The sequence below is a fragment of the Arvicanthis niloticus genome, chromosome 15 (assembly GCF_011762505.2).
Source record: "Arvicanthis niloticus isolate mArvNil1 chromosome 15, mArvNil1.pat.X, whole genome shotgun sequence".
NCBI classification, from domain to species: Eukaryota; Metazoa; Chordata; class Mammalia; order Rodentia; family Muridae; genus Arvicanthis; species Arvicanthis niloticus.
In genome coordinates this window covers 56,796,921-56,869,009 of record NC_047672.1, presented here as the reverse complement: position 1 = coordinate 56,869,009, position 72,089 = coordinate 56,796,921, and the positions used below count along the sequence as shown (strand labels likewise).

The window sequence follows — 72,089 nt, the reverse complement described above, 5'->3', positions numbered from 1 at the left end:
GAAAGAAAACTTTAGATCAATCTCCCTTATGAATATCAATGCAAAAATAATCCATAAAATTCCCAGAAACCAAATCCAAGAACACATCAAAACAATCATTCACCATGATCAAGTAGGCTTTATTCCAGGAATGCAGGGATGGTTCAGTATTCGGAAATCCACCAATGTAATCCACTGTAAGAACAAACTCAAAGAAAAAAAACACATGATCATCTCACTAGATGCTGAGAATGCATTTGAGAAACTTCAACATCCCTTCATGGTAAAAGTCTTAGAAAGATCAGGAATTCAGGCCCATACCTAAGCACAGTAAAAGCAATACACAGCAAGCCAGTAGCCAACATCAAACGAAATGGAGAGAAACTTGAAGCAATCCCACTAAAATCAGGCACTAGACAAGGCTGCCCACTCTCTCTCTCTACCTATTCAATATAGTACTGGAAGTCTTAGCCAGAGCAATTAGACAACAAAGGGAAGTCAAAGGGATACAAATAAGAAAGGAAGAAGTCAAAATCTCACTATTCTCAGATGATATGATAGTATACTTAAGTGACCCCAAAACTTCCACCAGAGAACTCCTAACCAAGATTAAAAAAAAAAAAAAACCCTTCAGCAAAGAGGCTGTTTATGAAATCAACTCAAACAAATCAATATCCTTCCTCTACTTGAAAGATAAACAGGCTGAGAAAGAAAATAGGGAAATGACACCCTTCACAATACTCACAAATACTATAAAACACCTTGGTGTGAATCTAACCAAGCAAGTGAAAGATGTGTATGACAAGAACTTCAGGTCTCTGAAGAAAGAAATCCAAGAAGATCTCAAAAGATAAACAGATCTCCCATGCTGGTGGATTGGCAGGATTAACAGTAAAAATGGCCATCTTGCCAGAGAGATTTACAGATTCAATGCAATCCCCATCAAAATTCCAAATCAATTCTTCCTTGAGATAGAAAGAGCAATTTGCAAGTTCATTTGCATAACAAAAACCCCAGGATAGGGAGAACTATTCTCAGCAATATAAGAACTTCTGGAGGAATCACCATCCCTGACCTCAAGCTGTACTACAGAGCAATAGTGATAAAAACTGCCTGGATTTGGTACAGAGACAGGCAGGAAGATCAATGGAACAGAACTGAAGATCCAGAAATGAACCCACACACCTATGGTCACTTGATCTTTGACAAAGGAGCTAAAACTGTCCAGGGGAAAAAGGACAGCATTTTCAACAAATGGTGCTGGTTCAACTGGAGGTCAGCATGTAGAAGAATGCAAATTGATCCATTCTTATCTCCTTATACAAAGCTCAAGTCCAAGTGGATTAAGGACCTTCACATAAAACCAGATACACTGACAGTAATAAGAGAGTAGGTGGGGAAGACCCTCGAGAATACCTAGGCACAGGGGGAAAGTTCCTGAACAGAACACCAAGGGCTTATGCTCTAAGATTAAGAATTGACAAATGGGACCTAAGAAAACTGCAAAGCCTCTGTAAGGCAAAGGTCACTGTCAATAGGACAAAGTGTCAACTAACAGATTGAGAAAACATGTTTACCAATCCTACATCCAATAAAGGGCTAATATTCAATATATACAAAGACTTCAAGAAATTAGACTCCAGACAACCAAATAACCCTATAAAAAATGGGGAACAGAGCTAAACAAAGTATTCTCAACTGAGGAAACTGGAATGGTAGAGAACCAACTAAAGAAATGTTCAACATCTTTAGTCATCAGGGAAATGCAAATCAAAACAACTCTTAGATTCCACCTCACACCAGTGAGAATGGCCAAGATGAAAAACTCAGGTGATAGAAGATGCTGGTGAGGATGTGGAGAAAGAGGAACACTCCTCCATTGTTGGTGGGATTGCAAGTTGGTACAGCCACTCTGGAAATCAGTCTGGCGGTTGCTCAGAAAATTGGACATAGCATTACCTGAGGACCCAGCTATACCACTCCTGGGCCTATACCCAGAAGATGCTCCAACATATAACAAGGACACATGCTCCACAATGTTTATAGCAGCCTTCTTTATAATAGGCAGGAGCTGCAAAGAACCCAGGTGTCCTTCAACAGAGGAATGGATACAGAAAATGTGGTACATTTACACGATAGAATATTACTCAGCTATGAAAAACAATAAATTTGAGAAATTCTTAGATAAATGGATGGCACTAGAAACTATCATCCTGAGTGAAGTAACCCAATCACAAAAGAACACACATGGTATGTACTCACTGATAAGTGGATATTAGCCCAAATGCTCCCAGTATGTAAGATACAATCAACAGGCCACATGAAGCTCATGAACAAGGAAGAACATGTGGGTGCTTCTGTCCTTCTTAGAAAGGGTAACAAAATCCTCATGGGAGCAAATATGGAGACAAACAAGGGGCAGAAACTCAAGGAGGAGATGTCCAGAGACTGCTCCACCTGGGTATCCATCTCTTGTGCACTCATCAAAGGCAGACTCTGATGTAGATGCCAGGAAGTGCATGCTGACAGGAGCACTATATAGTTGTCTTCTTAGAGGTTTGCTAGAGCCTGAAATATACAGAGGCAGATGCTCACAGCTCACCATTGAACTGATCCTAAGGTTCCCAAGGAGGAGTGAGAGAGAAGACTGAAGGAGCTGAAAGGCTTTGCAGCCCCATTGGGAGAGCAACAATACCAAGCAACCAGAGCTCCCAGGATCTAAACCATCAGTCTTGGAGCACATAGGGAGGGACCCATGTCCACAACTGTATATGTAGAGGAGGATGACATTGTCAGGCATAGGTGGGTGAGGAAGTCCTTGGCCCAGTGAAGGCTGGAAGCCCCAGTCTGGGAGAAATTGTGAGTGGGGAGGTGGGAGTGGGAGGGGTTTGGGGGCATATCCTCATAGAAGTAATAAGAGAGTGGATTGGTTAGGCAGGTCTTGTGTGTGGGGTGGGGAATGGAAAAAGTGGATTACATCTGAAATATAAATAAACTATCCAATAAAAAATTTTTAAAAATTAAAAAAGAAAGGCTAAAAAATAAATAAATCTTTAAAAATAAAATAATAAGATAATAAATAAAAATAATGTTTTTAATTAATTAAAAAAATAAGTTTCTCTTGTTTTCCTTGTAAGGCTTCTATATTACCAATACACTTTTATTTGGGATTTTAAAGAAAATGATTATGGCGATTAAGAATAAAGTACAAAATATGAAGATGATAAAAACCATAACCTGTATTGAGCCAATTGCAGTGCAGTCGTTCAGCTTTTCATTTTCTGTTAGGATTTTCAAGCCATCTAGAGTAGCACTATTCAAGGTCCTCAGACCTTCCAACAGGATGCTTCCCTACCTTAACTCTCCCATTGAAGACCTCCCAGGTGACTTGCTAAAATTGCTGACTTCTCAGTTTTTCCTCAGCAGGAATGATCTCTCTCTATGTCCATGAGTCTTGGCAGAAATAAGGAGCATCAAAATGGTGTTTTAACAGACAAAAATCCCAGGTATTTACCTTTACCAAGGAAGACACATGAGCCAGATGCTGGGATGAGAGACTGCTGTTTCAGAGACACAAGCAAACACTCACCTTACCTCCTGACTCCACTGACATCTAGAAAGGATACTACCTTGTTTTCAGACACAATCTCATGATGTGTCTCACAGAGCCCTGCAAGCAATCCTGCTTTGGTGTTCTTGGTGCAGATAGGAGGGCCCCACACTCAGCCCAGAGCCTTTTTCATGGTGGCTCAACTATTTCACTTTCCTGTGTCAAGAAATCTCCACACTGTTGCCAGCACAGTGATGGATGCACATGTCTGTCCCAGGGCATCTGGGGGACAACTTTCGAATTCTAAGCACATGGCTATCACACAAACACATTGCAACCTGCCCTGCAGGCTCTTCCTAGATGTGCTTTCAAACAACTGTAAATGATGAGGCAGGACATCTGTTCCCTCCACAGTCATCCTGGCATGATTTCTCAGCAGTCTTTAATGGTTCATATTGCAGAATAAGGACAACTGGAGGTAGGAATGAGACAAGGACTATCTGGGCAAGGCTTGGAAAGGAAACACTCAGTTGCACACATAGGAATTACTTTGGTGTTTCCAACCAAGCCTTGAGCAAATCCTGGCTTTGTAAGGAGGAGGTGCTCCATGGCTATGTCCCAGGAGAGTCTCCAGGAAAGGGTTCCTCAGCTTCCTGTCAGTGCAGGGAGAACATTATCAGGGAGCCAAAGGCAGTAGCCCATGACATCAGCAGTTCCTTCTTGGACATTCTATTGTCTCCCAGAGAGTCCTGGGCATCCCCTGTGATGTCACCATTGTTGTAGCGACGACAAGTGCAGCAACATGTCTCACTCAATGTATACAGGATATTGTAGAAACATGTTTTCTCGACTGAGGAGACATTTTCAGAGAGCAGAGGTGGTCACGACAGAGATGAAGGAAAAGAGGAACGAGGCTGGCCTTTCAGCTGAGAGGAATGAAGGACGAAGGAGGCGGTCTTGGCAAATGTGGAGTAAGTCCTGGGCAGTGCATGTTGAGAATCTGGGTAGGGCTGGGCTTGAGCTGGCCTTTCCAGCAATGGGCACAGGAACTGGAGTCTCTAGGAAGCTAAAGGATTTCCATGATTCTCACAGTTCTTAAACATGAATGATTTCAGAACATTACTTTTCATCCCTAAGGCAAGAGATGGCCAGTCCAAAGCTGTTATCCTGCACACTCCGAGTCTCTACTTTTACTGGGTATAATGGGTGTTTCATGGGAACAGAGTTATATCATCAGGAGTCACAGAGGGTCTAAGCTATGCCAATTTAGGGCAGAACATCACTGTACTTCACTCCCATGGCTTCTTATAGCTTCAGTGGTTATGTGACAGTAGCACCAGAAAGAGATTTGTGCTCCTGGCCATGACCTTATGTTCTCAGAACTCCTCTGACCTCTTCTTTCTGAAAGTACTCACTTTAGCTTTCTTTATCACTGGTCCTGGGCAGCAAGCATTTCTCTACTGTAACCAAACACCTGTCAGACTCGATACACCCAGACACAGACTGGATCCTGTTGCCCCTTCTAGGGGGGTTGGTGTTTCAGTAGGAAGAATTGATCAGTGTGTTGACCATGACCTTCACCTGCATGACATTTTAAACCCATGTCCTGGGCCTAGAGTAACAGGGTAGGAGATCTGAGCACTAAATGCACTCAAGGACCTGTTGATAGTGAATTTATCATCTGCCTTGTGAAACCACAGGACTGATGTCTCTAAAGCAAAGTTGAACTTTGTACAGTTCATAATAATCCTGAAGAAGACATCTCTCAGGTTACTATAAACATGTGTAGAGAGATGGAGGAAACACCTGGTTGCTAACATCTCCTGGTCTCTGTTGAGTGATGGGAGAGCTGAAATTCACTGAGGTGGCACCTCAAGCCTGAACCAAACTCTTTGTTGTGTTGTTCAGCTCCAGACATGTTTTCCTTGTGTTTTGGCCTCAGGGTGGTTGTTGGTAACCACACACTACCCCTAGCTTTGGGCCACTATGTTGTGGCCCACACTGCTCAACATTTGGGGCTAAGTGCTCTGGTCAACAGAGAGAGACAGTAGAGATGGAGGGACAAGAGATGGGAAGAATGGAGACAAGACTGAGGGTGTGACCAAATCTCATTTACTGTCTCTTGTCTCCTACATTGCCTCCCTCTTATCATCTCCTCTTATTGTCTCCTTCTAATTGTCTCCTGTCTCTTGCCTCCCTCTTCTAGTCTCCTCATTGTCTTCCTAGTGTCTCCTGTCTCTTGCAGCACTCTTATTGTATCGTCCTACTGCAAGGAAATCCTGGGTATTTATAAGCACAAGCAGGGGAACACAGCTGAAGACTCTATCATGTGCACCATGCAGCTGGGGTCACTAAACAGCAAATGAAGATATGTGGACAAAACTAGATGTTTACCAGAGTGGGCTCAGCTGTTGTAGGCTGTTGAAAAACATGTTTCCTATCAGGGTAATATGGTTCGAGGTGGCTGCAAAGTTGATAGTCACTTTCTGCTAAAAGTCGGCTCCCAACAGGTGATCTATACATGCTCTGTGCATTCTCACTATGCAAGTTCATTGGGTTTCCTCTATCTGCAGGGGTTGGCAGAAGGACATCATCCCCTGCCAGTGTACTCATGAAGAAGCTGGCCAAGGTGGAGGAAGAGAGGCTGACAGAAGAGCTGCAGCTCATTACCCAGAAGAGAAAGGAAGAGAGAGACCAACTGAACTTTCTCACGGAGGAGGAAACCATTAAAAAGAGGTATGCTTTGCTCCAAACCCTGTGGTGTCAGATGGGGTCTGCAATGTCATTCTCATCTTATACATTTAAGGTGGTGGGTTCTAGGAAGCTGTACCTCCAGAACATCCCTGTGCCCTACCTCATGTCCCTAAATACTTCTTAGAGGAAAGGCAGAACATGAAGCTTGGTCAGGAGGGAGTTGGGAAATGCACTCTTCTGCTTCCTCCAATGAAAAGTTGAATTGTGGTCTGAGGAAAGAAGTCAGGGATGGAGGAGAGTGAGTTCCCAGCATGCATTTGGAAAGCCCTTACCAAGCTGTGGCATGGTGAGTCTTTGTGCTTGGATGTCAGGTGACTGAGTGCTGGATGCTCCTGGCAGCAGCTGGAGGGGCCTGGTCCCACATTGTTCATCTCAGTGCTTGAGTAGAAAGCCTGAGCCTCACGACTGTTCCTCTGTGTCTGTGTGCCTTATACTGTGAGACAGCAATGTTGCATGCATTTCTTCTGCATCGCATTGCATTCTCTGACTCTGTTCCCTTTTCTCATTCTTGTGCATTTGTCTAATTTTGTGAGTCCAGGTATGTGTGTGCACATGCACATACATGTGCATACATTTTGTATGTTTCCATTTCCCTCCACACTTTGGAATCTAGGGTTCTGTGATTTGGCTTGCGGATTTACCTGTTTAAGAGTTTCAGGGTGATGTGAGTGCTGAGGTCTGGGAGGCCCCACTATACACAGCACTGCTCTTTGCCTATGTCATCACAATTGTCCATACATTTGTATTCCGTGGGCAGACTATACAGCTGTGGAGATGTCTGGTCTCATCTCCAGAATAATGTGTAATGTCTTTCTCTACACTGTAATTATCCAAGATGTAGAATCCCTTTTATGGGATTCTGTATTGTATCCCTGTTTTTGCTGAACAAATTCTTGTGGCCTATGCTCTTTGAGACCACACCAGTCTAGACTGCCCTCCATCCCTACAGAGTGAACATAGGACATCCTCCATCTGGAATCCTAGCATTTGCTGTGCTGGGGCCAGGATAAAAAGTTTCCAAAGGTGAAGAACATGCCAGTACATAGAATCAAGGATGTGGCCTTCCCAAGTTGGGTTAGTACAGAATCCAGGCTGAGTTCATGTGTTCCTGAAAGCCCATGTTCATGGAATCCAATATTCCTGGGGCCAGGTCCTTCCCCAGGCTAAATCCACAGTATGAAGTACTGAAGTACAAAGAGAAGAAGGTCATGTCTTTTCGGCACAACTTAGAGATGGACACCTTCAAGGCCTATGAAACCCAGCAGCAGCTCAAGAAAGAGACTAACTTCTATAGGTAAGTACTGGTCAGGGAGACCTGCATTTGTGGAATGGCCATTTCTACATTCCTTTGACTCTGGACTAGAGAGTCTGAAGGTCTGTGTCTCTCCCTTCTGCTTTGTAGCCATGAGTGTGCCTTGGGCCTTTTGGACTGCATCTTCCTAAGTCTGAAAGAGACTGTCACACCTCCCAGCATTGGTCAGGCATCCTCAGGAGCTGATCCATAGAACAGTGTTTCAGATCCTGAGAGGTTTAGTATGCAGTCCTCTGCCTCAGGGACTTAGTCAGGGTGTTACAGAGCTGAGTGGGATGGAAAACATAGATAGTATGCCCTCTCCTTGGTTCTATTGACCTACATTGATCATATTTGCCCCCGCTACAAGTTGATGTTGCCCAAATGCATTGAGCTGTCATAAATAGATGGAGATTTCACTTCCTTTTTTTTGAGAATCATGGGCCTTATTGTTATTTGGGCTGCAGCCATCATTTTTTTTTCTTCCCTGAATTGTCTGTTTGCTGATTGTGCAGCTCTGATGGATGTAGGAGGTATATTGTGTTAGATCTTCATGGGAACCTGGATCCTGGTGGAGTTAATGACGCTTGGAAGTAGTAATGGGAGGAAGTAGAAGGCTGCAGGATCTTACTATGCAGATGTTGTTTTCAGCAAGCTGCAGAAGAGGATAATGATTGAGAAGGATCTTCTACATGAGCATTTGGACACACTGAACCAGGCAGTGTACATTGACTTTCGTGTAATCCAAAAATATTTGGTTGTCTTCAACCTAAATGATGAAGAGGAACAGGAGAAGACCAGCAACCTCCAGTCCCAACACCATCAGGTAGTGACAAGCATCTGAGTTTGACTAATTACTGTCTGATGACATTTGCACATTGGATCCATTTTTGCTTTAGCCCAGCAGCTTTCTAATCCATACTCCCAACCAGCCACCCACCTCATGCAATGTAGTTGTTCATTGCTCTGTCTATGCACAAGTATTCTGGGACATTAGTCTTTTGTGAGACACTGAATTATGGGCAAGTGTACCTTGTTACTCTGCTTGAAGCTGCAGTCCAATAAGTTTAACAGATAAATAACCTGTCACATTCCTGCAATTTGTCATGATAGGAGGGCTGCTGTGCAGAGCTTTGAGTGAGTTCTGGGTCCTGAGACAGGGTCATGCAGAGGTTCATGTGACATGATAGGTCCAAGCACCTTGGAGGGATTATAGCCAAGTGTAAATGTCAAATGAGTGGTTCTCATTGTCTTTGACATGGGGGGCATGTGGACTTCTCCTTTCTTCCTGTAACCCAATGAGGTCTTTTCCACTGCCTTGTTCTTGGTTTGCCCTGATAGAAGTCTGAGTGGCAGCTTCTTAGCCCATGTTTTTGTGAGTGTTGCTGGATATTTTGCCATACCTGCAGATTTAACAGCAGTGGTTTCAATTAAAAGATCAATGTTGACTCTCTTGATGTGGTGGTGGGAGGCAGCAGCCTGAGAGCTGAGATTCCATAGGTCTTTACCAACCCTATGTATGAATAACTGCCTTCCTCTCCCAGGTCTCAGAAACTGCAAGAGAGCTGAAATTGGCCACATCCCAGAAAGAGCACCTCCTGCAGGATGAGTTGCCACCTCAGGAGCCCCCTGCTAAGCTCCATCCTCAAGAGCCAGAGAATCCCTTGGATAAATCTTCTTCCACATAGTTCCTTCATCAGTGTCAATAAGCCCTAAGTCTCAGCCAGTGAGCCAGCCTGGCTCATTTGGGCTCTGATTCCCTTTCCTGTCCTTTCAAGAGCACTTGAGAGAGAACTGAGGTGACTGTTGCCACCAACTGTCCAAGAGGAGAAACAGCTGTAGTCTGTGCTGCTAAGTGTGCAGTGAGAGAAAGCTGCTCAACAATGTTTTCTTTAGGGTTTGTTTCAAGTTTTGTTTTACATTGTTTGCATTTTTATTATGTTATAGGGAAGTTCTATGTTCTTTTTATCATTTTTCATTTTTGGTTTTTGCTTTAAATTCTTTATATTAACTGTTCTTTTTAAGCATGTTTTTTAAAGTGTTCATTTATTTATGAATAAAAATTGATTTGCAACTCTTGACTCTTAAGACCATCTTCTTTATTCATGTGTTCTGTCCCCTCCTGTAGACCTAGAACACACAGGTAGAGTTGGATCTTTGTAAGTAGACAGACTGGCCTTCTCAGAAAATTCAAGCCACCGAGGATACACAGGTGATGATGTCTTTTAAGTGGATAATGTAGCTTCCACCATGGATACACACTTTATGATGTATTTCCTACTCCTAAATTATAGCTCTCTATAGCAGACATTCTCTACTGACCAGGTGAACCAGATATTATGTAATATACTGGCATTGCTCTACAGCTGCTGAGGAAATAACAACATTCACAAAGGAGGATACAATAAATCAGGAATCCCAGAAGTATGTGCCTCAGCTTTTCTTGCAAAACATCATCAGTGATGACCACACAACCGATAAAATGACCTTCCAAGTCATGCTCTGAAATAACTTTTGATAGATGCTATTGTTCTTGAACATACATTTGCCGTGTTTTGTTAGTATTGTTTACATTTACTTTTATTATCTATGTGAATGGTTTTCTTTTCTACTGTATGTCTGCAGTCCCTCCTGAGTCTAGTTCCCTCAGACGCCAGAAGAAGGTATAATAGCCATGTTGTAGATGATTGTTAGGCACCATGTGAGACTTCTGAGAGAACAGCAGATGCTCTAAACTGTGAATAATCCCCATACCTCCTGCAGTTGGCTCCTTTCCTTCTAGGGCATGTGGTGTGTTAGGTGGACTGGATCACATGCAGTCAAGGGAGAAATGTAGGTAAGATGTGTAGGTACAGGTGCTTGAGCTGCTCATGGTCATTGTTGAGGCTGCCAGGCATCTATGCAGGTGTCTGGTGTGCCCACTGTTCTTCGTGTGTTCAGGATCATGTTCCAGCATCCTGTATTTTTAATTTTAGAGCCGATCTGTCACCTCTAATGTAGGAGGATGATGTAGATAAGGCATATACTTAAAACTCAGAACTGAGGGTAGCCTCATGTAGGAAGTACAAGGACAATGAATCCATCTTGATAACAAGAAAAGTATCTTAATCTAAGCAATTTGGGGAGGAAGCTCAAGAGCAGCCACAGTGAATGGAGTGTGCAGCTGTGACCACATGTTTCTGATGGAGATCAACATGTGCAAGGGTGGAGCCTTGGAGGGACAGTTGAAGCTGCTCTTTTGTCATAGCAGACAGATCTCGGATTCCATCCAGGATTTGCTTCTTCCAGGTGATTGTTATGAGATGTGTAGAATGGAAGTGACTGATGGAGACTGGAGATGAGTCAGAGAGTTAAAGTGTTAAGTAATCCACAGATAGTAACTGGTAAATCAGAATATGTAAAAGCTCAGCAGCCAGAGCATCAGGGAAGCAGCTTTAGTTCCTGTCTCCCATAGGTCTTCGGCTTCTTATGAGCTGATCCTGACATTGAAGCCATCAGCAGCAGCACTCTAGAGGATAGGTGAGATGAGATTTAGAACATTCCCATGTTACTGTTGTATATGTGGGGTCCCCTTGGATATCCTAGTACCTTGAGGGGACTTGGTACTCACATCTGGGCCCTCACAACAGTAAGTGGTGTGTTTGGTAAATCCTACCAGATGCATACATTAACCTGGAGTTTTCTACTGGCACACATGACATGTGTCAATAGCTATTGTCAGCCTTTATCAGACTAACCTGTCCTTAATGTACAATGTGGACTGAGGTTTGTTATATTCTCTCCTACCTAGCTAAATATTCCCAATCTTGAAAACATTCGGTAAGCCATTCTCATGAAGCAGTCTTGAGATGGCAACAGTGTCAGCTGAGTGTCTTCATCCAGCCTACCCTGTAATTGTTATAGAAGGTGAATTGGTTTCCAGACCTGGAATGTAATTTAGAGGTGGAGTGTTTGCCTAGCTTTCACAATGTAGTAGGTTGACCCCTAGTCTGGGGGCTACAGGAGAAAAGCAATAAAATATAGAACCCAATTATATTTGAGATGTAACCTATAACAAAAGGAGAATCTTCATAGGTGCTTTCAAGTCACTCTAAACTCTTGGCTACCCCACAAACCCAGCATCCTCCATGGATTCCAATTTTAGTGTATTTTCATTAATGAACACATAATTCCCAGTGTGCAAACAATGTGCACAATGTCAGGAATGCACCCCCCCCACACACACACACACAAACACATACATAGGCATCACTGAGAACATCAATGCAGATAAAAAGCTCATGAAATACCTTGGTTGAGATGATCAGCTGATGAGATGGATCAACTGGTATCCATCCATGGTGCCAAACTAAGAATCATGAGTTCCTTCCTTGAAAAAAAAAATGGTAAAAAAAACATAACATCCACAGACTTCCTCTGATGTGTTTGTGTGTGTGTTTGGGTGTGTGTATGTGTGTATGTGTGTGCATTCGTAAATCCATTATAACTGTTTTGAATATTACTCAGAAATGTCATATGTCATATTGAGGTGTGTACAGACACTTCTGTGCCTGGCCTAAGCATTTCATGGCCAATCCTTCTCAAGATCTATGACAAGATCCACATAAGAAGCCTGTGTCCTCCCCATCCTGTTGCTCTTCTTCACAGATGGGCTCTGTTTCTCCCTGGTAATTCATTGTAGAAGCAGTCAGTCGACAAGCAGGAAGTAGCCATCATACCAAGTCAACTTCAAACCTCCATCTCCTTGTTCCAGTGTCTGGTATCTAAGCATGCTCTGGGCACCTCCAAGAGCATAGGCCACTTCTCCAGCAATGCATGGTTGTCTCCATTCTGTTGGTGATGTTCATGATAGTCAACCCATAATACTGGCATCACTAACCTGGTGGTTCTGTTGCAACAGGATTTCACGAATATCCTCTCATAGACTCTCTTCATGTGTCAAGGTTCAACTTATCTGCAAGAGCCCTTTAGTCCTGGGACATCAGCTGCAACTGAGGCTTCACTTTCACTCATGGTCTTCCCTTGTCTCTCACACTGCCAAGCCTCAGCTGCCTTTCATGTCCCCTTCGTATTTTCAAACAGTCCCACTGGGTGATCCTTATGTATTACCTAATCCAGTATAACCACTAAATGTATAGCCTTCACTATCTCTGGAACAGTTTCTGTGTTCTCTTTGAACACATTCCCCAGATTTCACCCCAGTGGTGCTAGTTTCTTCTTAACCACTGCTAATTTCCAAGCTCCTGCTAGGCAGCATCAATTGTCCCAGTAACCCCATGGACTCTCGACCCTAACAGCAGAGCCATGGGCCTGAACCTGCCAAGTTCTACTTCTTGCTGGGCCTGGAACATGCAACCTTGTGCTGTTACATCCTCACCAGATTTCAGTTTTAATGATTCCATTCACTGCCTAAGCTTCACAGACATGGAACTTGTTCTCTAGACTCACCTTGAACTCAGACATCTGATGGCTCTGTCTCCTCAGTGATGGGACTAAGGGCATAATTTACCATGCCTGGACCTAAGCTTTTGTCTGCCTGGAACTCTCTCTCTTCTAGACTGGCCTTGAATTTGGAGATCTCCTTAAGATTTCCATGGTCACTATTCTTCAAGGTCTATATCAAAAGACTGTGCTTCCAGCCTAAAGTTCTGGACCACAAGTGTGCTCTCCATTTTGGGATAGAACTTTGTAACACATATAAAGGACACATAAAAACAATAAGCAGTTAATAACACTGAATGTGACATAACTATTGCAAGTTCATATTCAAACACAATAAACTTAGCTGGTCAGGATCTTTCTGTGAGATCATTGTTTCTTGAATCTGGTTATCTCCTTCAACCCAGGATCCAGCTCCATTGAACTTCCTAGTGCTCCTTTATGGATTGCACCTCATAGTTTGGACTTTCCTTTATCAGCTTGGTAAACATCATCAAAACATTTTTCCTGAAAGTGAACCAGAGGACAGTGTATGCTGGGTTTTGTTAGACTTCCTTTTCCAGGCAATGACTCTGACTCTCTTCATGCTAGCCTGTGCCTCCTCAATCTCAGATAAGGGTAGAAACAGCCTTCTTCATCACCATCATACCACACAAACAGTGTCTATGCCACATTCTGATATCCTATTCTACTTAATCCTCTTGGGCCATGTCTGCACAGTTCAACTCAATCCTAGCAATGAAAGCTGTCATATTCTTACTGGAATAGACCATGGAGCAACATTTTATGTGTTCCACAGTTTTTTCAAATCAAATGGGCCAAAATCCACATTGTTCCAGTCAAATCATGGTCAGACCTATCACAGGAATATGCCATTCCATGTACCAATTTCTGTCTAAGGTAGAGTTTTACTGCTGTGGACAGATACCATGACCAAGGCAACTCTCCTAAGAGACAAAATTTCATTGGGAGTGACATAGTGGTTCAGAGGTTAAGTCAATTATCATCAAGGTGGGAACAATTCAGGATCCAGGCAGGCATGGTACAGGAGGAGCTGATAGTTGTACATCATCTGAAGTCTGCTAGCAGAATGCTGGCTTCCAGGTGGCTAGGAGTAAGGTATTAAAGGCTGAGCCTACAGTGACACACCTACTCCAACAAAGACACACCTCCAAACAGTGACACTCCCTGAGCCGAGCATATACAAACCATCACACAAGGATAGCTAAAGCAATCTGGCAAAATACAAGAAATTGTGGAGGTATCACTGTTCCTGATTTAAGCTGTAATATAGAGAAATATTAGAATCTCTTTTCAAATGACCTTGCTTATCGCAATGAAATCATCTACCATCTTCAGTTTTCTTAAGGGTTTTAGAAATTACTTCTCTTATCCAATCAGCATTATAAATGTGAGGTCCAGTATCAGTTGTACCTCTAATCCATTCCTCTTTTAGTGCTGATCTTGCCTTGCTTTTAAAGGTGGAATCAATGGTTTGCATTCTGAACTAGATTCTTCAAAAGCCAAAGATTTGATCTTTATTCTTCAGGCTTCTGAATCTGACAGTCTTCTATTTACCACTGAAGTCAATTTTTTTCATTGCAAAATATTAGTGAAGGCTTTCTTTGGTATTTGGATAATTTTAGTAAGTGATTTGGTCCTCTTTTCTGAGAATTTAATCCCAAACATTTTTTCAATTTTTTTATTTTATTTTATATTTTATTTACATTTAAGATGCCATCCCCTTTCCCCATTTCCCCTCCCTAGAAAACCACTGTCCCATGCCCCCCTTTTCCTTTTTGCTTTTATACAATTTTTTAAAAAATGTTAATCAAAGGATTTATAAGGTTTGGTAATGTTAGTCATTGGTAGACCTCTAAGGAGACAGCTATATCATATTCCTCACATTATGCACTTCCAGCCATTCACAACAGTGTTTACCTTAGGTGGCTGTACATGGGATGAATACCCAGATGGAATGGTCTCCTGATGGCCTCTCCTTCAGTTTCTCTCCCATGTTTTGTTTCCATATTTGCTCCCTTGAGAATTTTTGTTACTTGTTCTAAGTAGAAATGAGGCATCCCCTCTTAGTCTTCCTTCTTCATGAGCTTCATGTAGTCTGTGAGTTGAGTCTTGGCTATTCCAAGCTTTTGGGCTAACATCCACTTATCAGTGAGTAAATACCCTGTGTGTTCTTTTGTGATTGGGTTAACTCACTTGAGATGATAATTTCTAGATCCATCCATTTACCTAAAAATTTTTCGAATTCATTATTTTTAATAGATGAGTAATACTCCATTGTGTTGATGTACCACATGTTTTGTGTCCATTCCTCTGTTGAGGGACATCTTGGTTCTTTCCAGCTTCTGTCTATTATAAATAAGGCTGCTATGAACATAGTGGAGCATATGTCTTTATTATATGTTGGAGCATCTTCTGGGTATATGCCCAGGAGTGCTATAGCTGGATCCTCAGGTAATGCTATGTCCAGTTTTCTGAGGAACCGCCAGACTGATTTCCAGAGTGGTTGTATCAGCTTGCAATCCCACCAACAATGGAGGAGCGTTCCTCTTTCTCTGCATCCTCGCCAGCATCTACTATCACCTGAGTTTTTGATCTTAGCCATTCTGACTGGTGTCAGGTGGTATCTCAGTGTTGTTTTGATTTGCATTTCCCTGATGACTAAGGATGTGGAGCATTTCTTAAGGTGCTTCTCAGCCATTCGAGTTTCCTCTGTTGAGAATTCTTTGTTTAGCTCTGTACCCCATTTTTAAATAGGGTTATATGGTTGTCTGGAGTATAATTTCTTGAGTTCTTTGTATATCTTGGATATTAGCCCTCTATAGGATGTAGGATTGGTTAGAATCCTTTCCCAATCTGTTGGTTGCCGATTTGTCTTATTGACAATGTCCTTTGCCTTACAGAAGTTTTGCAATTTGATGAGGTCCCATTTGTCGATTCTTGATCTTAGAGCATAAGCAATTGGTGTTCTGTTCAGGAACTTTTCCCCTGTGCCTAGGTATTCAAGGGTCTTTCCCACCTTCTGTTCTATTACTTTCAGTGTATCTGATTTTAAGTAAAGGTCTTTTATCCACTTGGATTTGAGCTTTGTACAAGGAGATATGAATGGATTGATTTGCATCCTTCTACATGTTGACCTCCAGTTGAACCAGCACCATTTGCTGAAAATGCTGTCCGTTTTCCACTGGATGGTTTTAGCTCCTTATTCGAAGATCAAGTGACCATAGGTATGTGGGCTCATTTCTGGGTCTTCAGTTCTATTCCATTGATCTTCATGCCTGTCTCTGTACCAATACCATGCAGTTTTTATTACTATTGCCCTGTAGGATAGGTTGAGGTCAGGGATGGTAATTCCCCCAGAAGTTCTTTTGTTGTTGAGAATAGTTCTGGCTATCCTGGGTTTTTTGTTGTTCCAAATAAATTTGCAAATTGCTTTTTCTATCTCTATGAAGAATTGGTTTGGAATTTTGCTGGGGATTGCATTGAATATGTAGATCTCTTTTTGCTAGATGGCCATTTTTACTATATTAATCCTGCCAATCCATGAGCATGGGAGATCTTTCAATCTTCTGAGATCTTCTTCGATTTCTTTCTTCAGAGACTTGAAGTTCTTGTCATATAGATCTTTCACTTGCTTAGTTAGATTCACTCCAAGATATTTTATATTATTTGTAACTATTGTCGTTTCCAGAATTTCTATCTCAGCCTGTTTATCTTTTGAGTATAGGAAGGCTACTGATTTGTTTGAATTGATTTTATATCCAGGCACTTTACTGAAGTTGTTTATCAGGTTTACGAGTTCTCTGGTGGAAGTTTTAGGGTCCCTTAAGTATACTATCATATCATCCAAAAATAGTGAAATTTTGACTTTTTCCTTTCCTATTTGTATCCCTTTGACTTCCTTTTGTTGTCTAATCGCTCTAGCTAGGACTTCCAGTACTATATTGAATAGGTAGGGTGAGAGTGGGCAGCCTTGTCTGGTCCCTGATCTTAGTGGGATTGCTTCAAGTTTCTCTCCATTTAATTTGATGTTGGCTACCGGCTTGCTATATATTGTTTTTACTATGTTTAGGTATGGACCTTGAATTCCTAATCTTTCCAAGACTTTTAACATGAAGGGATGTTGTATTTTGTCAAATGCTTTCTCAGCATCTAGTGAGATGATCCTGTGGTTTTTTTTCTTTGAGTTTATTTATGTAGTGGATTACATTGATAGATTTCCGAATAGTGAACAATCCCTGCATTCCTGGGATAAAGCCTACTTGATCATGATGGATGATTGCTTTGATGTGTTGTTGGATTTGGTTTGCGAGAATTTTATTGAGTATTTTTGCATCAATATTCATAAGAGAGATTGGTCTGTAGTTCTCCTTTGTTGGATCTTTCTATGGTTTAGGTATGAGCGTAATTGTAGCTTCATAGAACGAATTGGGTATTGTTCCTTCTGTTTCTATTCTGTGGAATAGTTTGAAGAGAATTGGTATTAGGTCTTCCTGGAAGGTCTGATAGAATTCTGCACTAAAACCATCTGGTCCCAGACTTTTTTTGGTGGGGAGGTTTTCAATGACTGCTTCTATTTCTTTAGGGGTTATGAGACTGTTTAGATGGTTTATCTGCTCCTCCTTTAACTTTGGTACCTGGTATCTATCTCGGAAATTGCCCATTTCATCCAGATTTTCCAATTTTGTTGAGTATAGGCCTTTGTAGTAGGATCTGATGGTTTTTTTTTTTTTTAAATTTCCTCAGTTTCTGTTGTTATGTCTCCCTTTTCAGTTCTGATTTTATTAATTTGAGTACTGTCTCTGGGCCCTTTGGTTAGTCTGGCTAAGGGTTTGTCTATCTTGTTGATTTTCTCAAAGAACCACCTCCTGCCTTTGTTGATATTTTCTATAGTCCTTTTTGTTTCAACTTGGTTGATTTCAGCCCTGAGTTTGATTATTTCCTGCCATCTATTCCTCTTGGGTATATTAGCTTCTTTTTGTTCTAAGTCTTTCAGGTGTGCTGTCAATTTATTAATGTATGTAATTTCCATTTTTTGGGGGGGGGCACTTAGAACTTTGATTTTTCCTCTTAGTACTGCTTCCATGGAGTCCCAAAAATTTTGATATGATGTGTAGTCATTTTCATTTAAATCTAAAAAGTCTTTAATTTCTTTCTTTATTTCTTCCTTGACCAAGTTATCATTGAGTAGAGCATTGTTCAGTTTCCACGTGTATGTGGGCTTTCCATTGTTTTTGTCCATGTCAAAGACAAGTCTTAGTCCATGGTGGTCTGATAGGGTACAAGGCATTATTTCAATCTTTTTGTATCTGTTGAGGCCTGTTTTGTGACCAATTATATGGTCTATTTTGGAGAAGGTACCATGAGGTGCTGAAAAATATTCTTTTGTTTTAGGATGTTCTATAGATGTCAGTTCAAGTCCAATTGGTTCATAACTTCTGTTAGTTTCATTGTGTCTCTGTTTAGTTTCTGTTTTCATGATCTGTCCATAGCTGAGAGTGGGGTGTTGAAATCTCCCACTATTATTGTGTGAGGTGCAATGTATGCTTTAAGCTTTAGTAAAGTTTCTTTTATGTATGTGGGTGCCCTTGCATTTGAAGCATAGATGTTTAGAATTGCAAGTTCCTCTTGCTACATTTTTCCTTTGATGAATATGAAGTGTCCTTCTCTATCTTTTTTGATTACTTTTGGTTGAAAAACTATTTTATTTGATACTAGAATTGCTACTCCAGCTTGTTTCTTGGGGCCATTTGCTTGGAAGATTGTTTTCCAACCTTTTACTCTGAGGTAGTCTCTGTCTTTTTCATAAAGGTGCATTTCCAGTATGCAGCAAAATGTTGGGTCCTGTTTATGTATCCAATCTGATAGTCTATGTCTTTTTATTGGAGAATTGAGTACCTTGATATTAAGAGATATTAAGGAAAAATGAATGTTGTTTCCTGTTATTTTTGTTATCGGCGGTGGTGTTATGTTTGTATATCTACCTTCTTTTAGGGTTGTTGGAAGATTACTTTCTTGCTTTTTCTAGGTTGTAGTTTCCCTTTTTGTGTTGGAGATTTCCACCAATTATCCTTTGAAGGGCTGGATTTGTGGTAAGATATTGTGTAAATTTGGATTTGTCATGGAATAGTTTGGTTTCTCCAACAATATTGATTGAGAGTTTTGCTGGGTATAGTAGTCTGAGCTGGTATTTGTGTTCTCTTAGGGCCTGTATGATATCAGTCCAGGATCTCCTGGCTTTTATGGTCTCTGGTGAGAAGTCTGGTGTGATTCTTATAGGTCTGCCTTTATATGTTACTTTGCCTTTTTCCCTTACTGCTTTTAGTATTTTTTCTTTGTTTTGTATATTTGATGTTTTGATTATTATGTGACAAGAGGTATTTCTTTTCTGGTCTAGTCTATTTGGGGTTCTGTAGGCTTCTTGTATATTTAAGGACATCTCTTTCTTTAGGTTAGGGAAGTTTTCCTCTATAATTTTGTTGAAGATATTTACTGGCCCTTTAAGTTGGGAGTCTTCACCCTCATCTATACCTATTATCCTTAGGTTTGGTCTTCTCATTGTGTCCTGGATTTCCTGGATGTTTTGGGTTAGGAGCTTTTTGCATTTTGCATTTTCTTTGACAGTTGTGTCAATGTTTTCCATGGTATCTTCTGCACATGAGATTCTCTCTTCTATCTCTTGTATTCTGTTGGTAATGCTTGCATCTATGACCTCTGGTCTTTTTCTTAGGTTTTCTATCTCCAGATTAGTCTCCTTTTGTAATTTCTTTATTGCTTCTACTTCCATTTTTAGATCCTGGACAGTTTTGTTTAATTCCTTCATCTGTTTGGTTGTGTTTTCTTGCATTTCTTTAAGGGCTTCTACCTGTTTACCTGTGTTCTCCTCACATTCTTTGATAGTGTTACTTATGACCTTCTTAAAGTCCTCTAACATCATCATGAGAAGTGATTTTAATTCTGAGTCCTGCTTTTCTGGTTGATATTGTGTTCAGGACTTGTTATGTTGCGGGAACTGGGTTCTGGTGATGCCAATTAACTATAGTTTCTATTGTTTACATTCCTGTGCTTGTCTTTCGCCATTTGGTTAGCTGTGGTTCTACTCACACTCACTGGTTCTGACTGGAGTCTGCCTTTCCAGTTATCTTGGTTGTATCAGAACTCCTCAGGGTACTGATAACTCTATGATCCTGAGGTCCAGCTGCTCTGGGTTCAGTCGCTCCTCTAGGATATTTCAGGATATGGAGTCTCCACAGTGATAGACCAGCTAGGTGTTTGCTGTTCTGAATGTAGTTGATCCTCTAGGATGCTTTGGGATATGGTGTCCATGCTCTGCTGCTCTGTGGGCCATGTCCTCTCTAGGATGCTTGCAGCTCTAGGGTCCTTGACCTCTCTTGGATGCCTCTGCAGCTCTGAGGTCTGTGCCTTCCCTAGGGTGCCTCTGGATTCAGTTTCCAGCTGGGAGGCTGCTCAAGCCACCTTTATCCTGGCCAGAGCTAATCCCAAATATTTACAGCTGCTAAATAAGAAGCTCATACCAATGAAAGGCTTAAATTTGAAATCAAAGTAAATTTTGTACCATTTAAGAAATTATAACTTCATCTTGATAATAATTATACAGATTTCTACCAATAGGTTATGGCTATACAATAAGTCCTAGCTAATCCTCCCTGTTCCAACAAAACCATGACTTCCTACCAAGGTTTCATCATCCAATTCAAGCTGGCTTTATGACTCAGCATATTTACCTTTACCAGAAACAGGACCCAGATTTTTCCTGCATACAGGAAATACATCTCAGTGACAAAGACAGACACTATCTCAGAGTGAAAGGATGGAAAACAAGGTTCTAAGCAAATGGTCCCATGAAACAAGATGGAGTAGCCATTCTAATAGCAAATAAAATGGACTTTCAACCAAATTTAATCAAAAAAGATAAGGAAGGACACTTCATACTTATCAAAGGAAAAATCTTCCAAGATGAACTACTAATTCTGAACATGAATGCTCCAAATGCAATGGCACCCACATATATAAAAGAAACTTTACTGAAGCTCAAATTACACATTGCACCTCACACAACATTAGTGGGGGATTTCAACACCCCACTCTCAGCAATGGACAGATCATGAAAACAGAAACTAAACAGAGACACAATGACATTAACAGAAGTTATGAACCAAATGGATTTAACAGATATTTATAGAACATTTCATGCTATAACAAAAGAATATACATTCTTCTCAGCACTTCATGGTACCTTCTCCAAAATAGACTGTATAATTGGTCACAAAACAGGCCTCAAAAAATACAAAAAGATTGAAACAATCCCTTGCATCCTATCAGATCACCTTGGACTAAGGCTGGTCTTCAGTAATGACAAAAACAATGGGAAGCTCACATACATGTGGAAACTGAACAACGCTCTACTCAATGATGACTTGGTCAAAGAAGAAAGAAAGAAAGAAATCAGAGACTTTTTAGAATTTAATGAAAATGAGGACAAACCATACCAAAACTTGTGGGTTTCCTTGAAAGCAGTTCTAAGAGGAAAACTCACAGCTCTAAGTGCCTACAAAAAGAAACTGGAGAGAGCATACACTAACAACTTGACAGCACACCTGAAAGCTCTAGAACAAATAGAGGCAAATACACCCAAGAGGAGTAGACAGCAGGAAGTAATCAAACTCAGGGCTGAAATCAACCAAGTAGAAACAAAAAACTATACAAAATATCAACAAAACCAGGAGCTGGTTCTTTGAGAAAATCAAAAGATACATAATCCCTTACCCAGACTACCCAGAGGGCAGAGAGACAGTATCCACATTAATAAAATCAGAACTGAAAAGGGGAGACTTAACAACAGAAACTGAGGATATTCAAAAAATCATCAGATCCTACTACAAACGCCTATACTCAACAAAACAGGAAAATCTGGAAAAAAGCACAACTTTCTAGACAGATACCAGGTACCAAAGTTAAATCAGGAGTAGATAAACAATCTAAACAGTCCTATAACCCCTAAAGAAATGGTAACAGTCATTAAAAGTCTCCCCACCAAATTAATGGTTTTAGTGCAGAATTCTATCAGACCTTCAAGGAACACCTAATACCAATTCTCTTCAAACTATTCCACAAAATAAAAAAGAAGGAACACAACCCAATTTGTTTTATGAAGCCATGATCATGCCCATACCTAAACCACACAAAGACCCAACAAAGAAAATTTCAGACCAATCACTCTTATGTATATCAATGCAAAAATAATCCATAAAATTCTCACAAACCAAATCCAAGAACACATCAAAACAATCTTTCACCATGATCAAGTAGGCTTTATTCCAGGAATGCAGGGATGGTTCAATATATGGAAATCCACCAATGTAATCCACTGTATGAACAAACTCAAAGAAAAAAAACACATGATCATCTCACTGGATGCTGAGAATGCATTTGAGAAAATTCAACATCCCTTTATGGTAAAAGTCTTAGAAAGATCAGGAATTCAGGCCCATACCTAAGCACAGTAAAAGCAATATAGAGCAAGCCAGTAGCCAACATCAAATTAAATGGAGAGAAACTTGAAGCAATCCCACTAAAATCAGGCACTAGACAAGGCTGCCCACTCTCTCTCTCTCCCTATTCAATATAGTACTGGAAGTCCTATCCAGAGCAATTAGACAACAAAGGGAAGTCAAATGGATACAAATAGGAAAGGAAGGAGTCAAAATATCACTATTCGCAGATGGTATGATAGTGTACTTAAGTGACACCAAAACTTCCACCAGAGAACTCCTAACCAAGATAAAAAAACAAAACAAACAAACAAACAAAAAACCTTTTCAGCAAAGAGGCTGTTTATAAAATCAACTCAAACAAATCAGTAGCCTTCCTCTACTTGAAAGATAAACAGGCTGAGAAATATATTAGGGAATTGACAACCTTCACAATAGTCACAAATAATATAAAATACCTTGGTGTGAATCAAACCAAGCAAGTGAAAGATCTGTATGACAAGAACTTCAAGTCTCTGAAGAAAGAAATCCAAGAAGATCTCAGAAGATAGACAGATCTCCCATGCTACTGGATTGGCAGAATTAATATAGTAAAAATGGCCATCTTGCCAAAAGAGATCTACAGATTCAATGCAATCCCCATCAAAATTCCAAATCAATTCTTCATTGAGATACAAAGAACAATTTGCAAGGTCATTTGCATAACAAACACCCCAGGATATGGAGAACTATTCTCAACAATAAAAGAACTTCTGGGGGAATCACCATCCCTGACCTCAAGCTGTACTACAGAGCAATAGTGATAAATACTGCCTGGTATTTGTACAGAGACACGCAGGAAGATCAATGGAACAGAACTGAAGATCCAGAAATGAACCCAAACACCTATGGTCACTTGATCTTTGACAAAGGAGCTAAAACTGTCCAGGGGAAAAAGGACAGCATTTTCAACAAATGGTGCTGGTTCAACTGGAGGTCAGCATGTAGAAGAATGCAAATCGATCCATTCTTATCTCCTTGTGGAAAGCTCAAATCCAAGTGGATAAAGGACCTTCACTTAAAACCAGATACACTGACAGTAATAGAAGAGTAGGTGGGGAAGATCCTCGAATACCTAGGAACAGGGGGAAAAGTTCCTGAACAGAACACCAATGGCTTATGCTCTAAGATCAAGAATTGAAAAATGGGACCTCATAAAACTGCATAGCTTCTGTAAGGCAAAGATCACTGTCAATAGGACAAAGTGGCAAATAACAGATTGAGAAAAGATGTTTACCAATCCTACATCCAATAAAGGGCTAATATTCAATATATACAAAGAACTCAAGAAATTAGACTCCAGACAACCAAATAACCCTATAAAAAATGGGGAACAGAGCTAAACAAAGAATTCTCAACTGAGGAAACTGGAATGGTGGAGAACCACCTAAAGAAATGTTCAACATCCTTAGTCATCAGGGAAATGCAAATAAAAACAACCCTGAGATTCCACCTCACACCAGTGAGAATGGCCAAGATCAAAAACTCAGGTGATAGCAGATGCTGGGGAGGATGTGGAGAAAGAGGAACACTCCTCCATTGTTGGTGGGATTGCAAGTTGGTACAGCCACTCTGGAAGTCAGTCTGGCTGTTGCTCAGAAAATTGGACATAGCATTACCTGAGGACCCAGTTATACCACTCCTGGGCCTATACCCAGAATATGCTCCAACATATAACAAGGACACATGCTCCACAATGTTTATAGCAGCCTTATTTATAATAGGCAGGAGCTGCAAAGAACCCAGGTGTCCTTCAACAGAGGAATGGATACAGAAAATGTGGTACATTTACATGATAGAATATTACTCAGCTATGAAAAACAATAAATTTGAGAAATTCTTAGGTAAATGGATGGCACTAGAAACTATCATCCTGAGTGAGGTAACCCAATCACAAAAGAACACACGTGGTATGCACTCACTGATAAGAGGATATTAGCCCAAAAGCTCCCAGTATCCAAGATACAATCCACAGACTACATGAAGCTGATGAGCAAGGAAGAACAAAGTGTGGGTACTTCTGTCCTTCTTAGAAAGGGTAACAAAATCCTCATGGGAGCAAATATGGAGACACAGCATGGGGCAGAAACTCAAGGAGGGGATGTCTACAGACTGTTCCACCTGGGTATCCATCTCTTGTGCACTCATCAAAGGTAGACTCTGATGTAGATGCTAGGAAGTGCTTGCTGACAGGAGCATTATCTAGCTGTCTTCTTAGAGGTCTGCTAGAGCCTGAAATATACAGAGGCCGATGCTCACAGCTAACCATTGAACTGATCCTAAGGTTCCCAAGGAGGAGTGAGAGAGAAGACTGAAGGAGCTGAAAGGCTTTGCAGCCCCATGGGGAGAGCAACAATACCAACCAACCAGAGCTCCCAGGATCTAAACCACCAGCCTTTGAATACATAGGGAGGGACACATGTCCACAACTGTATATGCAGAGGAGGATGACATTGTCAGGCATAGGTGGGTGAGGAAGTCCTTGGCCCAGTGAAGGCTGGAAGCCCCAGTGTGGGGGAAATCGTGAGTGGGGAGGTGGGAATGGGTGGGGGCATATCCTCATAGAAGTAATAAGAGGGTGGATTGGATAGGCAGGTCTTGTGTGGGGGGTGGGGAATGGAAAAAGTGGATTACATCTGAAATATAAAGTATCCAATAAAAAAATTTTAAAAATTAAAAAAGAAAGGCTAAAAAATAAATAAATCTTTCAAAATAAAAATAATAAGATAATAAATAAAAAAATTTTTTAATTAATTAAAAAAATAAGTTTCTCTTGTTTTCCTTGTAAGGCTTCTATATTACCAATCCACTTTTTATTTGGGATTTTAAAGAAAATGATTTATGGCGATTAAGAATAAAGTACAAAATATGAAGATGATAAAAACCATAACCTGTATTGAGCCAATTGCAGTGCAGTCGTTCAGCTTTTCATTTTCTGTTAGGATTTTCAAGCCATCTAGAGTAGCACTATTCAAGGTCCTCAGACCTTCCAACAGGATGCTTCCCTACCTTAACTCTCCCAGTGAAGACCTCCCAGGTGACTTGCTAAAATGTGCTGACTTCTCAGTTTTTCCTCAGCAGGTATGATCTCTCTCTATGTCCATGAGTCTTGGCAGAAATAAGGAACATCAAAATGGTGTTTTAACAGACAAAAATCCCAGGCATTTACCTTTACCAAGGAAGGAAGACACATGAGCCAGATGCTGGGATGAGAGACTGCTGTTTCAGAGACACAAGCACTCAGCTTACCTCCCTACTCCACTGACATCTAGAAAGGGTACTATCTTTTTTTCAGACACAATCTGATGGTGTGTCTCACAGAGCCCTGTAAGCAATCCTGCTTTGGTGTTCTTGGTGCAGATAGGAGCGCCCCACACTCAGCCCAGAGCCTTTTTCATTGGTGGCTCAACTATTTCACTTTCTTGTGTCAAGAAATCTCCACACTGTTGCCAGCACCATGATGGATACACATGTCTGTCCCAGGGCATCTGGGGGGCAACTTTCACATAGCACATGGCTATCACTCAAACACATTGAAACCTGCCCTGCAGGCTCTTCCTAGATGTGCTTTCAAACAACCGTAAATGATGAGGCAGGACATCTGTCCCCCTCTACAGTCATCCTGGCATGATTTGTCAGCAGTCTTTAATGGTTCATATTGCAGAATAAGGACAACTGGAGGTAGGAATGAGACAAGGACTATCTGGGCAAGGCTTGGACAGGAAACACTCAGTTGCACACATAGGAATTACTTTGGTGTTTCCAACCAAGCCTGGAGCAAATCCTGGCTTTGTAAGGAGGAGGTGCTCCATGGCTATGTCCCAGGAGAGTCTCCAGGAAATGGTTCCTCAGCTTCCTGTCAGTGCAGGGAGAACATTAGCAGGGAGCCAAAGGCAGTTGCCCATGACATCAGCAGTTCCTTCTTGGACATTCTATTGTCTCCTAGAGACTCCTGGGCATCCCCTGTGATGTCACCATTGTTGTAGTGACGACAAGTGCAGCAACGTGTCTCACTCAATGTCTACAGGATATTGTAGAAACATGTTTTCTCGACTGAGGAGACATTTTCTGAGGGCAGAAGTGGACACGACAGAGACAAGGGAAAAGAGGAAGGAGGCTGGCCTTTCAGCTGAGAGGAATGAAGGACGAAGGAGGTGGTCTTGGCGAATGTGGAGTAAGTCCTGGGCAGTGCATGTTGAGAATCTGGGCAGGGCTGGGCTTGAGCTGGCCTTTCCAGCAATGGGCACAGGAACTGGAGTCTCTAGGAAGCAAAAGGATTTCCATGATTATCACAGTTCTTGAACTTGAATGATTTCAGAACATTACTTTCTCCATCCCTAAGGCAAGAGATGGCCAGTCCAAAGCTGTTATCCTGGGCAGTCCAAGTCTTTACTTTTACTGGGTATTATGGGTGTTTCATGGGGACAGAGTTATATCATCAGGAGTCACAGAGGGTCTAAGCTATGCCAATTTAGGGCAGGACATCACTGTACTTCACTCCCATGGCTACTTATAGCTTCAGTGGTTATGTGACAGTAGCTCCAGAGAGAGATTTGCGATCCTGGCCATGACCTTATGTTCTCAGAACTCCTCTGACCTTCTCTTTCTGAAAGTACTCACTTTAGCTTTCTTTATCACTGGTCCTGGGCAGCAAGCATTTCTCTACTGTAACCAAACACCTGTCAGACTTGATATACCCAGACAGAGACTGGATCCGTTTGTCCCTTATGGAAGGGTTGGTGTTTCAGTAGGAAGAATTGATCAGTGTGTTGACCATGTCCTTCCCCTGCATGCCATTTTAATTTCATGTCCTGGGCCTAGAGTAACAGGGTAGGAGATCTGACTACTCTATGCACTCAAGGACCTGTGGATAGTGAATTTATCATCTGCCTTGTGAGGCCACAGGATTGAGGTCTCTAAAGGTAAGTTGAACTTTGTACAGTTGATAATGATCCTGAAGAAGCCATCTCTCAGGTCACTATAACTATCTGTAGAGAGACCGAGGAAACACCTGGCTGCTAACATCTCCTGGTCTCCATTGATTGATGAGAGAGCTGAAATTCACTGAGGTGGCACCTCAAGCCTGAACCAAACTCTTTGTTGTGTTGTTCAGCTCCAGACATGTTTTCCTTGTGTTTTGGCCTCAGGGTGGTTGTTGGTAACCACACACTACCCCTAGCTTTGGGCCACTATGTTGTGGCCCACACTGCTCAACATGTGGGGCTAAGTGCTGTGGTATAGAGAGAGAGAGAGAGAGAGAGAGAGAGAGAGAGAGAGAGAGAGGCAAGAGATGGGAAGAATGGAGACAAAACTGAGGGTGTGACCAAGTCTCATTTACTGTCTCTTGTCTCCTACATTGCCTCCCTCTTATCATCTCCTCTTGTCTCCTTCTTATTGTCTCCTGTCTCTTGCCTCCCTTTTCCTGTCTCCTCATTGTCTCCTTAGTGTCTCCTGTGTCTTTCCTTTCTCTGACTGTCTCCTCCTACTGCAAGGAAATCCTGGGTATTTATAAGCACAAGCAGAGAAACACAGCTGAAGACTCTTTATCATGTGCACCATGCAGCTGGGGTCACTAAACAGCAAATGAAGATATGTGGGCAAAACTCGATGTTTGCCAGAGTGGGCTCAGCTGTTATAGGCTGTTGAAAACCAAGTCTCCTATCAGCGTAATATGGTTCGAGGTGGCTGCAAAGTTGATAGTCACTTTCCGCTAAAAGTTGGCTTCCAACAGGTGATCTATACATGCTCTATGCATTCTCACTATGCAAGTTCACTGGGTTTCCTCTACCTGCAGGGGTTGGCAGAAGGACATCATCCCCTTCAAGTGTCCTCATGAAGAAGCTGGCCAAGGAGGAAAAGGGGAGGCTGACAGAAGAGCTGCAGCTCATTACCCAGAAGAGAAAGGAAGAGAGAGACCAACTGATCTTTCTCACGGAGGAGGGAACCACTAAAAAGAGGTGTGCATTGCTCCAAACCTGTGGTGTCAGATGGGGTCTGCAATGTCACTCTCCTCTTATCCATTTAAGGTGGTGGGTTCTAGGAAGCTGTACCCCAGAACATCCTTGTGCCCTACCTCATGTCCCTAAATACTTCTTAGAGGAAAGGCAGAACCTGAAGCTTGTTCAGGAGGAAGTTGGGACATGCACTCTTCTGCTTCCTCCAATGAAAAGTTGAATTGTGGTCTGAGGAGAGAAGTCAGGGATGGAGGTCGTGGAGAGTGAGTTCCCAGCATGCATTTGGAAAGCCCTTACCAAGCTGTGGCTTTGTGAGGTTCTAGGTGCTGTTTATGGTGAGTCTTTGTGCTTGGATGTCAGGTGACTGAGTGCTGGATGCTCCTGGCAGCAGCTGGAGGGCCCTGGTCTCACAGTGTTCATCTCAGTGCTTGAGTAGAAGGCCTGAGCCTCAGGACTGTTCCTCTATGTCTGTGTGCCTTATACTCTGAGACAGCATTGTTGCATGCATTTCTTCTGCATCTCATTGCATTCTCTGGCTCTGTTCCCTTTTCCCATTCTTGTGGTTTTGTCCAATTTTGTGAGTCCAGGTATGTGTGTGCACATGCACATATATGTGCATACATTTTATATGTTTCCACTTCCCTCCACACTTTGGAATCTAGGGTTCTGTGATTTGGCCTGGGGGTTTACCTGTATAACAGTTTCAGGGTGCTGTGAGTGCTGAGGTCTGGGAGGCCCCACTATACACTGCACTGCTCTTTGCCTATGTCATCACAATTGTCCATACATTTGTATTCCGTGGGCAGACTACACAGCTGTGGAGATGTCTGGTCTCATCTCCAGAATTATGTGTAATGTCTGTCTCAACACTATAATTATCCAAGATGTAGAATCTTTTTTATGGGATTCTGTATTGTATCCCTGTTTTGGCTGGACAAATTCTTGTGACCTAGGCTCTTTGAGACCACACCAGTCTAGACTGCCCTCCATCCCTACAGAGTGAACATAGGCCATCCTCCATCTGGAATCCTAGCATTTGCTGTGCTGGGGCAAGTATAAAAGTGTTTCCAAAGGTGAAGAACATGCCAGTACATAGAATCAAGAATGTGGCCTTCCAAGGCTGGGGTAGTACAGAATCCAGGCAGAGTTCATGTGTTCCTGAAAGCCCATGTTCATGGAATCCAATCTTCCTGGGGCCAGGTCCTTCCCCAGGCTAAATCCACAGTATGAAGTACTGAAGTACAAAGAGAAGAAGGTCATGTCTTTTCGGCACAACTTAGAGAAGGACATCTTTAAGGCCTATGAAACCCAACAGCAGCTCAAGAAAGAAACTAACTTCTATAGGTAAGTACTGGTCAGGGAGACCTGCATTTGTGGAATGGCCATTTCTGCATTCCTTTGAGTCTGGACTAGAGAGTCTAAAGGTCTGTGTCTCTCCCTTCTGCTTTTTAGCCATGAGTGTGCCTTGGGCCTTTTGGACTGCATCTTCATAAGTCTGAAAGAGACTGTCACACCTCCCAGCATTGGTCAGGCATCCTCAGGAGCTTTTCCATAGAACAGGTTTCAGATCCTGAGAGGTGCATTATGCAGTACTCTGCCTCAGGGACTTAGGCAGGGTGTTACAGAGCTGAGTGGGATGGAAAACACAGATAGTATGTCCTCTCCTTGTTTCTACTGACCTACATTGATCGTATTTTTCCCCTACAAGTTGATGTTCCCCAAATGCATTGGGCTGTCATGAATAGATGGAGATTTCTCTCTCTCTCTCTCTTTTTTTTTTTTTTTTTGAGAGTCATGGGCCTTATTGTTATTTCGGCTGCAGCCATCATTTTTTTTCTTCCCTGAATTGGCTGTTTGCTGATTGTGCAGCTCTGATGGATTTAAAAGGTATATTGTGTTAGATCTTCATGGGAACCTGGGTCCTGGTGGAGTTAATGACACTTGGAAGTGGGAATGGGAGGAAGTAGGAGGCTGCAGGATCTTACCATGCCGATGTTGTTTTCAGCAAGCTGCAGAAGAGGATAATGATTGAGAAGGATCTTCTACATGAGCATTTGGACACACTGAACCAGGCAGTGTACATTGACTTTCGTGTAATCCAAAAATATTTGGTTGGCTTCAACCTAAATGATAAAGAGGACCAGGAGAAAACCAGCAACCTCCAGACCCAACACCATCAGGTAGGGACAAGCATCTGAGTTTGACTAATACTGTCTGATGACATTTGTACATTGGATCCATCTTTGCTTTAGCCCAACACCTTTCTAATCCATACTCCCAACCAGCCACCCACCTCATGCAATGTACTTGTTCATTGCTCTGTCTATGCACATGTATTCTGGGACATTACTCTTTTGTGAGACACTGAATTATGGGCAAGTGTACCTTGTTGTTCTGCTTGAGCTGTAGTTCAGTAAGTTAACAGATAAATAACCTGTCACATTCCTGCATTTTGTCATGATAGGAGGGTTGCTGTGCATAGCTTTGAGTGAGTTCTGGGTCCTGAGACAGGGCCATGCAGAGGTTCATGTGACATGATAGGTCCAAGCACCTTGGAGGGATTATAGCCAAGAGCAAATGTCAAATGAGTGGTTCTCATTGTTCTTAACATGGGTGGCATGCGGCCTTCTCCTTTCTTCCTGTAACCCAATGAGGTCTTTTCCACTGCCTTGTTCTTGGTTTGCACTGATAGAAGTCTGAGAGGCAGCTTCTTAGCCCATGTTTTTGTGAGTGTTGCTGGATATTTTGCCTGCCTGAAGATTTAGCAGCAGTGGTTTCACTTATAAAATCAATGTTGACTCTCTTGTGGTGGTGGGAGGCAGCAGCCTGAGAGCTGACATTCCATAGGTCTTTACCAACCCTATGTCTTAATAACTGCCTTCCTCTCCCAGGTCTCAGAAACTGCAAGAGAGCTGAAATTGGCCACATCCCAGAAAGAGCACCTCCTGCAGGATGAGTTGCCACCTCAGGAGCCCCCTGCTAAGCTCCATCCTCAAGAGCCAGAGAATCCCTTGGATAAATCTTCTTCCACATAGTTCCTTCATCAGTGTCAATAAGCCCTAAGTGAGCCAGCCTGGCTGATTTGGGCTCTGATTCCCTTTCCTGTCCTTTCAAGACCAGTTGAGAGAGAACTGAGGTGACTGTTGCCACCAACTGTCCAAGAGGAGAAACAGCTGTAGTCTGTGCTGCTAAGTGTGCAGTGAGAGAAAGCTGCTCAACAATGTTTTCTTTAGGGTTTGTTTCAAGTTTTGTTTTCCATTGTTTGCATTTTTATTATGTTATAGGGAAGTTCTATGTTCTTTTTATCATTTTTCATTTTTGGTTTTTGCTTTAAATTCTTTATATTAACTGTTCTTTTTAAGCATATTTTTAAAGTTTTCATTTATTTATGAATAAAAATTGATTTGCAACTCTTGACTCTTAAGACCATCTTCCTTATTCATGTGTTCTGTCCCCTCCTGCAGACCTAGAACACACAGGCAGAGTTGGATCTTTGTAAGTTCCAGGCAGACTGGCCTACTCAGAAAATTCAAGCCACCAAGAGTACACAGGTGATGATGTCTTTTCAGTGGATAATGTAGCTTCCACCATGGATACACACTTTATGATGTATTTCCTACTCCTAAAATATAGCTCTCTATAGCAGACATTCTCTACTGACCAGGTGAGCCAGATATTATGTAATATACTGGCATTGCTCTACAGCTGCTGAGGAAATAACAACATTCACAAAGGAGGATACAATAAATCAGGAATCCCAGAAGTATGTGCCTCAGCTTTTCTTGCAAAACATCATCAGTGATGACCACACAACAGATAAAATGACCTTCTATGTCATGCTCTGAAACAACTTTTGATAGATGCTATTGTTCTTGAACATACATTTGCTGGGTTTTGTTAGTATTGTTTAGATTTACTTTTATTATCTATGTGAATGGTTCTCTTTTCTACTGTATGTCTGCAGTCCCTCCTGAGTCTAGTTCCCTCAAAGGCCAGAAGAAGGTATAATAGCCATGTTGTAGATGATTGTTAGGCACCATGTGAGTCTTTTGAGAGAACAGCAGATGCTCTAAGCTGTGGGCCATCCCCATACTTCCTGCAGTTGGTTCCTTTCCTCCTAGGGCATGTGGTGTGTTAGGTGGACTGGATCACATCCAGTCAAGGGGGAAATGTAGGTAGATGTGTAGGTACAGGTGCTTGAGCTGCTCATGGTCTTTGTTGAGGCTTCCAGGTATTTATGCAGGTCTCTGTTGTGCCCAATGCTCTTTGTGTGTTCAGGATCATGCTCCAGCATCCCTTATTTTTAATTTTAGAGCAGATCTTTCACCTCTAATGTAGGAGGACAATGTAGATAATGCTTATACTTAAAACTGAGAACTGAGGGTAGCCTCATGTAGGAAGTGCAGGGACAATGAATTTGTCTTGATAACAAGAAAAGTATCTTAATCTACGCACTTTGTGGAGGAAGCTCAAGAGCAGCCACAGTCAATGGAGTGTGCAGCTGTGACCACATGTTTCTGATGGAGATGAACATGTGCAAGGGTGGAGCCTTGGAGGGACAGTTTAAGCTGCTCTTTTGTCGTAGCAGACAGATCTGGGAGTCCATTGAGGCTCCTTCCAGGTGACTGTTATGTGATATATGATATGTGGAATGGAAGTGACTGATGGAGACTGGAGATCAGTCAGAGAGTTAAAGTGTTAAGGAAGTATTCCACAGATAGTCACTGTAAAGCAGATCATGTAAAAGCTCAGCAGCCAGAGCATCAGGGAAGCAGCTTTGGTTCCTGTCTCTCATAGGTCTTCGGCTTCTTATGAGCTGATCCTGACATTGAAGCCATCAGCAGCAGCACTCTAGAGGATAGGTGAGATGAGATTTAGAACATTCCCATGTTACTGTTGTATTTGTGGGGTCCCCTTGGATATCCTAGTACCTTGAGAGGACTTGGCACTCACATCTGTGCCCTCACAACAGTGAGTGGTGTGTTTGGTAAATCCTACCAGATGCATACATTAACCTGAAGTTTTCTACTGGCACACATGACATGAGTCAATAGCTAATGTCAGCCTTTATCAGACTAACCTGTCCTTAATGTACAATGTGGACTGAGGTTTGTTATATTCTCTCCCACCTAGCTAAATATTCCCAATCTTGAAAGCATTTGGTAAGCCATTCTCATGAAGCAGTCTTGAGATGGCAACAGTGTCATCTGAGTATCTTCATCCAGCCTACCCTGTAATTGTTATAGAAGATGAATTGGTTTCCAGACCTGGAATGTAATTTAGAGGTGGAGTGTTTGCCTAGCTTTCACAATGTAGTAGGTTGACCCCTAGTCTGGGGGCTACAGGAGAAAAGCAATAAAATAAAGAACCCAATTGTATTTGAGATGTAACCTACAACAAAAGGAGAATCTTCATAGGTGCTTTCAAGTCACTCTAACCTCTTGGCTACCCCACAAACCCAGCATCCTCCATGGATTCCAATTTTAATGTATTTTCATTAATGCACACATAATTCTAAGTGTGCAAACAATGTGCACAATGTCAGGAATGCATCCACACACACACACACACACACAAACACATACATAGGCATCACTGAGAACATCAATGCAGATAAAAAGCTCATGAAATACCTTGGTTGAGTGTAGTGAGCCGCTGTTTCAGTGGCTACACACGTGCATTTTCCAAGATGGGGCTGGCCTCATGTTTCCCCAGCAGTAAACAATTATTCTGCTCAGCTGCTAGGCAGAAAGAGCGCCAAGTCACTGGCCTATCCCGAGGCGTAATATTGGGTGGTGAGTGAACAGCCATTCAGAAGTGAATATGTCACTCTAGGGTGTATTTAAATGAGCCTCTTCCGGTTTCTTCCGTCTTTCCGCTTTATCGTGTGGAGTAATAAAAGGTCCTCGTGGCAGTACACCCGATTACCACCTCCCTGTCCTTATTTGCGGGCGAAAAGGGATTTTGGTGGCTCTAGTTTCAACTGGAGCCGAAACCCTGGAATTTCAAGGCACCGCGGAAGACCCCCCAAGTTTTGGGGCGGGTTAAAAAACTACAGGATATGAGGTACACCTTTGGAAGGTATGCTTGGGGTAGAAACCTTCGTTTCGGGGGGATATTCACCCATTGCCACGGAAGCAATAGCTAGCTTCTTGATTGCGTTGCTTTCAGCTATTAAGGCAAGTCAAGAGGTTTCAAGAGAGGTCAGCTCCAGGCTATCAGAACCAGAGTGTGTTAGTGTTAGCCGTCATCAGGCCAAGGAGCCTGGAGGTCAGGCCAAGGAGCCTGGAGGTCAGGCCAAAGAGCCTGGAGAGATAGAGTACTCAAAAGGAAAAAGGGCTACTGCAGAGTCCATTAAGCTTGAGGACCCTCCACCGGATGGTGGAGAGAGAACAGAGGTCAAAAGGACCCCCCTGTACTTCATTAAGGAGCCTGACTCCATAGAACTGGGCAGCTCTGAGGAGGAGAGCATAGAGGAGGAAGTAGCCGCTTGTGCAAAGGATAGCCGTTCTGAGATAAGACTAAGAAAGATCTTAAGTCACTCAGCCCAGCCCCACCGACCTTGGCCGGTGCCAGCGGCTCACTCGGGCTGGAGGGTCCCCTGCTGTGCTTCTCGCCTTGGGCTGTGGGAACAGAGTCCCTGCGATGGGGCCTGGGTCAGACCGGTTGCAGAGGCGTCTGCGCTCTGCTACCTGCAGCAGCTTGCAACAAGGCAGAGCAAGAGAGCGTAGCGGGAAAGGCAGACAGAGGAGGGAGATAGTCTGCCCTGGGAAGCGCAGCGGGCACACAGGGAGTGTCCCGAGAGCTCAGAGCAAGCAATGCCAGTGATGGAACAGATGATCTTTGAGGATGTCATGGCTGGGTGCTGTGCAGCCATTGTCCCTTGTAAGAACAAGAGACTACAAGATTGGCTAAGGGCCTGCTGTGGCCCAGGGAGGGGGGCTGTTTGTGCTTATTCCACAGGTGAAAACAATTCAATTTGGGTCCCTATGCGGCTGGTGCAGATTGTGAAGAATGAAGCTAGGTTGCAAGATTACGGTTCTGAGTTGGTGATAAGTATACCACTGTGGGCCATAGTCAGATCTTAAACTGTTCTCTTGCCAGTATATTCAAATGCTGAAGTACTGCCTAGTTCAAAGTTATTGAGAGTTACTTGGTTGCCCTGGCCTCAGGCGGATCCGCCAAAAGCCTGGGTCATAAATGCTACAAGTTTTCCATTAGACTTTACACTTTGTTTTGTGGTGTAAGGCTCGGGAAGCCCCCAAAGGGGAACCCCACTCAAGTCACGGGATGGCGCGCACCCAAAGGACACACGGAAGACCAACTTGATGCAAGAACACGAGGTAGTTTAATGGCGGAACGTTCCGGGCCGACACGTGTCTCAATGTGGGAGACAGGGGCATCGACCTCGTGGCTCCAGGGTTTAGGGTTTATATAAGCTCGGAGTGGGGAAAAGGAGAAACTTTCGCGCGGGTGCATACGATTGGTTGTTTTCCAATTTGAACATCTGGCCAAACCGGTCCATGGGGGCGGGGAGCAGTTCCTTATCAGGATCTTCATTCCTGGGATGCATTCCTGGGATGCCTCCGTAGCCCATTGTCCTGTAACTCTGCATTCTTTGTTTACGGATTAACTGGCCTCTGGTTGGCAAACCAGAGGGGCAACTTTAGCTACTCAGGCTAGGGAAAAAGAATCTATAATTCATGGGACCCATAAAATTTTCTTTTATTTTCCCTCTCCCTCTCCTGAATAATTTTAACCTTAAAATCTCTAGCCTAGGCTCTAAAAATCATTTTCTACCTTATCAGGATCTTCCTGTGGTTGGCACTGTAGTCTCAACACCATTAATTGGACAGCATCAACTCTATTTTTGACGATGGTCATAACTCTATTTATCACACATGGGCCGAAAATCAAAATTAAGCAAATTATCATCACCGGTCCAGCTAAGGCAGAAAATAAGGTAGTCATCCAGGGAGATCGTGAGAACCAGGACTCGAACCAGCCCTGTTGGGCATCTCGATCTTTTTGTCTCTTATCTAGTCTTTCTCTAAGCCTCTGCATCGAGTCTCTGACTACTCCAGTATGGTCAGCATAAAAGCAACACTCTTCTTTAAGGGCTGCACACAGTCCACTATCTTTTAAAAACAACAAATCGAGCCCTCGTCTGTTTTGGAGCACTACTTCTGTTAGCGATGATAAAGATTTTTCTAAGTTGGAAACAGATTTTTCTAGTATTTTTAGGTCTTCATCAATAGCAGTACTGAGAGCATTAAGGCCTTGCTGGCTGGTGGCCAGTGCGGCAGCTCCTGTTCCTATGCCAGCAGTAATGCCTGCACCCAGTAAGATGGCTAAAGTGAGGGAAACTGGCTCTCTCTTGTATATCTTTGGCCTAATATCGAATTTATCTTCGAAACTACCCACAGCATGATAATAAATTCTGGGTACCAGCTGCACAAGCACACAAAAGTCTGTAGTTGGTTCGAATACACTTGTAGACACACAAGGGGTGAGTCCTGTACTGCAAGCCCACCAACGGTTGGGCCCTGGTACCAAATAATAGGTAATAGATGTTTTAGGACGAGAGACTGTCTGATTACACAGATGTCTGTGGGAGGCAGGTGGGGTACCTAGGCAGAGTCCTGAACCTGACCCGGATACTTCAGTTAGAGTTAGTTTTCTCTCAGTTCCCCAAGTGCAGGAGTGATGGGAAGTGCTGTTATTAAAGGCACCGTTCATGGCGATTCCCTCATAGTATGGGGGTGTTATTGCTAAACATAGCCAGCAAGATTCAGTAGAGTCTGGGCTTGTATTATTTAGAGCGTGGAAGGCTCCAACGACCAAATTAAATAGTCTCTGTCCTGTCGAAGGATCGGGTGGTGTGGTCAAGATCTTGGGGCCTTGTGAGGGGGTAAAATAATAAGGACCAGCAGTCACTGGCGCAGGTTGCACTGGTGTTTGAGTAAGGGACTTTGGAGGGGGCCCCTAAGCAAGAAGGACTTTGTTAGGTCCCATAGGTGTTGGAGAGGGGGTTTCTAGGGTCAACTTAATTTTAAAAATTAACCCAGGGTCTTTTCCAGCAGCATCTATACGCAATCCCCAGTTGTTTCCCTTAAGCCAACTCCGATGGTCTCGTTTCCCTGCATCAGTGAATCTTATAACTATGGGGTTGCAGTAGCTGTTTTTACAGGCTCCATTGGGACTATTTTCAAATCCACACCCATTCTCAGGATATTTAGAACTATCTCTCTCTCCTTGGTTGGACTTATCATAGCTGCTGTTCCTCTTTACCGTAATCAAGTCCCATGTGGAAGTAGGATTCCAGTAGGCCTCACCGGTAGTTTCACATCCCCATGTAGCGCAATAAAAATCAGAGGTCCCCCCACACTTGTGTCGGAGCTTCCGATTGTGGCCCTGACCAGGGCAAACATAAAATCCTGAGGACCGGAGATTAGCCCGGTAGAATTGTCCTGAGCACCCAAGTGTGCCTCCTATCCCGTTAGGAACACACTGTCTTTCAGTGGGTGCTTTAGTTAGGTCTGTGTGGTCTGGAAGATCCCAGGTAAGCAATCCGGCTGCTAACTTACAAATATCAGGCGTAAGATCTGGCCACCAAGTCCATGGAGGATGTATAGCAGAAATTGACCACACAGTGTTTTCTTCTTCATTAATCACCTCCCAGGTTTGTCGCATCGGGGCATGGGGGTTGCTGTCCTGACTCAGGGTTGCGTTTACGACATAAACGCAACTTAAGAGGATTATTAGTCTTTTCCAAAATCCACTCATCTGGACTAGTTTCAGGAGGGGCCCTTTTGACATGTGAAGCATGAACCCAGGTGGGGATCCCTTCCACCTTAATGGCGGTTGGAGTTGTCAACAGTACCAGGTAGGGTCCTTTCCAGCGCGGCTCGAGATTTCCCGCCCAGTGTCTCCGCACCAGGACGGTGTCTCCAATCTCAAACTGATGGGGAACTGCAGGATCTCCGGCGGTGTAAGTGTCTTTCAGCTGTTCCCAAATATCTCTCCTGATCGTCTCAAGGGCCTTTAAACGGGCTAAAAAGTGGGTGGAAGGTATAAAATTATTGTCATCAGGGCGTGTCACACTATCTAGGGTTTCAAACAGAGGCGGAGGTGCACCAAACAGTATCTCAAAGGGTGTTAGTCCCAAAGGTCCGGGTGTGTTCCGGACCCGGAACAGGGCTAGGGAGAGAAGGGCTGTCCAGTCAATCCCGCCAGCCTCAATCGATAATTTTGTAAGGGTCTCTTTAATAGTTCTATTCATTCTTTCTACCTGTCCTGAGCTCTGGGGTCGGTAAGCACAATGTAACTTCCAATTTATCCCCAGTTGTCTGGCCAGTCCCTGACTTACCTGGGCGACGAAGGCAGGCCCATTGTCTGACCCAATTACCTTAGGTACTCCAAATCGGGGAAGGATGTCTTCCAGTATCTTCTTGGCCACTACATTTGCTGTTTCTTTCTTAGTGGGAAATGCTTCAACCCACCCTGAGAAAACATCTATGAAAACTAGAAGATATTTGTTGCCGTATCGGGCAGGTTTGACTTCTGTGAAATCGACCTCCCAATAAGTTCCAGGTCGATCTCCCCGTAGGCGCTTTCCCCCACTATGCCTGCTGGATCCGGCATTAGTGAGGGCACACGCCCTGCAGTTTCTTACCAGATCTTCGGCTGTCTTTTGGAGCCTAGGAATGTGGTAAGGGGATTTGTTGGATAGTTCTATCATTTTTCTGGCCCCCAGGTGGGTGAGGCGGTGCATACTGGTCAGGTATTCTAGCCCCTCTTCTTCTGTGAGGGCTCTCTTTTCCAGGGCCCTCTCATCCTGGCGGGATCCCACTTTGGCTATAAGAGTCATTGGTCCGTGTGCCGCCTCTTTAGCCATCTGATCTGCCATCTGGTTTCCCTTTTCAATAGGGCCAGTCCCCTTCTGGTGTCCTGGGCAGTGGATGATTGCCACCTTTCGTGGCAAGTGGATAGCCTCTAGTAAATCAAGAATCTCCTTTTTATTTTTAATGTCTCTGCCAGCAGACGTCAGCAACCCACGCTGTCTGTAAATTGCCCCATGAACATGGGCTGTTGCAAAAGCGTATCGGATATCAGTATAAATGTTTACAGACTTCCCTTCTGCCAGTTTTAGGGCTTGGATCAGAGCAATAAGTTCTGCTTTTTGTGCCGAAGTTCCTTCCGGCAGGCTGCTAGACCAAATGACAGTCCTTCCATCTACTACCGCTGCCCCAGCCCTTCGCTTACCTTCTTTCACGAAGCTACTTCTGTCGGTGAACCAGGTCTCCACCCCAGGCCACAGCTGGTCGGTCAAATCTGACCGGGTCCCTGCTTCTTCAGCCAGTATCTCCTCACACTGATGTACTGGGGTCTCATTGGCTTCAGGTAGCAGGGTAGCGGGGTTGAGGACGGCAGGTGGAGCAAAAGTCACTCGCTCTGTTAGTAACAAGCTCTGGTAATGGGTGATTCTAGCGTTGGTTATCCAGCGGTCTGGCGGTTGTCTGATGATGATTTCGAGAGCATGGGGGGCCACTACTGTCACTTTCTGGCCCAGAGTTAGCTTATCAGCATCTTTTATCAGTGTGGCTGTTGCAGCTATCGCTCGCAGGCAAGAGGGCCATCCGCTAGCCACAGGATCTAGTTTTTTTGACAGATAAGCCACCGGACGCTTCCAAGGTCTTAGAGCTTGGGTGAGGACCCCTCTGGCAACCCCCTTTCTCTCATCAATATATAGGGTAAAAGGCTTGCTTAAATCTGGCAGTGCTAGGGCAGGGGCCTGTAGCAGTGTCTTTTTAAGAGTTTTGAAAGCCACCTGGTGTTCTTTTGTCCAGATGAACTTCCCTTTTTCCTTTGTCAAGGGATATAATGGGGCTGCCAAAGTGGCGAATCCTGGAATCCAAAGCCTACAAAATCCCGCGGTCCCCAGGAATTCCCTTACCTGGCGAGGGGTGGTTGGGGTTGGGATTTGTGTGACTGTTCGTTTTCTGGCTTCTGTGAGCCACCGCTGTCCATTTTTTAGGGTATATCCCAAGTATGTCACCTCAGTTCGACATAGCTGTGCTTTCTTTGCAGAGACCCGATACCCCAACTCACCTAACTCAGCCAGGATCTTCTGAGTCCCCAGTTCGCAATCTTCTCGGGTCTCTGTGGCCAGCAAAATGTCATCAATATAAATGATAAGAGTCACCTGCGGGTTATTAGCGCGGAAGGGGGCAAGGTCCCGGTGTAGAGCTTCATCGAACAGTGTTGGGGAGTTTTTGAATCCTTGGGGTAACCTTGTCCGCGTGAGTTGTCCGGTTCTCCCACTCTCAGGGTCCCGCCACTCGAAAGCAAACAGGGGCTGGCTGTTTGGATGTAACCTCAGACAGAAGAAGGCATCTTTTAAATCTAAGACGGTATACCAGGTTCGAGTGGGTGGCAATGTACTGAGCAAGTTGTAGGGGTTGGGCACTGTAGGGTGGACATCTTGTACCCTCTTGTTGACTTCCCTAAGATCCTGTACCGGACGATAGTCGTTTGTCCCCGGTTTTTTTACTGGCAATAAGGGGGTGTTCCAAGAGGACCTGCAAGGGACTAAAATCCCCTGTTCTAACAGTCTCTTAATGTGGGGGCGTATGCCCTCTCTGGCTTCCTTGCTCATGGGGTACTGTCGGACCCCAATGGGGGTGGCTCCAGACTTGAGCTCAATCACCACAGGGGGGGCCTGTCTAGCCATTCCGTGCCCCCTGTCTCAGCCCACGCCTGAGGAAATCAAAGTAACCATTCCTGAAGCTCCTCGGGGGGCTTCTCTCTCTCTTGGTATAGCCGGTATTCTTCTTCTAGCTGAAGGGACAATATTAACGTTTGGGGTATCTCAGTTCCCCATGACAGTTCCGGTCCAGAGGGGGCAAATTTTATCTGGGCCTTTAATTTGGTTAACAAGTCTCTGCCCAGTAAGGGCGTAGGGCACTCTGGTATTACTAAAAATGAGTGAGATACCTGGTTTCTTCCAAGATCCACTGTACGAGAAGTAGTCCACGGATACGGTTTTTGTCCTGTAGCCCCAATCACCAGCGTCTTTTTATCTTGTATCTTTCCCAGAGGTTTTTTAAGCACAGAATATTCTGCTCCCGTGTCCACCAAGAAATCTATAGGGGTCCCCTCTATTTTCAGAGTTACCCTAGGCTCGGAGAGGGGAACCGAACCCCGACTTCCCTAATCTTCATTATCTAAGGACAGCACTTTGGTCTCTTTCTTTTTAGGACACTCTCGGGCCCAATGGCCCTTCTCTTTGCAGTATGCACACTGATCTCTCTCTAGTAACAGCTGGTCTCTTTTGGGTCTCCTTGGCCCCTGCCTTCTGCCGTCACCCAGGTTCCCTGTCTGTCTAGCCCTACCAGTTCCCTGACGCCTTCCTTCTCCTACCACTGTGGCCAGTATCCTAGTTAGGTTCTCTTCTTGTCTCTTTTCCCTTCTATCTTCATCCTCAGCCCTTTCTTTTTTTTCTCTCTCCTGTTTCTCTTCCTCTGTCTCTCTCTTATGATACACTTTCTCAGCCTCCTTCACCACATCTCTGATAGTATAATCTTGCAATCCCTCAATACGCTGTAACCTCCTTCTAATGTCCGGGGCGGACTGCCCAATGAAAGCCATGATTACAGAAGCTCGCTGCCCCTCTGACATAGGGTCAAAAGGAGTGTACCTACGGTAAGCCTCCATGAGCCTCTCTAGGAACACAGAGGGGGGTTCAGTCGCTCCTTGCATAACCTCTCTTACCTTTGCCAAATTGGTGGGTTTTCTCGCTGCACCCCTGAGACCAGCCACGAGAGCCCGGCGGTAAATGGACAGCCGTTCCCTACCTGTTGCCGTGTGGTAATCCCACGGAGGACGGGTCAAGGGAAACCCCTTGTCTATAGCAGCCTGAGTGGCGGGGCGTCCTTGATTATCTCGGATATTTTTCCGAGCCTCAAGGAGAATCCTCTCCCTCTCTTCGGTAGTGAACAGTGTCTGTAGGAGCTGCTGACAGTCATCCCACGTGGGTTGGTGGGAAAACATCAGGGACTCTATCAGGCCTGTGAGTCCTGCAGGATTTTCTGAAAAAGGGGGATGGTTAACTTTCCAATTATAGAGATCAGAGGAGGAAAAAGGCCAATACTGCAGGAGCTGCAGCTCATTCTCGCCAGTTGGGGGCGGCCCAACGGCCCTAAGGGGCAGCGCCACGGTGGAGTCAGGTCCTACAGGAGTGGCTCCACGTCGGCTCCTAGTACCTGCTGAGGGCCCCCCTGTGGCCCCGGAGGCTGGGGCCAGTTCGGGGGCTGAGGGCAGGGCTGCAGGTTGGGGAGCTGAGGGGTAAGGTGGGGGCAGGGGAGTGGGCCATTCAGGGGGTTCTTCTATATCAGGGTATATCTTTGAAATGGACACCGGCGGGGTGCTGGGCTCGCCTTCATTCTGACGTGGTTTCGGTCTTCCTTCTGTGGAGCCCTCTCGCACAGCCAAGACCCGGGAGCTTGGTTGGCGAGGTGGGAGGAAAGGCTCGACCCACGGGGGTGGATATCGAGCCAAGTTTTCCCACACGGTGATATATGGTTGATGATCTGGATGCGACCCTGATCCTTCCTGAAAAACAACTGCCCTAACGGCTCTAATGGTGGGTAAATCAAAAGTCCCTCGAGGTGGCCATCCCACATTGAAAGTTGGCCACTTAGAGGTGCAAAGGATCCGCCAAGGCCCCTTTTTTACAACTACTGACAATAAGCGTCCTCTGTCCCTAACATCCGACCAATGGTCCATAGACAAAGACAAGGGGGTTGTCACAGCCTGTCCCATCTCGTCCACCAGAAAACGCAAAATCCGGATAGGAACACAAGACCCTAGCACAAAAACAGGGTAAGAACACAAAACCCTATCACAAAAACAGGATAAGAACACAAGACCCTAGCACAAAAACAAATAAGAATGCAAAACCCTATCACAAAAACTGGATAAGAACACAAGACCCTAGCACAAAAACAAATAAGAACGCAAAACCCTATCACAAAAACAGGATAAGAACACAAGACCCTAGCACAAAAACAAATAAGAACGCAAAACCCTATCACAAAAACAGGATAAGAACACAAGACCCTAGCACAAAAACAAATAAGAACGCAAAACCCTATCACAAAAACAGGATAGGAACACAAGACCCTATCACCGCCAAACACACTCGCCCACGTTTAGTCTTATATAGTCAGCCAAATGCAAGTTCCGATGGGGCAGGTCCTCTTACCTTCCCCTATAGGAGGAGTGCTTCGTCTCCTTCATTCAAAAAAATGGGCAGTCAGGCTATCCTGACTCCCTACCACTTGGGACGTCTCCCAGATTTTTCAGCCTCAGGCCATTGGACCTCACGGTCTCACAACGGCAGCTGTCAGAACCTATACCAGAGCCAGAAACCAGAATCCACATCCAAACACCGCACTCAAATACACCTCACTCACAGACACACAGACACAGACTTAAACCCACCTCCAAGAGGTCTTCAGAGGTCCTAGGTGATCACGCAAACCCCGGACGAGTTTCCCGGCCAATGCACCAAGATGTAAGGCTCGGGAAGCCCCCAAAGGGGAACCCCACTCGAGTCACGGGATGGCGCGCACCCAAAGGACACACGGAAGACCAACTTGATGCAAGAACACGAGGTAGTTTAATGGCGGAACGTTCCGGGCCGACACGTGTCTCAATGTGGGAGACAGGGGCATCGACCTCGTGGCTCCAGGGTTTAGGGTTTATATAAGCTCGGAGTGGGGAAAAGGAGAAACTTTCGCGCGGGTGCATACGATTGGTTGTTTTCCAATTTGAACATCTGGCCAAACCGGTCCATGGGGGCGGGGAGCAGTTCCTTATCAGGATCTTCATTCCTGGGATGCATTCCTGGGATGCCTCCGTAGCCCATTGTCCTGTAACTCTGCATTCTTTGTTTACGGATTAACTGGCCTCTGGTTGGCAAACCAGAGGGGCAACTTTAGCTACTCAGGCTAGGGAAAAAGAATCTATAATTCATGGGACCCATAAAATTTTCTTTTAGTGGCAGCAAACTTTATAACATAAAGGTAATCCACTTGGTGTTGATTTGAGAGAAAATAGATTGCTTACATCGTTAAAGATTGGTTTTTTGATTTGCCTATGTTTATAGAGAAAAGATACAACATGTGTCTTTTAAGGTTTACAATTTAAATTTAAGGTTCAAAGCTAAAGCCAAAATGCACAATTCAGGCTTAGCCAAGCCTCAGAGAACAGGCCTGAGGGAGGTTACATTTACATTTGAATTAAGACAAAATGGACTGAGCTGCAGAAGCTCAGGTGTTAAAAGCTCCTTTTGCTCTGGGTCTTCAGACCAGGCCCTAGAAATGTGCTTAAGGGAATTTGTCTTTTGTTCTCATTGTTTCTTATGAGAGGAGGGGTAAACCTAGACCCAAAGATTTTACAACAGTCTGTGGGCTAAAGGTTATGATTGTACTGCAGAAATTAAAATTATGCCTACTTCCCTCCATGAGTATAGCTGTGCCTGCTGATAGAATATGGTTCAGGTTGTTTTAATTCCTCTGTATTTGGAATTGTTGAGGATGAGATGCTTTGGATTCCTTTAATGTGTATAACAATTATTAGAGAATAAGATTGGCTTTTATCCGATATTCTCATGGGACAAAAAAGATTGGTTATTAAATTAATCCAAAATAAAGTTCAAATTTAAGATTTATACAGCCTAACTTGTCTATTCCAGCTGCCATTTTAATAAATGCTTATAGAATTTTATAGATATAAAAAATGTTTTTATACCATCTCTTTACATTTCTGGTAAAGGTAAAAGGTTTACAATTAGTAAATTTATTCATAATTTTTAAGAGCCCATGAAGCGATATTTGTTAAAAATAATTGCTTCAAAAAATGGTTAATTGTTTTACATTTTATATATATACAAATATTGTTGTTGCTTTAATACAAAAAAATAAGAGGTTAAATCTTTTGATGTGTATTGTTCATTGTGTGATACTTTATTAGTGGATTTCTCTAAAGAAAATTTTTCTGCAAGCCATTGCTTCAATATAACGAGCTTTAAAAAAAAAAAAAAATTTAGAGTACTTGTTACTCCAAAAAAAGATTCAAAGACAGTGTCTTTCAATATTTGAGTCAATTGGCTCAGCCATTAAAGGCTGGTCTTAATTTAAAATATAAAGGCTAAACTCCCAGCGGCCACGTGGTGTCTCACAACCATTTGTGGTGGGGATCTAACGCCATCTTCTGGCTTGTGCGTGTACATGCAAAGAAAAATAGTTTACTTTTAATCTTGATTTGCTCTTAGTGATTTTTAAAAGTTGTTAAGAGATATTAATTGACTAAAACCTCATCTTAAGCTTAACATAGGAGGATTTAAAACCTCTGTTTAATGTTTTCAAAGGGATGTAAGTCCTAAATTAAATCATATGTGTATTTTCTTGAGTTTATCTTGCTTCAACACAATTAAATTATGTGTTGTAGCCACTGTTTAAAATGTTAAAAGGGGGTATATCTGCCTTTGTCTTGTTAAATATGGTTCATAAAGTGCAGAATATTTCGGCTACAAGATTTAATATCTCTAGCCATTTAAATAACATTAAAATTAATAAGGTATTTAAAAATACATCTGCACAACCCAACCGGTGTTGGTGTGTGTAGACCCTTCATTTTTCTTTATGTTATCCAACTTTCAGAATAATTCTGATATCTTAGATTGTAAGAATGTTACATGCTTTTAGCACAAGGCTAGAATGGATCACTAGACCTAGCCTTGGTTGTGCACGTGCCTACCTTTGTGCCCATCCCAGTACATCATTATGGAGACTTAAAAGAGACTTTGGTCAATCAGAGAGTTAATTTGCTCCAAGCCCATGTGAAGCAGCTCACAGATGTGGTTCAAATAAGCTGCCTGTCAGCAACCCCACATCCAGGTATTACACTCTGAGATTTGTGAATGATACATTTATTTAAAGCCATAATCTTTCTGCTTATTTAAAAGAAAAGTGGACTGGGGAGCTGGACCAGGTACAACAACAATTGCAGATCTGGATCTTGAGCCTTGATGGAGTGCAGATGGACCCTGTTTCCCCTGGCGATTTTACTTCTTAAATTTCTTCTGCCTTTTCTTTCTTTCTTTCTAAAGAGCGGGAATAGGCCTGCTTGATACAGCCCTATGATGTGAATTAGTATTCATAGATGGTTGGTTTGTAAGCTCAAAGCCCAACAAAAACGTGACAAGGTAGCTTAAAGCCTAAGCACTCGCAGCCTTGGAGCAAGCATCCCTCCCTGAAATTTGACTATCTAGGCTGGAAAGGAGCCGATGACTGTGACCCTCAGTCTATGCACTCCAGGGGTTCGTCCCATTGCACTGGGTAGATGAGAGGTCTAAGTCCAGTCAGCCCTTGCCTGAATAACCTGTACCTGAGCAGTTAAGGTGTTTGCAAGTGGGTACTCGACAGGGAATGTTCCACGAGTGTGGATAGATTTCCTGAAAGTATGCCTGATTGCACAAAGGTTTGATGCCAAAAACCTCCCCTGGTGGCGCCCCAGGGTAGAGACTTCCTTTCCCCGTCAAAAGGCATCGAGATTGGGTATGGGAATTAAACCCATTACAATATCTCATTTTGCACAGGGGATCAGGCCTGTGCTTTCCCTCACTGAGTTGGTGCTGCGTTTAATGGGCAAAAGGCTGTTTTATATTAATAATTTAAACAGGGAGAGATGTAGTGAGCCGCTGTTTCAGTGGCTACACACGTGCATTTTCCAAGATGGCGCTGGCCTCATGTTTCCCCAGCAGTAAACAATTATTCTGCTCAGCTGCTAGGCAGAAAGAGCGCCAAGTCACTGGCCTATCCCGAGGCGTTATATTGGGTGGTGAGCGAACAGCCATTCAGAAGTGAATACGTCACTCTAGGGTGTATTTAAACGAGCCTCTTCCGGTTTCTTCCGTCTTTCCGCTTTATCGTGTGGAGTAATAAAAGGTCCTCGTGGCAGTACACCCGATTACCACCTCCCTATCCTTATTTGCGGGCGAAAAGGGATTTTGGGGGCCCTCGTTTCAGTTGAGATGATCAGCTGATGAGATGGATCAACTGGTATCCATCCATGGTGCCAAACTTAGAATCATTAGTTCCTTCTTTGAGAAAAAGAAACATAACTCCCACAGACATCTTCTGATGTATGTGTTTGTGTGTGTGTTTGGGTGTGTGTGTGTGTGTGTGTGTATGTGTGTGCATTCATAAATCCATTATAACTGTTTTGAATATGACTCAGAAGTGTCATATGTCATATTGAGGTGTGTACAGATTCTGTGCCTGGCCTAAGCATTTCATGGCCAATCTTCCTCAAGATCTATGACAAGATCCACATAAGAAGCCTGTGTCCTCCCCATCCTGTTGCTCTTCTTCACAGATGTGCCCTGTTTCTGCCTTGTAATTCATTGTAGAAACAGTCAGTCGACAAGCAGGAAGTAGCCATCATACCAAGTCAACTTCAAACCTCCATCTCCTTGTTCCAGTGTCTGGTATCTAAGCATGCTCTGGGCACCTCCAAGAGCATAGGCCATTTCTCCAGCAATGCATACTTCTCTCCATTCCGTTGGTGATGTTCAGGATAGTGAACCCATAATACTGGCATCACTAACTTGATGGTTCTGTTGCAACAGGATTTCACTAATATCCTCTCATAGACTCTCTTCATGTGTCTAGGTTCAACTTATCTGCAAGAGCCCTTTAGTCCTGGGACATCAGCTGCAACTGAGGCTTCACTTTCACTCATGGTCTTCCCTTGTCTCTCACACTGCCAAGCCTCAGCTGCCTTTCATGTCCCCTTCGTATTTTCAAACAGTCCCACTGGGTGATCCTTATGTATTACCTAATCCAGTATAACCACTAAATGTATAGCCTTCACTATCTCTGGAACAGTTTCTGTGTTCTCTTTGAACACATTCCCCAGATTTCACCCCAGTGGTGCTAGTTTCTTCTTAACCACTGCTAATTTCCAAGCTCCTGCTAGGCAGCATCAATTGTCCCAGTAACCCCATGGACTCTCGACCCTAACAGCAGAGCCATGGGCCTGAACCTGCCAAGTTCTACTTCTTGCTGGGCCTGGAACATGCAACCTTGTGCTGTTACATCCTCACCAGATTTCAGTTTTAATGATTCCATTCACTGCCTAAGCTTCACAGACATGGAACTTGTTCTCTAGACTCACCTTGAACTCAGACATCTGATGGCTCTGTCTCCTCAGTGATGGGACTAAGGGCATAATTTACCATGCCTGGACCTAAGCTTTTGTCTGCCTGGAACTCTCTCTCTTCTAGACTGGCCTTGAATTTGGAGATCTCCTTAAGATTTCCATGGTCACTATTCTTCAAGGTCTATATCAAAAGACTGTGCTTCCAGCCTAAAGTTCTGGACCACAAGTGTGCTCTCCATTTTGGGATAGAACTTTGTAACACATATAAAGGACACATAAAAACAATAAGCAGTTAATAACACTGAATGTGACATAACTATTGCAAGTTCATATTCAAACACAATAAACTTAGCTGGTCAGGATCTTTCTGTGAGATCATTGTTTCTTGAATCTGGTTATCTCCTTCAACCCAGGATCCAGCTCCATTGAACTTCCTAGTGCTCCTTTATGGATTGCACCTCATAGTTTGGACTTTCCTTTATCAGCTTGGTAAACATCATCAAAACATTTTTCCTGAAAGTGAACCAGAGGACAGTGTATGCTGGGTTTTGTTAGACTTCCTTTTCCAGGCAATGACTCTGACTCTCTTCATGCTAGCCTGTGCCTCCTCAATCTCAGATAAGGGTAGAAACAGCCTTCTTCATCACCATCATACCACACAAACAGTGTCTATGCCACATTCTGATATCCTATTCTACTTAATCCTCTTGGGCCATGTCTGCACAGTTCAACTCAATCCTAGCAATGAAAGCTGTCATATTCTTACTGGAATAGACCATGGAGCAACATTTTATGTGTTCCACAGTTTTTTCAAATCAAATGGGCCAAAATCCACATTGTTCCAGTCAAATCATGGTCAGACCTATCACAGGAATATGCCATTCCATGTACCAATTTCTGTCTAAGGTAGAGTTTTACTGCTGTGGACAGATACCATGACCAAGGCAACTCTCCTAAGAGACAAAATTTCATTGGGAGTGACATAGTGGTTCAGAGGTTAAGTCAATTATCATCAAGGTGGGAACAATTCAGGATCCAGGCAGGCATGGTACAGGAGGAGCTGATAGTTGTACATCATCTGAAGTCTGCTAGCAGAATGCTGGCTTCCAGGTGGCTAGGAGTAAGGTATTAAAGGCTGAGCCTACAGTGACACACCTACTCCAACAAAGACACACCTCCAATTAGTGACACTCCCTGAGCCGAGCATATACAAACCATCACACAAGGATAGCTAAAGCAATCTGGCAAAATACAAGAAATTGTGGAGGTATCACTGTTCCTGATTTAAGCTGTAATATAGAGAAATATTAGAATCTCTTTTCAAATGACCTTGCTTATCGCAATGAAATCATCTACCATCTTCAGTTTTCTTAAGGGTTTTAGAAATTACTTCTCTTATCCAATCAGCATTATAAATGTGAGGTCCAGTATCAGTTGTACCTCTAATCCATTCCTCTTTTAGTGCTGATCTTGCCTTGCTTTTAAAGGTGGAATCAATGGTTTGCATTCTGAACTAGATTCTTCAAAAGCCAAAGATTTGATCTTTATTCTTCAGGCTTCTGAATCTGACAGTCTTCTATTTACCACTGAAGTCAATTTTTTTCATTGCAAAATATTAGTGAAGGCTTTCTTTGGTATTTGGATAATTTTAGTAAGTGATTTGGTCCTCTTTTCTGAGAATTTAATCCCAAACATTTTTTCAATTTTTTTATTTTATTTTATATTTTATTTACATTTAAGATGCCATCCCCTTTCCCCATTTCCCCTCCCTAGAAAACCACTGTCCCATGCCCCCCTTTTCCTTTTTGCTTTTATACAATTTTTTAAAAAATGTTAATCAAAGGATTTATAAGGTTTGGTAATGTTAGTCATTGGTAGACCTCTAAGGAGACAGCTATATCATATTCCTCACATTATGCACTTCCAGCCATTCACAACAGTGTTTACCTTAGGTGGCTGTACATGGGATGAATACCCAGATGGAATGGTCTCCTGATGGCCTCTCCTTCAGTTTCTCTCCCATGTTTTGTTTCCATATTTGCTCCCTTGAGAATTTTTGTTACTTGTTCTAAGTAGAAATGAGGCATCCCCTCTTAGTCTTCCTTCTTCATGAGCTTCATGTAGTCTGTGAGTTGAGTCTTGGCTATTCCAAGCTTTTGGGCTAACATCCACTTATCAGTGAGTAAATACCCTGTGTGTTCTTTTGTGATTGGGTTAACTCACTTGAGATGATAATTTCTAGATCCATCCATTTACCTAAAAATTTTTCGAATTCATTATTTTTAATAGATGAGTAATACTCCATTGTGTTGATGTACCACATGTTTTGTGTCCATTCCTCTGTTGAGGGACATCTTGGTTCTTTCCAGCTTCTGTCTATTATAAATAAGGCTGCTATGAACATAGTGGAGCATATGTCTTTATTATATGTTGGAGCATCTTCTGGGTATATGCCCAGGAGTGCTATAGCTGGATCCTCAGGTAATGCTATGTCCAGTTTTCTGAGGAACCGCCAGACTGATTTCCAGAGTGGTTGTATCAGCTTGCAATCCCACCAACAATGGAGGAGCGTTCCTCTTTCTCTGCATCCTCGCCAGCATCTACTATCACCTGAGTTTTTGATCTTAGCCATTCTGACTGGTGTCAGGTGGTATCTCAGTGTTGTTTTGATTTGCATTTCCCTGATGACTAAGGATGTGGAGCATTTCTTAAGGTGCTTCTCAGCCATTCGAGTTTCCTCTGTTGAGAATTCTTTGTTTAGCTCTGTACCCCATTTTTAAATAGGGTTATATGGTTGTCTGGAGTATAATTTCTTGAGTTCTTTGTATATCTTGGATATTAGCCCTCTATAGGATGTAGGATTGGTTAGAATCCTTTCCCAATCTGTTGGTTGCCGATTTGTCTTATTGACAATGTCCTTTGCCTTACAGAAGTTTTGCAATTTGATGAGGTCCCATTTGTCGATTCTTGATCTTAGAGCATAAGCAATTGGTGTTCTGTTCAGGAACTTTTCCCCTGTGCCTAGGTATTCAAGGGTCTTTCCCACCTTCTGTTCTATTACTTTCAGTGTATCTGATTTTAAGTAAAGGTCTTTTATCCACTTGGATTTGAGCTTTGTACAAGGAGATATGAATGGATTGATTTGCATCCTTCTACATGTTGACCTCCAGTTGAACCAGCACCATTTGCTGAAAATGCTGTCCGTTTTCCACTGGATGGTTTTAGCTCCTTATTCGAAGATCAAGTGACCATAGGTATGTGGGCTCATTTCTGGGTCTTCAGTTCTATTCCATTGATCTTCATGCCTGTCTCTGTACCAATACCATGCAGTTTTTATTACTATTGCCCTGTAGGATAGGTTGAGGTCAGGGATGGTAATTCCCCCAGAAGTTCTTTTGTTGTTGAGAATAGTTCTGGCTATCCTGGGTTTTTTGTTGTTCCAAATAAATTTGCAAATTGCTTTTTCTATCTCTATGAAGAATTGGTTTGGAATTTTGCTGGGGATTGCATTGAATATGTAGATCTCTTTTTGCTAGATGGCCATTTTTACTATATTAATCCTGCCAATCCATGAGCATGGGAGATCTTTCAATCTTCTGAGATCTTCTTCGATTTCTTTCTTCAGAGACTTGAAGTTCTTGTCATATAGATCTTTCACTTGCTTAGTTAGATTCACTCCAAGATATTTTATATTATTTGTAACTATTGTCGTTTCCAGAATTTCTATCTCAGCCTGTTTATCTTTTGAGTATAGGAAGGCTACTGATTTGTTTGAATTGATTTTATATCCAGGCACTTTACTGAAGTTGTTTATCAGGTTTACGAGTTCTCTGGTGGAAGTTTTAGGGTCCCTTAAGTATACTATCATATCATCCAAAAATAGTGAAATTTTGACTTTTTCCTTTCCTATTTGTATCCCTTTGACTTCCTTTTGTTGTCTAATCGCTCTAGCTAGGACTTCCAGTACTATATTGAATAGGTAGGGTGAGAGTGGGCAGCCTTGTCTGGTCCCTGATCTTAGTGGGATTGCTTCAAGTTTCTCTCCATTTAATTTGATGTTGGCTACCGGCTTGCTATATATTGTTTTTACTATGTTTAGGTATGGACCTTGAATTCCTAATCTTTCCAAGACTTTTAACATGAAGGGATGTTGTATTTTGTCAAATGCTTTCTCAGCATCTAGTGAGATGATCCTGTGGTTTTTTTTCTTTGAGTTTATTTATGTAGTGGATTACATTGATAGATTTCCGAATAGTGAACAATCCCTGCATTCCTGGGATAAAGCCTACTTGATCATGATGGATGATTGCTTTGATGTGTTGTTGGATTTGGTTTGCGAGAATTTTATTGAGTATTTTTGCATCAATATTCATAAGAGAGATTGGTCTGTAGTTCTCCTTTGTTGGATCTTTCTATGGTTTAGGTATGAGCGTAATTGTAGCTTCATAGAACGAATTGGGTATTGTTCCTTCTGTTTCTATTCTGTGGAATAGTTTGAAGAGAATTGGTATTAGGTCTTCCTGGAAGGTCTGATAGAATTCTGCACTAAAACCATCTGGTCCCAGACTTTTTTTGGTGGGGAGGTTTTCAATGACTGCTTCTATTTCTTTAGGGGTTATGAGACTGTTTAGATGGTTTATCTGCTCCTCCTTTAACTTTGGTACCTGGTATCTATCTCGGAAATTGCCCATTTCATCCAGATTTTCCAATTTTGTTGAGTATAGGCCTTTGTAGTAGGATCTGATGGTTTTTTTTTTTTTTAAATTTCCTCAGTTTCTGTTGTTATGTCTCCCTTTTCAGTTCTGATTTTATTAATTTGAGTACTGTCTCTGGGCCCTTTGGTTAGTCTGGCTAAGGGTTTGTCTATCTTGTTGATTTTCTCAAAGAACCACCTCCTGCCTTTGTTGATATTTTCTATAGTCCTTTTTGTTTCAACTTGGTTGATTTCAGCCCTGAGTTTGATTATTTCCTGCCATCTATTCCTCTTGGGTATATTAGCTTCTTTTTGTTCTAAGTCTTTCAGGTGTGCTGTCAATTTATTAATGTATGTAATTTCCATTTTTTGGGGGGGGGCACTTAGAACTTTGATTTTTCCTCTTAGTACTGCTTCCATGGAGTCCCAAAAATTTTGATATGATGTGTAGTCATTTTCATTTAAATCTAAAAAGTCTTTAATTTCTTTCTTTATTTCTTCCTTGACCAAGTTATCATTGAGTAGAGCATTGTTCAGTTTCCACGTGTATGTGGGCTTTCCATTGTTTTTGTCCATGTCAAAGACAAGTCTTAGTCCATGGTGGTCTGATAGGGTACAAGGCATTATTTCAATCTTTTTGTATCTGTTGAGGCCTGTTTTGTGACCAATTATATGGTCTATTTTGGAGAAGGTACCATGAGGTGCTGAAAAATATTCTTTTGTTTTAGGATGTTCTATAGATGTCAGTTCAAGTCCAATTGGTTCATAACTTCTGTTAGTTTCATTGTGTCTCTGTTTAGTTTCTGTTTTCATGATCTGTCCATAGCTGAGAGTGGGGTGTTGAAATCTCCCACTATTATTGTGTGAGGTGCAATGTATGCTTTAAGCTTTAGTAAAGTTTCTTTTATGTATGTGGGTGCCCTTGCATTTGAAGCATAGATGTTTAGAATTGCAAGTTCCTCTTGCTACATTTTTCCTTTGATGAATATGAAGTGTCCTTCTCTATCTTTTTTGATTACTTTTGGTTGAAAAACTATTTTATTTGATACTAGAATTGCTACTCCAGCTTGTTTCTTGGGGCCATTTGCTTGGAAGATTGTTTTCCAACCTTTTACTCTGAGGTAGTCTCTGTCTTTTTCATAAAGGTGCATTTCCAGTATGCAGCAAAATGTTGGGTCCTGTTTATGTATCCAATCTGATAGTCTATGTCTTTTTATTGGAGAATTGAGTACCTTGATATTAAGAGATATTAAGGAAAAATGAATGTTGTTTCCTGTTATTTTTGTTATCGGCGGTGGTGTTATGTTTGTATATCTACCTTCTTTTAGGGTTGTTGGAAGATTACTTTCTTGCTTTTTCTAGGTTGTAGTTTCCCTTTTTGTGTTGGAGATTTCCACCAATTATCCTTTGAAGGGCTGGATTTGTGGTAAGATATTGTGTAAATTTGGATTTGTCATGGAATAGTTTGGTTTCTCCAACAATATTGATTGAGAGTTTTGCTGGGTATAGTAGTCTGAGCTGGTATTTGTGTTCTCTTAGGGCCTGTATGATATCAGTCCAGGATCTCCTGGCTTTTATGGTCTCTGGTGAGAAGTCTGGTGTGATTCTTATAGGTCTGCCTTTATATGTTACTTTGCCTTTTTCCCTTACTGCTTTTAGTATTTTTTCTTTGTTTTGTATATTTGATGTTTTGATTATTATGTGACAAGAGGTATTTCTTTTCTGGTCTAGTCTATTTGGGGTTCTGTAGGCTTCTTGTATATTTAAGGACATCTCTTTCTTTAGGTTAGGGAAGTTTTCCTCTATAATTTTGTTGAAGATATTTACTGGCCCTTTAAGTTGGGAGTCTTCACCCTCATCTATACCTATTATCCTTAGGTTTGGTCTTCTCATTGTGTCCTGGATTTCCTGGATGTTTTGGGTTAGGAGCTTTTTGCATTTTGCATTTTCTTTGACAGTTGTGTCAATGTTTTCCATGGTATCTTCTGCACATGAGATTCTCTCTTCTATCTCTTGTATTCTGTTGGTAATGCTTGCATCTATGACCTCTGGTCTTTTTCTTAGGTTTTCTATCTCCAGATTAGTCTCCTTTTGTAATTTCTTTATTGCTTCTACTTCCATTTTTAGATCCTGGACAGTTTTGTTTAATTCCTTCATCTGTTTGGTTGTGTTTTCTTGCATTTCTTTAAGGGCTTCTACCTGTTTACCTGTGTTCTCCTCACATTCTTTGATAGTGTTACTTATGACCTTCTTAAAGTCCTCTAACATCATCATGAGAAGTGATTTTAATTCTGAGTCCTGCTTTTCTGGTTGATATTGTGTTCAGGACTTGTTATGTTGCGGGAACTGGGTTCTGGTGATGCCAATTAACTATAGTTTCTATTGTTTACATTCCTGTGCTTGTCTTTCGCCATTTGGTTAGCTGTGGTTCTACTCACACTCACTGGTTCTGACTGGAGTCTGCCTTTCCAGTTATCTTGGTTGTATCAGAACTCCTCAGGGTACTGATAACTCTATGATCCTGAGGTCCAGCTGCTCTGGGTTCAGTCGCTCCTCTAGGATATTTCAGGATATGGAGTCTCCACAGTGATAGACCAGCTAGGTGTTTGCTGTTCTGAATGTAGTTGATCCTCTAGGATGCTTTGGGATATGGTGTCCATGCTCTGCTGCTCTGTGGGCCATGTCCTCTCTAGGATGCTTGCAGCTCTAGGGTCCTTGACCTCTCTTGGATGCCTCTGCAGCTCTGAGGTCTGTGCCTTCCCTAGGGTGCCTCTGGATTCAGTTTCCAGCTGGGAGGCTGCTCAAGCCACCTTTATCCTGGCCAGAGCTAATCCCAAATATTTACAGCTGCTAAATAAGAAGCTCATACCAATGAAAGGCTTAAATTTGAAATCAAAGTAAATTTTGTACCATTTAAGAAATTATAACTTCATCTTGATAATAATTATACAGATTTCTACCAATAGGTTATGGCTATACAATAAGTCCTAGCTAATCCTCCCTGTTCCAACAAAACCATGACTTCCTACCAAGGTTTCATCATCCAATTCAAGCTGGCTTTATGACTCAGCATATTTACCTTTACCAGAAACAGGACCCAGATTTTTCCTGCATACAGGAAATACATCTCAGTGACAAAGACAGACACTATCTCAGAGTGAAAGGATGGAAAACAAGGTTCTAAGCAAATGGTCCCATGAAACAAGATGGAGTAGCCATTCTAATAGCAAATAAAATGGACTTTCAACCAAATTTAATCAAAAAAGATAAGGAAGGACACTTCATACTTATCAAAGGAAAAATCTTCCAAGATGAACTACTAATTCTGAACATGAATGCTCCAAATGCAATGGCACCCACATATATAAAAGAAACTTTACTGAAGCTCAAATTACACATTGCACCTCACACAACATTAGTGGGGGATTTCAACACCCCACTCTCAGCAATGGACAGATCATGAAAACAGAAACTAAACAGAGACACAATGACATTAACAGAAGTTATGAACCAAATGGATTTAACAGATATTTATAGAACATTTCATGCTATAACAAAAGAATATACATTCTTCTCAGCACTTCATGGTACCTTCTCCAAAATAGACTGTATAATTGGTCACAAAACAGGCCTCAAAAAATACAAAAAGATTGAAACAATCCCTTGCATCCTATCAGATCACCTTGGACTAAGGCTGGTCTTCAGTAATGACAAAAACAATGGGAAGCTCACATACATGTGGAAACTGAACAACGCTCTACTCAATGATGACTTGGTCAAAGAAGAAAGAAAGAAAGAAATCAGAGACTTTTTAGAATTTAATGAAAATGAGGACAAACCATACCAAAACTTGTGGGTTTCCTTGAAAGCAGTTCTAAGAGGAAAACTCACAGCTCTAAGTGCCTACAAAAAGAAACTGGAGAGAGCATACACTAACAACTTGACAGCACAACTGAAAGCTCTAGAACAAATAGAGGCAAATACAAGCAAGAGGAGTGGACAGCAGGAAGTAATCAAACTCAGGGCTGAAATCAACCAACCAAGTAGAAACAAAAAACTATACAAAATATCAACAAAACCAGGAGCTGGTTCTTTGAGAAAATCAAAAGATACATAATCCCTTACCCAGACTACCCAGAGGGCAGAGAGACAGTATCCACATTAATAAAATCAGAACTGAAAAGGGGAGACTTAACAACAGAAACTGAGGATATTCAAAAAATCATCAGATCCTACTACAAACGCCTATACTCAACAAAACAGGAAAATCTGGAAAAAAGCACAACTTTCTAGACAGATACCAGGTACCAAAGTTAAATCAGGAGCAGATAAACAATCTAAACAGTCCTATAACCCCTAAAGAAATGGTAACAGTCATTAAAAGTCTCCCCACCAAATTAATGGTTTTAGTGCAGAATTCTATCAGACCTTCAAGGAACACCTAATACCAATTCTCTTCAAACTATTCCACTAAATAGAAAAAGAAGGAACACTACCCAATTTGTTTTATGAAGGCATGATCACGTGCATACCTAACCACACAAAGACCCAACAAAGAAAATTTCAGACCAATCTCCCTTATGTATATCGATGCAAAAATAATCCATAAAATTCTCACAAACCAAATCCAAGAACACATCAAAACAATCTTTCACCATGATCAAGTAGGCTTTATTCCAGGAATGCAGGGATGGTTCAATATATGGATATCCACCAATGTAATACACTGTATGAACAAACTCAAAGAAAAAAACACATGATCATCTCACTGGATGCTGAGAATGCATTTGAGAAACTTCAACATCCCTTTATGGTAAAAGTCTTAGAAAGATCAGGAATTCAGGTCCATACCTAAGCACAGTAAAAGCAATATACAGCAAGCCAGTAGCCAACATCAAATTAAATGGAGAGAAACTTGAAGCAATCCCACTAAAATCAGGCACTAGACAAGGCTGCCCACTCTCTCTCTCTACCTATTCAATATAGTACTGGAAGTCCTAGCCAGAGCAATTAGACAACAAAGGGAAGTCAAATGGATACAAATAGGAAAGGAAGTCAAAATATCACTATTTGCAAATGATATGATAGTATACTTAAGTGACCCCAAAACTTCTACCAGAGAACTCCTAAACAAGATTTAAAAAAAAAATTTAGCAAAGAGGCTGTATATAAAATCAACTCAAACAAATCAGTAGCCTACCTCTACTTGAAAGATAAACAGGCTGAGAAAGAAATTAGGGAATTGACAACCTTCACAATAGTCACAAATAATATAAAATACCTTGGTGTGAATCTAACCAAGCAAGTGAAAGACATGTATGACAAGAACTTCAAGTCTCTGAAGAAAGAAATCCAAGAAGATCTCAGAAGATGGACAGATCTCCCATGCTACTGGATTGGCAGGATTAATAGAGTAAAAATGGCCATCTTGCCAAAAGAGATCTACAGATTCAATGCAATCCCCATCAAAATTCCAAATCAATTCTTCATTGAGATAGAAAGAGCAATTTGCAAGTTCATTTGCATAACAAAAACCCAACCAGGATAGGGAGAACTATTCTCAACAATAAAAGAACTTCTGGGGGAATCACCATCCCTGACCTCAAGCTGGACTACAGAGCAATAGTGATAAAAACTGTCTGGTATTGGTACAGAGACAGGCAGGAAGATCAATGGAACAGAACTGAAGATCCAGAAATGAACCCACACACCTATGGTCACTTGATCTTTGACAAAGGAGCTAAAACTGTCCAGGGGAAAAAGGACAGCATTTTCAACAAATGGTGCTGGTTCAACTGGAGGTCAGCATGTAGAAGAATGCAAATCTGATCCATTCTTATCTCCTTGTGGAAAGCTCAAGTCCAAGTGGATAAAGGACCTTCACATAAAACCAGATACACTGACAGTAATAGAAGAGTAGGTGGGGAAGACCCTCAAATACCTAGGTACAGGGGGAAAAGTTCCTGAACAGAACACCAATGGCTTATGCTCTAAGATCAAGAATTTACAAATGGACCTCAAAAAACTGCAAAGCTTCTGTAAGGCAAAGGTCACTGTCAATAGGACAAAGTGGCAACTAACAGATTGAGAAAACATGTTTACCAATCCTACATCCAATAAAGGGCTAATATTCAATATATACAAAGAACTCAAGAAAATAGACCCCAGACAACCAAATAACCCTATAAAAAATGGGGAACAGACCTAAACAAAGAATTCTCAACTGAGGAAACTGAAATGGTAGAGAACCAACTAAAGAAATGTTCGACATCCTTAGTCATCAGGGAAATGCAAATCAAAACAACCCTGAGATTCTACCTCACACCAGTGAGAATGGCCAAGATCAAAAACTCAGGTGATAGCAGGTGCTGGTGAGGATGTTGAGAAAGAGGAACACTCCTCCATTGTTGGTGGGATTGCAAGTTGGTACAGCCACTCTGGAAATCAGTCTGGCAGTTGCTCAGTCAATTGGACATAGCATTACCTGAGGACCCAGCTATACCACTCCTGGGCCTATACCCAGAAGATGCTCCAACATATAACAAGGACACATGCTCCACAATGTTTATAGCAGCCTTCTTTATAATAGGCAGGAGCTGCAAAGAACCCAGGTGTCCTTCAACAGAGGAATGGATACAGAAAATGTGGTACATTTACACGATAGAATATTACTCAGCTGTGAAAAACAATAAATTTGAGAAATTCTTAGATAAATGGATGGTACTAGAAACTATCATCCTGAGTGAGGTAACCCAATCACAAAAGAACACACATGGTATGTACTCACTGATAAGTGGATATTAGCCCAAATGCTCCCAGTATGTAAGATACAATCAACAGACCACATGAAGCTCATGAACAAGGAAGAACATGTGGGTGCTTCAGTCCTTCTTAGAAAGGGTAACAAAATCCTCATGGGAGCAAATATGGAGACAAACAAGGGGCAGAAACTCAAGGAGGAGATGTCCAGAGACTGCTCCACCTGGGTATCCATCTCTTGTGCACTCATCAAAGGCAGACTCTGATGTAGATGCCAGGAAGTGCATGCTGACAGGAGCACTATATAGTTGTCTTCTTAGAGGTTTGCTAGAGCCTGAAATATACAGAGGCAGATGCTCACAGCTCACCATTGAACTGATCCTAAGGTTCCCAAGGAGGAGTGAGAGAGAAGACTGAAGGAGCTGAAAGGCTTTGCAGCCCCATTGGGAGAGCAACAATACCAAGCAACCAGAGCTCCCAGGATCTAAACCATCAGTCTTGGAGCACATAGGGAGGGACCCATGTCCACAACTGTATATGTAGAGGAGGATGACATTGTCAGGCATAGGTGGGTGAGGAAGTCCTTGGCCCAGTGAAGGCTGGAAGCCCCAGTGTGAGAAAAATCGTGAGTGGGGAGGTGGGAGTGGGTGGGGTGGGGGCATATCCTCATAGAAGTAATAAGAGAGTGGATTGGATAGGCAGGTCTTGTGTGTGGGGTGGGGAATGGAAAAAGTGGATTACAACTGAAATATAAATAAACTATTCAATAAAAATTTTAAAAATTAAAAACAAAAAGCTAAATAATAAACAAATCTTTAAAAATAATAAGTTAATAAAAATAATTTTTAATTAATTAAAAAATAAATTTCTCTTGTTTTTCTTGTAAGGCTTGTATATTACCAATCCACTTTTCCTTTGGAATTTTAAAGAAAATGATTATGGCGATTAAGAATAAAGTACAAAATATGAAGATGATAAAAACCATAACCTGTATTGAGCCAATTGCAGTGCAGTCGTTCAGCTTTTCATTTTCTGTTAGGATTTTCAAGCCATCTAGAGTAGCACTATTCAAGGTCCTCAGACCTTCCAATAGGATGCTTCCCTACCTTAACTCTCCCATTGAAGACCTCCCAGGTGACTTGCTAAAATGTTCTGACTTCTCAGTTTTTCCTCAGCAGGAATGATCTCTCTCTATGTCCATGAGTCTTGGCAGAAATAAGGAGCATCAAAATGTTGTTTTAACAGACAAAAATCCCAGGCATTTACCTTTACCAAGGAAGGAAGACACATGAGCCAGATGCTGGGATGAGAGACTGCTGTTTCAGAGACACAAGCAAACACTCAGCTTACCTCCCTACTCCACTGACATTTAGAAAGGATACTATCTTTTTTTCAGACACAATCTCATGGTGTGTCTCACAGAGCCCTGTAAGCAATCCTGCTTTGGTGTTCTTGGTGCAGATAGGAGCACCCCATACTCAGCCCAGAGCCTTTTTCATTGGTGGCTCAACTCTTTCACTTTCCTGTGTCAAGAAATCTCCACACTGTTGCCAGCACCATGATGGATGCACATGTCTGTCCCAGGGCATCTGGGGGCAACTTCGAATTCTAAGCACATGGCTATCACACAAACAAATTGCAACCTGCCCTGCAGGCTCTTCCTAGATGTGCTTTCAAACAACTGTAAATGATGAGGCAGGACATCTGTCCCCTCCACAGTCATCCTGGCATGATTTCTCAGCAGTCTTTAATGGTTCATATTGCAGAATAAGGACTACTGGAGGGAGGAATGAGACAAGGACTATCTGGGCAAGGCTTGGACAGGAAACACTCAGTCGCACACATAGGAATTACTTTGGTGTTTCCAACCAAGCCTGGAGCAAATCCTGGCTTTGTAAGGAGGAGGTGCTCCATGGCTATGTCCCAGGAGAGTCTCCAGGAAAGGGTTCCTCAGCTTCCTGTCAGTGCAGGGAGAACATTAGCAGGGAGCCAAAGGCAGTAGCCCATGACATCAGCAGTTCCTTCTTGGACATTCTATTGTCTCCCAGAGAGTCCTGGGCATCCCCTGTGATGTCACCATTGTTGTAGTGACGACAAGTGCAGCAACTTATCTTCACTCAATGTCTACAGGATATTGTAGAAACATGTTTTCTCGACTGAGGAGACATTTTCGGAGAGCAGAAGTGGACATGACAGAGACAAGGGAAAAGAGGAAGGAGGCTGGCCTTTCAGCTGAGAGGAATGAAGGACGAAGGAGGTGGTCTTGGCAAATGTGGAGTAAGTCCTGGGCAGTGCATGTTGAGAATCTGGGCAAGGCTGGGCTTGAGCAGGCCTTTTTAGCAATGGGCACAGGAACTGGAGTCTCTAGGAAGCTAAAGGATTTCCATGATTCTCACAGTTCTTGAACTTGAATGATTTCTGAACATTACTTTCTCCATCCCTAAGGCAAGAGATGGCCAGTCCAAAGCTGTAATCCTGCGCACTCCAAGTATTTACTTTTACTTGGTATTATGGGTGTTTCATGGGGACAGAGTTATATCATCAGGAGTCACAGGGGGTCTAAGCTATGCCAATTTAGGGCAGGACATCATTGTACTTCACTCACGTGGCTTCTTATAGCTTCAGTGGTTATGTGACAGTAGCACCAGAGAGAGATTTGTGCTCCTGGCCATGACCTTATGTTCTCAGAACTCCTCTACCTCTTTTTTCTGAAAGTACTCACTTTAGCTTTCTTTATCACTGGTCCTGGGCAGCAAGCATTTCTCTACTGTAACCAAACACCTGTCAGACTCGATACACCCAGACAGAGAATGGATCCTTTTGTCCCTTCAAGGGGGGTTGGTGTTTCAGTAGGAAGAATTGCTCAGTGTGTTGACCATGACCTTCCCCTGCATGACATTTTAATCCCATGTCCTGGGCCTAGAGTAACAGGGTAGGAGATCTGAGTACTCTATGCACTCAAGGACCTGTGGATACTGAATTTACCATCTGCCTTGTGAAACCACAGGACTGAGGTCTCTAAAGCCAAGTTGAACTTTGTACAGTTGATAATGATCCTGAAGAAACCATCTTTCAGGTCACTATAAGCATGTGTAGGGAGACCGAGGAAACACCTGGTTGCTAACATCTCCAGGTCTCTATTGAGTGATGGGAGAGGTGAATATCACTGAGGTGGCACCTCAAGCCTGAACCAAACTCTTTGTTGTTGTGTTCAGCTCCAGACATGTTTTCTTGTGTTTTGGCCTCAGGGTGGTTGTTGGTAACCACACACTACCCCTAGCTTTGGGCCACTATGTTGTGGCCCACACAGCTCAACATTTGGGGCTAAGTGCTGTGGTCAAGAGAGAGAGAGAGTAGAGATAGAGGGACAAGAGATGGGAAAAATGGAGACAAGACTGAGGGTGTGACCAAATTTCATTTACTGTCTCTTGTCTCCTACATTGCCTCCCTCTTATCATCTCCTATTATTGTCTCCTTCTTATTGTCTCCTGTCTCTTGCCTCCATCTTCTTGTCTCCTCATTGTCTCCTTAGTGTCTCCTGTCTCTTTCCTTTCTCTGACTGTCTCCTCCTACTGCAAGGAAGTCCTGGGTATTTATAAGCACAAGCAGGGGAACACAGCTGAAGACTCTTTATCATGTGCACCATGCAGCTGGGGTCACTAAACAGCAAATGAAGATATGTGGACAAAACTAGATGTTTACCAGAGTGGGCTCAGCTGTTGTAGGCTGTTGAAAAACATGTCTCCTATCACTGTAATATGGTTCCTTGTGGCTGCAAAGTTGATAGTCACTTTCTGCTAAAAGTCTGCTCCCAACATGTGATCTGTACATGCTCTATGCATTCTCACTATGCAAGTTCATTGGGTTTCCTCTACCTGCAGGGGTTGGCAGAAGGACATCATCCCCTGCAAGTGTCCTCATGAAGAAGCTGGCCAAGGAGGAAAAGGAGAGGCTGACAGAAGAGCTGCAGCTCATTACCCAGAAGAGAAAGGAAGAGAGAGACCAACTGATCTTTCTCACAGAGGAGGGATCCATTAAAAAGAGGTGTGCATTGCTCCAAACCCTGTGGTGTCAGATGGGGTCTGCAATGTCACTCTCCTCTTATTCATTAAAGGTGGTGGGTTCTAGGAAGCTGTACCTCCAGAACATCCCTGTGCCCTACCTCATGTCCCTAAATACTTCTTAGAGGAAAGGCAGAACCTGAAGCTTGGTCAGGAGGGAGTTGGGAAATGCACTCTTCTGCTTGCTCCAATGAAAAGTTGAATTGTGGTCTGAGGAAAGAAGTCAGGGATGGAGGTCGTGGAGAGTGAGTTCCCAGCATGCATTTGGAAAGCCCTTACCAAGCTGTGGCTTTGTGAAGTTCTAGATGCTGTTTATGGTGAGTCTTTGTGCTTGGATGCCAGGGGACTGAGTGCTGGATGCTCCTGGCAGCAGCTGGAGGGTCCTGGTCCCACATTGTTCATCTCAGTGCTTGAGTAGAAGGCCTGAGCCTCAGGACTGTTCCTCTATGTCTGTGTGCCTTATACTCTGAGACAGCAATGTTGCATGCATGTCTTCTGCATCTCTTTGCTTTCTCTGACTCTGTTCCCTTTTCCCATTCTTGTGGGTTTGTCCAATTTTGTGAGTCTTGGTATGTGTGTGCACATGCACATACATGTGCATACATTTTGTATATTTCCACTTCCCTCCACACTTTGGAATCTAGAATTCTGTGATTTGGCCTGGGGATTTACCTGTTTAAGAGTTTCAGGGTGATGTGAGTGCTGAGGTCTGGGAGGCCCCACTATACACTGCACTGCTCTTTGCCTAAGTTCTCACAATTGTCCATACATTTGTTTTCCTTGGGTAGATTATAAAGCTTTGGAGATGTCTGGTATTATTTCCAGAATTATGTTTAATGTCTGTCTCTACACTATAATTATCTAAGATGTAGAATCCCTTTTATGGGATTCTGTATTGTATCCATGTTTTGGCTGGGCAAATTCTTGTGGCCTAGGCTCTTGAGACCATACCAGTCTAGACTGCCCTCCATTCCTACAGAGTAAACATAGGCCACCCTCCATCTGGAATCCTAGCATTTGCTGAGCTAGGGCCAGAATAACTAGTTTCTAAAGGTGAAGAGCATGCCAGTACATAGAATCAAGGATGTGGCCTTCCCAGGCTGGGGTAGTACAGAATCCAGGCTGAGTTCATGTGTTCCTGAAAGCCCATGTTCATGGAATCCAATCTTCCTGGGGCCAGGTCCTTCCCCAGGCTAAATCCACAGTATGAAGATCTGAAGTACAAAGAGAAGAAGGTCATGTCTTTTTGGCACAACTTAGAGAAGGACACCTTCAAGGCCTATGAAACCCAGCAGCAGCTCAAGAAAGAGACTAACTTCTATAGGTAAGTACTGGTCATGGAGACCTGCATTTGTGGAATGGCCATTTTCACATTCCTTTGACTCTGGACTAGAGAGTCTGAAGGTCTGTGTCTCTCCCTTCTGCTTTGTAGCCATGAGTGTGCCTTGGGCCTTTTGGACTGCATCTTCCTAAGTCTGAAAGAGACTGTCACACCTCCCAGCATTGGTCAGGCATCCTCAGGAGCTTATCCATAGAACAGGGTTTCAGATCCTGAGAGGTTTATTATGCAGTCCTCTGCCTCAGGGACTTAGGCTGGGTGTTACAGAGCTGAGTGGGATGGAAATCATAGATAGTATGCCCTCTCCTTGGTTCTACTGACCTACATTGATCGTATTTTTCCCCTATAAGTTGATGTTGCCCCAATGCATTGGGCTGTCATGAATACATGGATTCCCTCCTCCTTTTTTTTTTTTTGAGAGTCATGGGCCTTATTGTTATTTGGGCTGCAGCCATCATCTTTTTTCTTCCCTGAATTGTCTGTTTGCTGTTTGTGCAGCTCTGATGGATGTAGGAGGTATATTGTGTTAGATCTTCATGGGAACCTGGATCCTGGTGGAGTTAATGACGCTTGGAAGTAGGAATGGGAGGAAGGAGGAGGCTGCAGGATCTTACCATGCAGATGTTGTTTTCAGCAAGCTGCAGAAGCGGATAATGATTGAGAAGGATCTTCTACATGAGCATTTGGACACACTGAACCAGGCAGTGTACATTGACTTTCGTGTAATCCAAAAATATTTGGTTGTCTTCAACCTAAATGATGAAGAGGAACAGGAGAAGACCAGCAACTTCCAGACCCAACATCATCAGGTAGGGACAAGCATCTGAGTTTGACTAATACTGTCTGATGACATTTGCACATTGGATCCATCTTTGCTTTAGTCCAGCAGCTTTCTAATCCATACTCCCAACCAGCCACCCACCTCATGCAATGTAGTTGTTCATTGCTCTGTCTATGCACAAGTATTCTGGGACATTAGTCTTTTGTGAGACACTGAATTATGGGCAAGTGTATTTTGTTGCTATGCTTGAAGCTGCAGTCCATAAAGTTTAACAGATAAATAACCTGTCACATTCCTGCATTTTGTCATGATAGGAGGGTTGCTGTGCAGAGCTTTGAGTGAGTTCTGGGTCCTGAGACAGGGTCATGCAGAGGTTCATGTGACATGATAGGTCCAAGCACCTTCGAGGGATTATAGCCAAGTGTAAATGTCAAATGAGTGGTTCTCATTGTCTTTGACATGGGGGGCATGTGGACTTCTCCTTTCTTCCTGTAACCCAATGAGGTCTTTTCCACTGCCTTGTTCTTGGTTTGCCCTGATAGAAGTCTGAGAGGCAGCTTCTTAGCCCATGTTTTTGTGAGTGTTGCTGGATATTTTGCCATGCCTGCAGATTTAGCAGCAGTGGTTTCAGTTAAAACATCAATGTTGACTCTCTTGATGTGGTGGTGGGAGGCAGCAGCCTGAGAGCTGACATTCCATAGGTCATTACCAACCCTATGTCTTAATAACTGCCTTCCTCTCCCAGGTCTCAGAAACTGCAAGAGAGCTGAAATTGGCCACATCCCAGAAAGAGCACCCCCTGCAGGATGAGTTGCTGCCTCAGGAGCCCCCTGCTAAGCTCCATCCTCAAGAGCCAGAGAATCCCTTGGATAAATCTTCTTCCACATAGTTCCTTCATCAGTGTCAATAAGCCCTAAGTCTCAGCCAGTGAGCCAGTCTGGCTGATTTGGGCTCTGATTCCCATTCCTGTTCATATAAGACCATTTGAGAGAGAATTGAGTTGACTGTTGCCACCAACTGTCCAAGAGGAGAAACAGCTGTAGTCTGTGCTGCTAAGTGTGCAGTGAGAGAAAGCTGCTCAACAATGTTTTCTTTAGGGTTTGTTTCAAGTTTTGTTTTCCATTGTTTGCATTTTTATTATGTTATAAGGAATTTATATGTTCTTGTTTTCATTTTTGGTTTTTGCTTTTAATTGTTTATATTAACTCTTCTTTTTAAGCATGTTTTTTAAAGTTTTCATTTATTTATGAATAAAAATTGATTTGCAACTCTTGACTCTTAAGACCATCTTCCTTATTCATGTGTTCTGTCCCCTCCTGCAGACCTAGAACACACAGGCAGAGTTGGATCTTTGTAAGTTCCAGGCAGACTGGCCTACTCAGAAAATTCAAGCCACCAAGGGTACACAGGTGATGATGTCTTTTGAGTGGATAATGTAGCTTCCACCATGGATACACACTTTATGATGTATTTCCTACTCCTAAATTATAGCTCTCTATAGCAGACATTCTCTACTGACCAGGTGAACCAGATATTATGTAATATACTGGCATTGCTCTACAGCTGCTGAGGAAATAACAACATTCACAAAGGAGGATACAATAAATCAGGAATCCCAGAAGTATGTGCCTCAGCTTTTCTTGCAAAACATCATCAGTGATGACCACACAACAGATAAAATGATCTTCCAAGTCATGCTCTGAAATAACTTTTGATAGATGCTATTGTTCTTGAACATACATTTGCTGTGTTTTGTTAGTGCTGTTTAGATTTACTTTTATTATCTCTGTGAATAGTTCTTTTTGCTACTGTATGTCTGCAGTCCCTCCTTAGTCTAATTCCCACAGAAGCCAGAAGAAGGTATAATAGCCATGTTGTAGATGATTGTTAGGCACCATGTGAGTCTTCTGAGAGAACAGCAAATGCTCTAAGCTGTGGGTCATCACCATACCTCCTGCAGTTGGCTGCTTTCCTTCTAGGGCATGTGGTGTGTTAGGTGGACTGGATCACATGCAGTCAAGGGAGAAATGTAGGTAGATGTGTAGGTACAGGTGCTTGAGCTGCTCATGGTCCTTATTGAGGTTTCCAGGTATCTATGCGGGTCTCTGTTGTGCCCACTGCTCTTCGTGTGTTCAGGATCATGCTCCACTATCCCTTATTTTTAATTTTAGAGCAGATCTTTCACCTTTAATACAGGTTGATAATGTAGATTATGCATATCCTTAAAATTCAGAAAAGAGACTATCCTTCTGTAGGCTTTGTGGGGATAATGAATCCATATTGATTAAAAAAGTGTCTTAATCTAAGCAATTTTGGGAGGAAGCTCATGAGCAGCCACAGTGAATGGAGTGTGCAGCTGTGACCACATGTTTCTGGTAGAGAGCATGCTTCTGTAGGTGTGGAACCTAGTAGGGACAGTTGAAGCTGATCTTTTGTCATAGCAAATCTGGGAGTCTATTAAGGAAGTGCTTCTTCCAGGTGACTGTTGTCTCCTTTACGGAATGTAAGTGATTGATTGAGACTGGAGATCAGTCAGCAGGTAAAAGTGTTGAGGAATTAATCTACAAATAGTTACTGGCAAATGAGAACTTTTCAAATCTCAGCAGCCTGAGTATCAGTGTAGAGACTTTCTTGACTCTGAATTTTTTTTGTTCTGATTTTCATGAGCTGATCACAGAGTATTGTTAGGCACCATGTGCATCTTTCTTGACTCTCTACATTAGGTTCTGGTTTCTATCAGCTGATCCCAACAGAGAAAGGTTCATCAGTAATATACTAGAAACTATGTTAGACTAGATTTAGAACACACTACCAAGTTTGTACTATATTGGTGGTTTTCCTTGTCCATCTTAGGCATACATCTTGCTAAGCCTACTCATGTCTGGGTCCTCACAACAGTGAGTGTTGTGTTTGATAAATGCTACCAGATGTACACATTAACTAGGATTTTTCTACTGGCACTTGTAATGTGAGTTAATTGTTCATGTCAGCCTTTACCAGACTAAATTGTCCTTACTGTAGAGTCTAGACCAAGGTTCCTTATTTTTGTCCCAGATAGCAAAGCGTTCCTCCTTTTGAAAGCATTATATCAGCCATTCTCAAGAACCAGTCTTGAGATGGTGACATTGTCAGCTAAGTGTCTTCATCCAGCCAGCCCTGTAATTGTTGTAGAAGATGAATGAGATCCAGACCTGGGATGTAATTCAGGGGTACAGTATTTGCCTAACATGCACAATGCCCTAGGTTCTACCCTAGTCCATTGGGCTATAGTGGAAGAGAAATAAAGAACCCAATTATATCTGAGGTGTAATCTACAACAAAAGGATAGTCTCCATAGTGCATTTAAGTCATTCTAACCCGAGCCTTTCCCCAGATGCCTCCATGGATCCCCTTCATGGTGTATTTTCTTTAATTCTCACTTCATTTGTGGTGTGGAAAGAATGTGTACAATGTTAATAAAGCATATGTGCTCATACACACACACACACACACACACACACACACACACACAGAGAGAGAGAGAGAGAGAGAGAGAGAGAGAGAGAGAGAGAGAGAATGCAGAGAAGGAACTTATGAAATTCCTTGGTTGAGATGATCAGCTGACGAGTTGGGTCAGAAGGTATTAATAGTTATTGCCAAGCCTAGAAACCTTGGGGTACACAGGGTAAAGAGAATAAACCTCCCACAAAGTCTTTTGGTCTTCATGTTTATATGTGTATGTCCACCCATGAACCCTTAATATTTCTTCACAAAATGACTCAGAAGGTCATAGTGAAATCTACTGGGGAGGAATCCTGCAGATTTCTGTTACTAATGTCTCATGGCCTTTTGCAGGTTACACTGACATGGAGGCCTACTTCCATACACACTGAAACCTGGCAATGTGGCTGTTCTCAGTGAAGCTGTGGTGTGCATCACCACCATGGTGATCAGCAAGGTTTCCATGTATTATATTCTGCAGTTCCTAAGATGAGGCAAAGCCTCATCCCATGGAAAGATAGGTAGGATTTGATGTCAGGGAATAAACTCGGGGCTGAATTCAGTCAATTTGAAACAAAAAGAATAATACAAAAACTCAATGAAACCAAGAGCCGGTTCTTTGAGAAAATCAACAAGATAGACAAACTCTTAGCCAAACTAACTGAAAGGCAGAGAGACAATACCCAAATTAACAAAATCAGAAATGAAAAAGGAGACATAAGAATGGATTTTGAGGAAATTCAAAGAGTCATTAGGTCTTACTTCAGAAGCCTGTGATGTAGAAAATTGGAAAATCTAAATTAAATGGATGTTTTCTAGACATATCAATTACCAAAGTTAAATCAAGATTTGATAAAGTAACTAAACAGTCTTATAACCCCTAAGGAAATAGAAAGCCACCAAAAGTCTCCCACTCCAAAAACCTTAGGTCCAGATAGTTTTAAAGCAGAATTTGACCAGACTTTCAAAGAAGAGCTAATACCAATACTCCTCAAATTATTCCACAAAATAGAAACAGAAGAAATATTGCCAAACTCATTCTATGAAGTCATAGTCACCCTGATACCCAAACCACACAAGTACTCAACAAAGAAAGAGAATTTCAGTACAATTTATCTTTTTTAACCATTCCAAGCTAATTTTTTAAAGCTTCATAATAAGGAAGAACGTGTCTTTCTTGTGGTATTTAAAGTTATGCAATTAGATACTGATATAGAACAGAAGGTAATTGGGTTCATAAGAAGTGATGTAGAATAGAGAGGAACATGCTTGTGGATTTGGAACCAGTCAGGACAATAATGTGTACTGTGGAAAAGTAATATAAAATTAATATTTTATAGAAAATAGAAAATTAATGTAAGAGTGACGTAGTTGAATGTCGTTAGCAAGGTGGTTGGTGGGTGGCACTGATTATAAAATGCTTCCTGAATTTCATTTTATACAGAAGAAAAAAATAGGAACAAAATAAAAATTCGGGTATATCCAGGAAAGAGGTCTGGAAGCCATACAATTTTCCCAGAGGAAAAGTTTCTCATTTGTGTGGAAAAAGCAAAAAGGATGTGATTATGGTTGGGTAACATTTGGAAGACTGTCTTGTCCATAGGGAGAAGAGTTGATGTTACTTTGAGAAGGAATGATTACAAATAGACATCATGCATGTTTTGGTCTTAATGTAGAGAAAATGTGTCTCATGGAAATAGTCTTATAAAAAAAAAGGCCTTTTTTTTTTTTTTTTTTTTTTTTGCTGCCCAGGCATTCAGTTGGTTTGTTGAATGATTATTTGAATAGGAAATTAGAGCAGAATTTCCACAGGGGAGTTGAGTCAAGTGACCTTGATAGTCCCTTCCAATTCTAAGTTCCTGTGTTTTTGTGGCTCACAGATTGAAATCCACTAAATAATACCTGATGGTACCTGCTGAGGGCTGATTTCTAGTTAGCCTGGGAAGAGTCTGTAGAAGATAAAGGTAATTAGGAAAAGATGGACTCAGCTGGAGATTAGATTTGTAAATAGAAGGAGGTATCATTGTTGACAAAGAAACAAATCATGGGAGTGTTTGAGTAGTTGTGAATAATAAAACAGTACTCTGGAATAGGATAACCCTAAGATCAAATCTTTATGCTGCAACCAGTTCTCCATCATTCTTGTAGTTCTACTGTTAGAGGCATTTGCCTAAATCTCAGAGAGCTCTCATTCACCATGGTTATGAC

General features: G+C 42.4%; 1 protein-coding gene across 1 annotated transcript; it reads right to left on the bottom strand.

The window, feature by feature from the left end:
• Positions 1-38,073: 38,073 nt before the first annotated feature.
• LOC117721029 (uncharacterized) lies at positions 38,074-43,928 on the bottom strand. Its single transcript, XM_034519716.2, is given in 2 exon segments — positions 38,074-41,277; positions 41,280-43,928. Coding segments are annotated over 2 exon segments (5,154 nt in total). The 5' UTR covers positions 43,363-43,928; the 3' UTR covers positions 38,074-38,206.
• Between the last annotated feature and the right edge of the window lie 28,161 nt (positions 43,929-72,089).